We start from the raw sequence: 72,089 nt of genomic DNA, 5'->3' as shown, positions 1-72,089 counted from the left end.
TTAGGAAGCCTACAGATGGGAATACCATTCTGAGGGCAGACAGCTTTCACCCAAAAAGGCTAAAAGAGAATATTCCATATGGCCAATTCCAAAGAGTCCGTAGAATTTGCGATCAGGAAACAGACTAGTGTCAAATCTGCTGAATTGGAGAATCGCTTTTTGGATCGGGGCTACAGCGTTAGGTCCTGAAAGATGCAGGTATAAGGGCTGGATTACTTGACAGAGAGAACTTGTTACGAAGAGGAGTGCCTCGTGATACATCAGAGAGGATGTATTTTGTTACAAAATACAGCACTGAAGCAGAGAACATTAAAAGAATCATTAAAAATAATTGGGGAATCATCCAAAGTGATACACTACTACGCCAAGTCTTTCCTGAACCACCAGTCATAAGCTTTAAGAGATGTCCTACCCTAAATGACAAATTAGTCCACAGTTATCTTCCGGTGACTCTCAAAAAAACTTGGCTTGACCACAAACCCAAGGGCTCTTTTAAATGTTACCAGTGCAACCATTGCAGTAATATTGCACAGGAAAGTATTTTGTTGACAACAGCTTCTAAAATGGAGTATTACCTCAAGCATTTATTAACTGCAAAACCCACTCATGTCATCTAATAGACTGGAATGTCCACAGTGCAAGGTGTTCTACATTGGACGGACAAAGAGACGCCTTCAGATCGCTTGGCGGAACACAAGTACGCCATACGGGTAAGGAATGAAGACTACCCCATGGCAAGGCACTACAAGTCCTTACACCATGGTAACCCTGCTCCCTACAAGCTATGGGTATTGATCATGTTCCGGCCTCTATTAGAAAAGGGGACCGTCTTAAACAGTTAAACCAAGGGAAAGTTTTTGGATTTACAAACTACAGGCCACTAAGTACCCTGGTTAAATGAAGATATGGATTTCTCACCCTTTCCTGTAGGGTCGTGATGGGTCCATTTGCTGTCATTAGTGGACATTTTGCTCAATTGCCCTCTAGCTATGTTTGGACTGTTGTTCATGTTTTGCTGTGGTCTGGAGTACTGTGGAATATATTGCTTTCTTGTTCTGGACACTCTCTCCCAGTCATGGTTAGGGTTGGAACTGCCTCTCTGGGTGTTCTGATGCTTCTAGCTTGGAGTTGTATGCTCATGATACATAGCTACAGTATTTCTACCTTTTCATGTGTATATTATTGCTTACTAGGTGTGTCCAATTTTGGTAACCACTCCCTCTTCTAATTAGGGCTAATTGGAAAGCCTTTCAAAAGAGGACATTGTATTCTCCTTTTCTGTACTCCCTGACGAAGGCCATGGCAGCCGAAACGCGTCGGTTTTTAAACAATTTTGTTTCTATTGAACATGCCATACTAATATAAAGGCATTTTAATTAATTATATGAAGAGTGCCTTGGTCCTCCTTTCTTTAGATTTGATTTATGTATTATATTAAGTTAAAATAACAGTGTTCATTCAGTATTGTTGTAATTGTCATTATTACAAATAACACTGCTCCAAAAAATAAAGGGAACACTAAAATAACACATCCTAGATCTGAATGAATGAAATATTCTTATTAAATACTTTTTTCTTTACATAGTTGAATGTGCTGACAACAAATCACACAAAAATTATCAATGGAAATCAAATTTATCAACCCATGAGGTCTGGATTTGGAGTCACACTCAAAATTAAAGTGGAAAACCACACTACAGGCTGATCCAACTTTGATGTAATGTCCTTAGAACAAGTCAAAAATGAGGTTAAGTAGGTGTGTGTGGCCTCCACGTGCCTGTATGACCTCCCTACAACGCCTGGGCATGCTCCTGATGAGGTGCGATGGTCTCCTGAGGATCTCCTCCCAGACCTGGACTAAAGCATCTGCCAATTCCTGGACAGTCTGTGGTGCAACGTAGCGTTGGTGGATGGAGCGAGACATGATGTCCAGATGTGCTCAATTGGATTTCAGGTCTGGGGAACGGGCGGCGCAGTCCATAGCATCAATGCCTTCCTCTTGCAGGAACTCTGACACACTCCAGCCACATGAGGTCTAGCATTGTTCTTGCATTAGGAGGAACCCAGGGCCAACCGCACCAGCATATGGTCTCACAAGGGGTCTGAGGATCTCATCTCGGTACCTAATGGCAGTCAGGCTACCTCTGGCGAGCACATGGAGGGCTGTGCGGCCCCCAAAGAAATGCCACCCACACCATGACTGACCCACCGCCAAACCGGTCATGCTGGAGGATGTTGCAGGCAGCAGAACGTTCTCCACGGCGTCTCCGAACTCTGTCACGTCTGTCACGTGTGTGTGAACCTGCTTTAATCTGTGAAGAGCACAGGGCGCCAGTGGCGAATTTGCCAATCTTGGTGTTCTCTGGCAAATGCCAAACGTCCTGCACGGTGTTGGGCTGTAACACAACCCCCACCTGTGGACGTCGGGCCCTCATACCACCCTCATGGAGTCTGTTTCTGACCGTTTTGAGCAGACACATGCACATTTGTGGCCTGCTGGAGGTCATTTTGCAGGGCTCTGGCAGTGCTCCTCCTTGCACAAAGGCGGAGGTAGCGGTCCTGCTGCTGGTTGTTGCCCTCCTACGGCCTCTCCAACGTCTCCTGATGTACTGGCCTGTCTCCTGGTAGCGCCTCCATGCTCTGGACACTACGCTGACAGACACAGCAAACCTTCTTGCCACAGCTCGCATTGATGTGCCATCCTGGATGAGCTGCACTACCTGAGCCACTTGTGTGGATTGTAGACTCCGTCTCATGCTACCACTAGAGTGAAAGCACCGCCAGCATTTAAAAGTGACCAAAACATCAGCCAGGAAGCATAGGAACTGAGAATTGGTCTGTGGTCACCACCTGCAGAACCACTCCTTTATTGGGGGTGTCTTGCTAATTGCCTATAATTTCCACCTGTTGTCTATTCCATTTGCACAACAGCATGTGAAATTTATTGTCAATCAGTGTTGCTTCCTAAGTGGACAGTTTGATTTCACAGAAGTGTGATTGACTTGGGAGTTATATTGTGTTGTTTAAGTGTTCCCTTTATTTTTTTGAGCAGTGTATATAAATAGACATTGGCCGATAAATCGGTATCTGCTTTTTTTGGTCGGTATCGGCGTTGAAAAATCATAATCGGTTGACCTCTAATTGGAAGAGATTTCTGAATGTTCTTCGCCCAGCATACACCCCTCCAACCAGACATGCTTCATCTACTCATTTGCTGAATGCAGAGTTCAACAGGGTTCCAGTGAAGGTCAAGCAAATCATAGAGAAAGCAAAATGTATTGCAATCATCTCTGATGGGTGGTCGAATGTTTGTGGGCAAGGAATAATTAACTACATCATCTCCACCCCTCAACCAGTGTTCTACAAGAGCATAGACACAAGGGAGAATAGACACACCGGTCTCTACATAGCAGATGAGCTGAAGCAGTCATCAATGACCTTGGACCACAGAAGGTATTTTCACTGGTGACAGACAATGCTGAGAACATGAAGGCTGCTTGGTCTAAAGTGGAGGAGTCCTATCCTCACATCACACCCATTGGCTGTGCTGCTCATGCATTGAAACCGCTCCTCAAGGACATCATGGCACTGAAAACAATGGATACACTCTACAAGAGAACCAAGGAAATGGTTATAGCAGCAATCTTCCTCACCGAGCAAAGTGAGAAGAATAAGAGCACCACATTGAAGCTGCCCAGCAACACCCGTTGGGGTGGTGTTGTCATCATGTTTGACAGTCTCCTGGAGGGGAAGGAGTCTCTCCAAGAAATCGCCATATCACAGTCTGCCGAAATTGGACAGCCCCATCAAGAGGATCCTCCTGGATGATGTATCTTGGAAGAGTGGTAAGCAGCCTGAAACCTATGGCAGTAGCCATTGCACAGATTGAGGGAGACGATGCCATCCTGTCTGATGTTCAGACTGCTAGCAGACAGACGTAAGAGAAGAAATCCTTACTGCCCTGCCCACTTCACTGTTTTTATTTATCCGTTACTTTACCAGGTAAGTTGACTGAGAACACGTTCTCATTTACAGCAACGACCTGGGGAATAGTTACAGGGGAGAGGAAGGGGATGAATGAGCCAACTGTAAACTGGAGATGATTAGGTGACCATGATGGTATGAGGGACAGCTTGGGAATTTAGCCAGGACACCTGTGTTAACACCTCTACTCTTACGATAAGTGCCATGGGATCTTTAATGACCTCAGAGAGTCAGGACATCCATTTAACATCCCATCCGAAAGACAGCACCCTACACAGGGCAGTGTCCCCAATCACTGCCCTGGGGCATTGGGATATTTTTTAGACCAGAGGAAAGAATTGCCTCCTACTGGCCCTCCAACACCACTTCCAGCAGCACCTGGTCTCCCACCCAGGGACTGACCAGGACCAACCCTGCTTAGCTTCAGAAGCAAGCCAGCCGTGGTATGCAGGGTGGTATGCTGCTGGCTGTTGCTCCAAGCAGAGGAAACTGAAGTTCTGAAATACATCAAAAAGCGTGAAGACTTCTGCCTGAAGCCCATACACGCTGCAGCATACATGTTAGATTCCAAGTATGCTGGCAAGAGCATCCTGTCTGGTGCAGAGATCAACAAGGCCTATGGTGCCATCACTGCCATGTCTCGCCACCTTGGCCTGGACAAGGACAAGGTACTTGGCAGTCTGGCCAAGTACACCTCCAAGCAAGGGCTTTGGGATGGAGATGCAATCTCATCAGCCACCTGGTGGAAGGGACTTTGTGGATCTGAGGCTCTTTCCCCTGTTGCCTCCATCATCCTCCAAATCCCACCAACATCAGCCACCTCAGAGCGCAACTGGTCCTTGTTTGGGAACACACACACCAAAGCACGTAACAGGCTGATCAATACAAGGGTCGAAAAATTGGTGGCCATCCTGGCAAATTTGAGGCTTGTTGAGCCTGACAACAAGCCATCCTCAACAAGGTTGGAAAGTGACAGTGAATATGAGGCCTCAGAGTCTGATGTTCAAGAGGTGGACATTGGAGGAGGCCCAGGGAGAAGACATGGAAGCCTGAGAGGAAGATAACCAAAGCTTTAGTTTCTAGACTATCATTTTACAGATGTATGTTGAAAATGTTTTTGGGAGATGCGATTCAATATTCCCTTTCTTTTGTTGTTCAGTGAAATCATCCCATGTGAAGCGTCAGCTCATTTAATTAAAGTTCAATTCGTAAGTATATTTTTCTATTAGAAGGATTTAATCATTTGCAATTATGTCTACTTATGATAAGGTAAAAGGTTTATGTTTCTGTCTCCATATGATATGGTAAATATTTCCAACACAAAAAACATCTACATTTAAATGGTATTCATATTAATTTGCATATATTTCTATTAATTCCCATATATTCCCACAGAAAGTATCCACCTCTGAATATTCCCCAAAACAAGCAACCCTAGTTGTAGGCCTATTAACCGTGTCATGTGACATTCCAAAAGAATGATAGAATGGTTCGTAAAGTTTAGAAAATCTCCACAATACCTATATTCTCACAAGTCAGTCTAGTGTTTATAAGGCAAGATTCACCCATTTTAAACGTTACTGTTTTTGTGCATCTCTGAGTGAAGTTCTATCGATTCCCTGGGTAATTTAATGTTTTCATGTGTATCTGAGCTATTCGCCGTTCAAGCAGGCAGAAATAAAGCCGGTATGACGAGTTTTGCGTCATAAAATATATTTGACCATTGGCTTTCATACTTTACTAATTCTGCGCGCTGCCCATTCGGATGAACAGAAGTTGCGTATGCGAAGCTGCATTGGTTGGGAATTTTGGAGAGGTGTGCATTCGGAATGGGCATTCCCCGCAGACAGTCTCAGAGGCACGTAGCTATGTCACAATGGGACGCCAGACTATCACGTCTCTGCGTCGGTGGACTCTGAATTACGCTTTACACGTGGTGCCAACAGTCATTCATTAACCTGCACAATCGCAAACCCTTTTCTCAGTGACAGTTCAAAAACTTGACTGGCTTCATTATTAAAGTCCAACTGAAAGCGTTTTAGCAACATAAAATCTTGTTAAAAATCTGCTCATACACCACCAGGAATAATGACACTTTTCTACATTTTCTGACAAGCGAACACTTAGTCATTTTCACGTTTTCATAGAATGTTTGGGAATGACGTATGGGAAAGGCATGATAAATTTCTATAGAAACATAGAGTAGGAATCAAACCAGCAGTGCTTTTGGACAATTAATAAACAATGCAGTAATTAAAACCTAATAAAAAAAGCATACGTCTTGTCCAAGACTGTAGTCTACATAGACCGGTGCACCATAGCCAATCATAGCTACACTAAGCCTATACGCAAACAAGCCATTTGCCACATGGCCCTGCCATCATTCACCTTGAACTAGACTGTTTACAGGCAGTAGCAACAGCGCAACTTTAGATCATTACAAAGCAGTCGCCAAAAGCCACAAAATACACCTGAATGGATTTATGAACATATATAAATACAACGGGAGTCCTCTTACAGTCCTATCGATGAAACAACCATGAAAAGGTCGGCTCGCTCTCCCTCGGTTGCCTATCAACAACAAGAGCAACAACTAATGTTAGCCAGAGAGAGATGAGCTAAAATCTAAAGAGGGAACAGTAGATAAGCCCTCAAACTTTTCAGCTTGTAGTTGGCCGTCAAAATTGCACTGATAAATTATAGTTAATCGTAACCTGCTCGCCCTTCTGCAGCTTGCCCCTGACCTAGCGGTTAAGAAAGATGGGCAAGTAACTTAAAGGTTGCTGGTTCGAATCCCCGAGATGACTAGGTGAATAATCTGTCTATGTGTCTTAATCGCTCCTGTAAATTTCTCAGGATAAGAGCATCATTTAAATTACTTAAGATGTAAATGTCAATGCATGCTTGTTCCAACCAATGATGTATATACACATTCGATGACTAACAGGTGGAACTGTGTTGATGCCACTGTGCCTCCATCTTGGCACTCCCCCATCATTGTAAAAAAATATTTTAGAAGCTACAGAAACGCATTTATAAAATGTCTACATTGACACGTTTATTATATTACAGACACCTTAATGCATATGTTTAAATTATATTATGTGAGCTAAACTTCAAAATAAAAAATGATAATCTCAAAAAAACATTCCTTAAAGTAATTTTTAGAGATGACTAATTCTACTGTCCACATCAAAAACGTTAAATATATGTAATTTTGCCTTTAAAAACATTTAATTTAAATAATGTAGAATTCCATTCATTCCTATGGAGGACTGCGCCTACCGGGGAGTGTCAATGCGCTACCGGGGAGTGTCAATATGGCCGACCGGTGGCGTCAAAGCCTGTCAATGGCCAATACATAGGATCAGCAATCCAGGGTTTATATACATCATTGGTCACACAACCGACGTTTTGACATCTGAATTTTCAAACTCATAGACAGTTTTGTGGATGCAGACTGACCATCGATGAGATCAAAATAATAGTTCCATGTGTTGAGTGTTTAACAATGACACTGTTACAAACAGGAGTAAAAGCTTATACTTGGGGGTAAGACACTTGAACTAAACTCATGAGGCATTTAGGAGTTACATTCTTAAAGAATGAATGGGTATTTAGCCTATCATTAAATTACAAGTCAAAAAATTGATGTAAAAACTAGACCTACCTGTAACAACTACCCGAAAGCCATGTAAATTGTCTTAAATCAAAGCAAAATGCGTCATTAAAACGACAGTACGACAGACGATAATCATTCAAGGCACTTAGACGGCCTGCTGAGCTAGATTTCTTCCCGCACGTAGGCCTACCATGATCCCAAAGTTGAGTCACAGCTTTTGAACATAGTCAAGATCTAATGTTGCAGTAAGCTAACAATAGCAATTGTCCTATGCTATGGCACATTTTAAAAACGGCCTCCTCCAGAAATTGAGATACGTTGTAACTTTGGCTGTTATAATCAGCGAGGACCGACAGACACAAGGTAACATTGTATCTGATTTGTCGGCTACGGTTTCCCATACATAGATAACCGAAAGCATCAGAACACATCCTTAAGGACGCAGTCTTCCACGCAGACATGGCCAAATTCTAGCTACAACTATGAATGTTTACGTGTAGTCTTATAGTCTACAATGGCATGCGTAAAATTTGATCCGACGAACGATTTCAAATGCTATAATGTTTTAAAAAATGACAATGGCAGAGGATGGGTAACGTTAGCTAATATCCCTATTGCCCCAGTGGGCTATGCGGCTAGCCTGCTGACCGATAGGTTACACAGACAAGCCCAATTTCAGCGTTATGATTCACACGTACCACCACACAAACTTAGCCAAAAATAATATCGTACTTAGAAAAATATAAGCCGTAGGGAAGAAGGAACATTGGATACTTACATTCTCTGTATCACGCTCATTCACTGTGGGCAATGGCGTTCTGGTCGACATTTTGTGTGTACAGGCCGCTAAGCACCGAGCTTGGCAGCCGCCGAGAACAGTGCGACGAGTGAAAATATTAAATTGGACTTTTTTTTTACACCACCGGCATTTCCTACCCGACGGTCCAAACAGCAGTATTCCAAACTACAGCATATCTACCTCAAGGCCCGCTCGGAGCCAGCGCAGGTCTATCTATGCTGATAGATGCGCCCCCGGGTACGAGGCAAGCGAGTGTAGCGGGCCGAAAGAACCGATAGGAGTTCGTATGAAGGAAAGAATCCAGCATTGATCCACCCTGATATATAGGCTGACACACTCTAGGAAAACGAACGCGAGATGGGGGAGTAGTAGTAAAAGGAACACCCTACACAGAAGCGACCTTCATTCGGCCCCCCAAAGGCTTGGACGCATGCATGCATGCATGCAGGGTAGCCTACGCGGGTACAACCAGTGTTCATGGAATATCTTTTATAGAACGCATGCAAGCAAAAACATTATATTCCTTCGCAACGCTGTAAGACGAAAGAACGTGACAGTGGCAACGCCAGGTGGCGAGAGAAGGATCGAGCAACCTCGATCAAAGGGAGTTTTTTTTTTTTCAATATGAATTGAAGAAAATGTTAATGAGGACGTATTTGTGGTAGAAGGAGGAGGTTCTTGATTGTTGACATATGCTGCCAAGGATATGCATGCATGCGTGAACTGTTTTGTTTGGAAAGCATCATCATGATCATCATTCTTGGGCGGTAAATCATCTCGAGATTTAAAGGATGACCTTCCTAAACATTCGAAGTACCCTATTTGTAAGCATACCATACTTTCTAAGCAAATTGGTCATTGATTCCTGGTCAAAATGCATCGACTTCGTATACATTCATTAAAAATACAAGGAAATTATCACCTAGTTTAGTAATAGAACTAAAAAGCCATACCTAAGACTTTCGTCTATTATTTGCAATGTCAAAAACTAGTGAAATGTGCCAATGTTGCCATCTAGCGTTTATAATTCGGAATCGCATTATGTTAATTTGCCTTTACGCTGTACCCTAAAACGCCTGAGACTGAATCTATATGCTAGCGTTCAGTTATACAAGTGACTAGGTATCCTATTCCCTTTCCGCCAATGTCATCATCCTATGTTATGCTACATTTCTGGTACCCCGTGTACATAGGCAAGTTATCGTTACTCATTGTTTTTCTATTATTTCATTTTTTCCCCTCTGCATTTTGAAGGGCCTGTAAGTAAGCATTTTACTGTTTGTCTACTTTACATCTAGTTGTTTAGGAAGCATGTGACACGATTTGATTTCAGGTCCTATGTGTAATTTGTAAGGTAATGAAATGCACTTACAGTTGTGCTCAACTAGTGTGGCACCCTTGCACTTTACAGTGGAGCAGAATGTTGTTTTCTCTTTTCAAAACTGGTTGAATGGCAATTGTTTACCCTGTAGGGTACGTTACGCAGGGCTGGGGAGTAACGGATTTCATGGAATACCGTTACATGTAAGGGATTACAAAAACGGTACCTGTAATCCGTTACCAGCAGAAATATTGTAATCAGTTAAAACTTTTGAAAAACAAGATGATTACTTTGAAGATTACTTTTAAATTCAGTAAGGATGTTTGCGAGAAAAAAATATGACACTACTGTTTTCTCAATGACATTCAAATCAGCATTGAAAAGGGCGCAAATGTAAATTTGAACCACCAGAGCGAGTCTGACCAGAAGTCAGAGACCACTATGATGACACACCAAATGTGTTTGATGGATCGCGGGAGAAGAGCACGAATAGGCTTTTGTAGGCTACAGAACAAGTAATGTCTTCCAATGGTGTGACTGCTGTCGGCATCCAAAGATTATCCAACTTTAATAAACGCTTGGAGGTAAAGGATGACAGCAGTGGTGTAGTTTACGGCGATACGGATATCACTTATTATTGATATCGACATAGCGTATTGATGTGAATCACACTGCTGCTCTCTCATTTAGCTATTTGCGCCTTACGGATTGTGGTTGTTGTGGATGGCTATTCCCAAATCTAAGTGTGTATTTGAACCCAATAATGATTGAGTTCAAGGTGCCTATCAATCTTGGTCTTTGAAACCAATGGACAGCCAGTGAAAATTGCGCTCTTGCAACAGCTGCATAGTGCGGATCCCAGCCTATGAGCAATAAAAGCCCCACTTTTATTCCAATTTAATTCATGCTGATAAGAAAATCCATAGGCCTAATGGTTACATGCTCAAACTCACACACTTTTGACTGTCCCTCTAAGTCTATCTGTAGTTGGTACATCCATTTTTGGACTTCTAAATTATATATATTAATGTAAAGATATAATCTAATTTTATTATTGTATGAAGTAGAAAGCGATGGGTTAGAAGAAGCCTACATAACCAACCATAAAGTAACATTTAACATTCATATATGGCCAGATATGTAAACTTTAACATTGATTTATCCTGCAAGAGATATTCAATTGGTAACATACAAAAACTTAAACACCATTTGATTTTTGCCCAAAGTTTAGAAGAAAACTCAAACTAAATATTAAAAATAATACACTGAACAAAAATATAAAAACACAACATGTAAAGTGTTGGTCCCATGTTTCATGAGCTGAAATAAAAGATCCAAGAAATGTTCCATTTGCACAAAAAGCTTATTTCTCTCATTTGGTGCACAAAGTTGGTTTACATCCCTTTTAGTGAACATTTCTCCTTTGCCGAGATAATCCATCCACCTGACAGGTTTGGCATATCAAGAATCTGATTAAAACCTCTACCAGATCGGTGTCCATAAACCGGGACGGTTGTTGCTAATGTGACTAGAATGATCTAAGTAACAGCCAACATTCCAGGACAATAGACGTGTCTTATATGGATAGGAAGCGTAAAATCTTGTTAATCCAACTGCAGTGCCCAATTTACAGTAGCTATCATTGAAAAAATGTGCATGCTATTGTTTGAGTGCACAACAACTAAACACTTTCAGCACGGCAACTAGTTTACCTTCAGAGGTGAATGTATCAACGTGCTTTACGTTCAGTGATCTTGCTCTGATTTGTCAACCTGAGGGTCCCAAGATGTAGGATAGTTTTGTTTGATAAAAATACATTTTTATATTCAAAATGTAGGAACTGGGTTCTACAGTTTGAACCCCTGCTGTCTCCACACCCACCACTCCTGGCAATCTAGATGTGTGAAGGTTAGTGTCTTTTCTGTCGGGAGGCTAATTATCCATCATGTCTGACATTACTGGGAGAGTGTAAACATTTTATTTTATTACCATAGCATTTTTGTATATTCTATAGTTATGTACTTAAATGTATTACTTGACAAATTCGGCACATTTGGGCAAACTCCTGGCAGACTTGATACAAAATATAGTGTAGTAATGCTTCACTGGATCAGTCCGAAACTTTGCACACATTGCTGCCATCTGGTGGCAAATTTATTGTATGGCCTTTCTCTTGCATTTCAAAGATGGATTTTTAAATGTTTTATTATCTTTTACCAGAACTAATGTGTTATTCTCCAAACGGTATCAAGAATATCATATCCTTGCTTCAGGTCCTGAGCTACAGGCAGTTAGATGTGTCATTTTAGCCGGAAATTGAACAAAAAGGGTCCGATCCTTTAAACATAATCATTACACAGGTGTGCCTTTTGCTGGAGACAAAAGGTCACTAAAATGTGCAGTTGTCACACAACACAATGTCACAGGTGTCTCAAGTTTTGAGGGAGCGTGCAATTGGCATGCTGACTGCAGGAATGTCCACCAGAGCTGTTGCCAGAATTGAATGTCGTTCCATGAAATGTTGTTTAATCCATTTAAAAGGTCATTTTTCTGTTTGCTTCAGTAATTGAAGATGGAAGGGAGTTCCATGTGATCATTGCTCTGTGTAATACAGTGCGTTGCCGTGAATTCGTTTTGGACTTGGACTGTGAAGAGACCTCTGGTGGGATGTTTTGTAGGCTATGTATGAGTGTCTGTGCTGAATGTTATTTGATTATGCAGTAATATTTCCCATAACTAGGAGAATCAGTTAATCTGTTGTCAACCCTCAACCAGGAAAGACTGGCATGCATGTTGTTGTTAGTTCTGTATTTGCAGTTAAGGGTAAGGCATGCTACTCACTTTTGAGCCAGCTGCAGCTTTGCTAGTTCTTTCTTTGCTGCACTTGACCATATTACCGGAGAGCAATCAAGATGGGACGAGAAAGACAGTTGATTTGTGTGCCAAAAATGCAGAACATCTTTTTATAACAGACATGCCCTTCACAACAACTTTGTGAATGTGATTTTGACCATGATAATTGACCATCCAGCGTTATACCTAGGAATTTAGCTTTCTGAACGACATGAAATCGCAAAACTTGTCGCCCTCTAGGCCACCATAACTACTCCGTTCTTTAACTGGTCATTCAGTACAGTACCGTTTCCGCTGAATTAAATCTTGAACACCATGCTGTCATACTGAATGCACCCCTGAACAATATGGGTGTGGCCATTCGAAACCTCAATATGCAGTACAGTACCGTTTCCGTAGGTTACTGTTGATATAAAGCCACTTAACAGGCACAAGTTCAATCACATTCAAAGAATAAGAGACAGGAAACTCTTTCCGAGGACAGGCTTGAAGCATATCGGTGCTCTGCTCTACATGTTGCAGATGTCAGAAGAGGTGCTCTGGCCACAGAAGGCTGGTACCAGTCTCCAGGTTCTGCAAGAGAGCAATGCAAGTAAGATTCTTTGTGGTAATTAAATATCAAGTAATGTCTACATGCAAAGGTTGTCGAATACCTCCATCTGAAAAATAATCCAATACTCCCCTCGACTGGTATTTTGTAATCTTTCACAAATTCAAGAAGTACTACACTGAAACGTATTCATACAGTATAATCTATTCATCTTGCTTTAAGTTCTCTCTGCAGACCAGATAGCTGCAGTCTAAGGCAGGGACACTGTTGCTTTGGCTCTGCAGTCAGGCAACTATTACATGAAAGCTGGACTTAATCTACAACATACAGGATTCAGGAGCAACATTTTTTTTTTTTACCTTTTATTTAACTAGGCAAGTCAGTTCAGAACAAATTCTTATTTACAATGACGGCCTAACCCGGACGACGCTGTGCCAATTGTGCTCCGCCCTATGGGACTCCTAATCACAGCCGGTAGTGATACAGCCTGGAATTGAACCAGGGTCTGTAGTGACGCTGTAGTACTGAGATGCAGTGCCCTAGAACGCTGCGCCACTCGGGAGCACTCATCTTTGAAGGACTGATGAGTAAGAACTGCAAGCTGGAGAAAACAGGTTGAGCATTGATCTTTAATATCATAAGGCCTTTACTAATTCAATTGCTGTTAATTAAAATTGTCCAAATTGCATCGTTTCTGCAATTTTTCCAAGGTTGGAAGGGTGTAATCTCACAGAGGGTAGTTGCAAAGATCTAGCTGAAGTCCTACAAATATCCATGCTCCTATCTCAGAGCAACAGCTGACAACAACCTGCAGGACTCAGGGTTGAAGAAGCTCTCTGCTGGACTGGAAAAGCTACATTGTAAATTACAGATACTGGTCAAAACAGTTGACTATTCTCATAGGAATTACATTCTGGACAATGTCTGTCCTATATTGTTTTGTTGCGTCTATGTGTCTTGTCCTTTCACTCCAGGTTAAGAGTGTGCGGTTTCACAGAACTGGCATCGGTGCCGTGTTAGCATGTCTTAGGTCTCTTTATGTAGTGTTGTGATGTGTGTTTTGTCCTATATTTACATGTTTAATCCTAGCCCCCATCCCCGCAGGAGGCCTTTTGGTAGGCCGTCATTGTAAATAAGAATTTGTTCTTAACTGGCTTGCTTCGTTAAATAAAAGGTTAAATAAATAAAAATGACATAGTTCTAAACAAGACCTGGTACACTACACGGGCAAAAGGCCAGTAACCGAAAGGTTGCTGGATCGAATACCCGAGCTGACAAGGTAAAAGTCCGTCGTTCTGCCCCTGAACAAGGCAGTTAAACCCACTGTTCCCCGGGAGGCCGTCACTGTAAATAAGAATTTGTTCTTAACTGACTTGCCTAGTTAAATATATTTTTTAAAGAATGTCAAACATCTCATTCCAAAATCACGGGGATTAATATGGAGTTGGTCCCTCATTTGCTGCTACAACAGCCTCCACTCTTCTGGGAAGGCTTTCCAATAGATGTTGGAACATTGCTGTGGGGACTGACTTCCATTCAGCCACAAGAGCATCATCTAGGTCTGGCATTGATGTTGGGCGATTAGGCCTGGCTCACAGTCGGCGTTCCAATTCATCCCAAAGGTGTTCGATGGGGTTGAGGTCAGGGCTCCCAGACCATTATTCTTCCTCCACCAAACTTCACAGTTGGCTCTATGCATTTGCCCAGGTAGTGTTCTCCTGGCATCCACCAAACCCAGATTCGTCCGTTGGACTGCCAGATAGTGAAGGCGTTATTCATCACTCCAGACAGCGTGTTTCACTGCTCCAATGGCGGCGAGCTTCACACCACTCCAGCCAACGCTTGGCATTGTGATCGTAGGCTTTTGTGCGGCTGCTCGGCCACGGAAACCCATTTCATGAAGCTCCTGGCGAACAGTTCTTGGTGCGGACGTTGCTTCCAGAGGCAGTTTGGAACTCGAGGCGATTTTTGCGCGCTACTTGCTTCAGCACTCGGTGGTCCCGTTCTGTGTGGCCTACCACTTTGCGTCTGAGCCATTGTTGCTCCTAGACGTTTCCACAGCACTTACAGTTGACCAGGGCAGCTCTAGCAGGGCAAAAATGTTCAAACTGACTTGTTTGAAAGGTGGCATCCTATGACTGTGCCACGTTGAAAGTCACTGAGCTCTTCAGTATAAGCCATTGTACTGCCAATGCTCATCTATGGCGATTACATGGCTGATTTTAAACACCTGTCAGCAACGGGTGTGGCTGAAATAGCAGAATCTACTAATTTGAAGGGGTGTCCACATTTTTGGCCATGTAGTGTAATCAAAATGAGCTGAAATGAGCCCCCTAAGATTACCCACATGGCAGCAGCTTGTCATTGTTGCCAGCTATCTGACTGTTCAAAATCGTAAAACAAATCACTTCTTCCTGCCACATTAATGCGCGCGGATCATTTGTGACGTTCTCAACCTATACGATCCTTAAAGAGATTGTCATAATGACCATCCGTCATGCCCACCGGCACAATCAGTTGAAATGGAATTGTATTTAACATCTGGCTTCCCGCAGACTGTTTCTGTGCAAAGTATTCAGACCCCTTGACTTTTTCCATATTGTTACGTTACAGCCTTATTCTAAAATGTATTTAAGGTTTTTCCCCTAAATCAATATATTGACACACACACAATACCCCATAATGACAAAGCAAAAACTGTTTACACATTTATTTAAAAAACGAATCACATTTACATAAGTATTCAGACCCTCAGTACTTTGCTGTAATTGCTGCCTAAGGTGCTTCAGAGTCTTCTTGGGTATGACGCTACAAGTGTGGCACACCTGTATTTGGGGAGTTTCTCCCATTCTTCTCTGCAGATCCTCTCAAGCTCTGTCAGGTTGGATGGGGAGCGTCGCTACATAGCTATTTTGAGGTCTCTCCAGAGATGTTCGATCGGGCTCTGAATGGGCCACTCCAGGACATTCAGAGACTTGTCCCGAAACCACTCCTGCATTATCTTGGCTGTGTGCTTAGGGTCATTGTCCTGTTGGAAGGAGAACCTTCACCCCAGTCTGAGGTCCTGAGCACATTTCACCAAGGATCTCTGTACTTTTCTTTCCCTCGATCCTGACCAGTCTCCCAATCCCTGCCGCTAAAAAACATCCCCACAACAGGATGCTAACACCACCACCATGCATTACCGTAGGGATGGTGCCAGGTTTTATCCAGACATGACGCTTGGCATTCAGGTCAAAGAGTTCAAGCTTGGTTTCATCAGACCAGAGAATTTTGTTTCTCATGGTCTGAGTCTTTAGGTGCCTTTTGGCAAACTCCAAGCGGGGTGTCATGTGCCTTTTTACTGAGGAGTGGCTTCCGTATGGCCACTCTACCATAAAGGCCTGATTGGTGGAGTGCTGCAGAGATGGGAGAACCTTCCAGAAGGAAAACCATCTCCACAGAGGAACTCCCTGACCAAGGCCTTTCTCCCTCGACTGCGCAGTTTGGCCGGGCGGCCAGCTCTAGAAAAGAGTCTTGGTGGTTCCAAACTTCTTCCATTTAAGAATGGAGGCCATTGTGAATGCTGCAGACATTTTTTGGTACCCTTCCCCAGATCTGTGCCTCGACACAATCCTGTCTCGGAGCTCTACGGATAATTCCATGGCTTGGTCTTTGCGCTGACGTGTGTGCCTTTCCAAATCATGTCCAATCAATTTAATTTATCACAGGTGGACCCCAATCAAGTTGTAGATAAATGGAAAAAGAATGCATCTATGGTCAATTGAGTCTCATAGCAAAGGGTCTGAATACTTGTTTTTTTATTTGTAATACTTTTGCAAAAATGTCTAAATCATTGTGTAGATGAGTAATTTATTTGATTTTTATCCATTTTAGAATAAGGCTAACATAACACAATGTGGGAAAAGTGAAGGGGTCTGAAAACTTTCCAAATGCACTGTAAATATACCAGCGTGGCTAAAAGCAGCTAGGACTGCAACTGCTCTCTGCTGTGCTGGACGATCCACACTAGACTGGAGACGCTGAAGTAACTGTGGGCTACAGCAGGGTTGGTCTTAATGCCTCGTCTGTCTTAGTCCTCTAGAACCATTGTGGAGAATTTTGCAACTCAGTAACGGTTAACATTCTTCCAACTTGTGGACCATTTGATGCTGGAACAAACCAGAGCTTATGAAACGTAAGTTCAAAACTTTGTCCTAATATAGCTGGGGGAAATTTATTTCAATGAGCATAACTCTTCAAAATAATGTTATGTATTGTTACAGATCATAGGGACAATCTGTCTTAGGCCTAGTTATGACAAATGATATTAGCAGTCTGATAGAGAAATCTGTCCCTTGGATGCCTATCGGCTGACACTGTAGGACAGAGGAAATCGACATCTCCCGTTGAACCTAACAAACCCAAAGGGATTCGATGTCAAGAGCAGCTATTCGGCCACTGCTACAGACTCAGAAGGAGGAGTAGTGAAGGAGTACATGGGGCAAAATGCAAAGGCTGGGGGATCAAGTTCGATCCTTCCTCTTGACAGCTGGCCCGTGCTCATCAGTCAGTTTGGTGTTTATCTGAACTGGCCCAGAGACGGCCTGTGATTCTACCTAATCGATTCACGTGGGTCAAGTGTTCCTCTGCATGCATTCCACACCACGTTCACAGAGCCACACAATGCTGGGTTTAGGATTCGCAGATCTTCATCCACTCTCTGCAAGCTGGACTGACCCTCAAAGACAAAACAATACAGACTTGCTGAGTTTGATACCGATATTAACTTTGGATAAATATCAGATTTGGACAAAGCTTGAATATCCTTGCAGAGGGTTATTTTTTGTTCAACTGTTGATAAAAAAAGATATCTAAGGTGTACTCTTACTCAAGCCACATGCTACATGTCACCAGTGAGATCTTATATTTGTTAATGCTATATGCACAATATTTCCCAAACGGCATAAACAGAAGATGTACATTTACAACAAATATATTTTATTGGACCAGCGGCATTATGTGTTTGTATAAACATACTTAAAATAGAACCAATATCCAAATTACTACAATTCAGATGATAGATGGATTTTGTACATAAAAACAAAGGGGAAAAACTGCAATGTAGAAAAATGTTCAAGTAAAAAAGTAAATATTAAAACAATATCAAGACTGATGCAAAGTCCTTCATTTGCCAGGCACTTAATTATTATTATTTTTTAATTTCAGGAGAACCTTAATTCCATATGTTTTGGTTCAATAAATGACAAATGAACTATTCCACACAAATCCTAAAATGCCTTGCACATAAAAATAAAATGATATCAAAGAAGCTTAGTACCTTTCTATACAGTGAAAACATACAAAACAGTACCTTGAAAATAAGTTTACAGGTCTCCGAAAACAATCCTTCTAGAATACAAAAATGTATAATTGTGATCAGTGCATGTTTTAAACATGTATACAAAGAAAGCTTTCTCCCACTCGGATTGGAAAAGCTCAGGTCGCGGTCGGATGATTGATGGGCAAACGGAGCAGTAACATTCAGACATATTTGATAGGAGTACAAAACTGTCCATGACAGGATGGCCTATAGCTAGCCTATAATGCTACAGCTCAGATGGCCTGTTACCTTAACTCAAATAGCATGTTGAAGCTAATTCAGGGTCCATACTGTGTCATGACTATACTTTAAATAAACCAAAGATTTACCTTCAAGGCAAGGAAAACGAGCGTTGATTCCATCCACACTCCAGCCAAACTACACACAAGTATAATATTGCCACCGCTGGCCCTTTACCTTGTTCTGATCATATCTAACAGGGTGAGACATTCGATTTTACACCTGAAGAGGTTGTAAACTTAATGTCCCATTTGGCTCTGGGCAGAAGATGTCCCTTTTGTCTTGTCCATTCGCAAACATGAGCAACAGCAAAGATCCAATTGGGGTGAAAACCGTGCCAACATTAACTGTCATTAGTTTCTAGATTAAAATGTTATAGACACCATTTGACCTGCTAAGGCACAATATAAGTCCTCATTGTAAAAAAAAAAAAGGGTCATTTTAATCCATAGAGACGTGAAGGAGAAGCTTGTCCGATGTTGATCTCTTCTCGGCTGGGTCCTCATTTGGGACCAAAGTTCCTTGTTAAGAGACTCTTTCTGCTCTTGCAGACTCTAACTACAGAAGTCAACAAGGCAGAGTAGGATAGTCCTTGAGTGCGAGACACACAAATTCAAAAAGGCCAAAACATGCATGCTCACGCACACACACCAACACCTCTATACGTCCTTCACATACACACTGATCCACCGGTTTGTGTGTGTATGGACTTAAATCACATTTGTACACAACTGCTCTCACACACGCACACACTTGTCACCTCCCCCATTCCTAACACATTCATACCCTTACACAAACACACACAGTGCACCTGGGCCGTGTGTGTGTTACACCTTGCTCTCGGAGGGCAGTTCGCTGAGGGCAGAGACGATGTCGCTAAAGCAGGAGCGGTCCTTGGGGCTGGAGGCCCAACAGCGAGTCATCAGCTTGTACACCCGGGAAGGACAGCCCTGGGGCAGGGGCAGCTTCCCCCGGCCCTCTCTCAGCTCTGGTAGAGGGGAAGACGTGAGAGAAAGACACACACATGGGGTGAGCAAGCGAGATGCAGGGAAAGAAGTGAAAGATGGAGGGATAGAGAAATAAAAAGGACAGAACAGGAGAGAGCAATAAACCTTAAAAGGGGAATTCCACCACTTTTGAACCTTATAATTTCCAGCATTACCACAATGTCAAAATGTGAAAACAGCAGGTATCTATGTTTTGTACAAAAAAATGTATTTTTTTGGATAACATCTTCCAGTGACATTGGTGACGTCATCTGGTGTGCATTGTGTGGTTTTAAACAACTATGAGCTGGCAAAGGTTAGTAAACTAACCATGAGGAAGGTGACAAAATGTATGACCCTGGAATAGTGGACTTCTACCCGCATCTGGGGTGAATTAGCATCCTTCAATAACACTTCCAGGCGCCAGTTCGACTGGCCTCACCTTCGAGGACCTTGTCGTGGTCGAGGGCAGCGTGCGGCAGCTCGCCCAGGCTAAACACCTCCCACATGAGCACGCCGAACGACCACACGTCCGTCTTGGTGGAGTAGTCGTCCTCGAACACGGCCTCGCTTGGCAGCCAACGCAGGGGGATCCACGCCTGCCGGTAGTGATAGTACTCACTGGAGGGGGAGAGAGGACACACAGGTTAGCACCAGGACTAAGGTAACCTCCACTTTGGGTGTTTGGTAGTCTGGCCACTGGGTGTCACCACAATTTAATCTGTCAATTCATCAAATCAATCACATTTTATTGGTCACATTAACATGGTTAGCAAATGTTTATGCGAGTGTAGCGAAATGCTTGTGCTTCTAGTTCTGACCATGCAGTAATATCTAACAAGTAATCAGTAGTAGTCAGTATGTTGGCAGCAGCCACTCAATGTTAGTGATGGCTGTAAACAGTCTGATGGCCTTGAGATAGAAGCATTTTTTCAGTCTCTCGGTCCCAGCTTTGATGCACCTGTACTGACCTCGCCTTCTGGATGATAGCGGGGTGAACAGGCAGTGGCTCGGGTGATTGTTGTCCTTGATGATCTTTTTGGCCTTCTGTGACATCGGGTGGTGTAGGTGTCCAGGGGGGCAGGTAGTTGGCCCCGGTGATGCGTTGTGCAGACCTCACTACCCTCTGGAGAGCCTTGCGGTTGTGGGCGGAGCAGTTGCCGCTCTCGATTGTGCATCTGTAAAAGTTTGAGTGTTTTCGGTGACAAGCCAAATTTCTTCAGCCTCCTGAGGTTGCGCCTTCTTCACCAGCTGTGTGTGTGGGTGGACCATTTCAGTTCGTCCGTGATGTGTACGCCGAGGAACTTTCCACCTTCTCCACTACTGTCCCGTTGATGTGGATAGGGGGGTGCTCCCTCTGCTGTTTCCTGAAGTAAACAATCAACTTTGTTTTGTTTGACGTTGAGTGTGAGGTTATTTTCCTGACACCACACTCCGAGGGCCCTCACCTCCTCCCTGTAGGCAGTCTCGTCGTTTTTGGTAATCAAGCCTACCACTGTAGTGTCATCTGCAAACTTGATGCTTAAGTTGTTGAGGATCAGCGGGGTGGAGATTATTCCTACCCTCACCACCTGGGGGCGGCCCGTCAGGAAGTCCAGGACCCAGTTGGGTGGGGTTAATGACGAGTTTGGAGAGTACTATGGTGTTAAATGTTGAGCTGTAGACGAACAGCATTCTTACATAGGTATTCCTCTTGTCCAGATGGGTTAGGGCAGTGTGCAGTGTGATTGCGTCGTCTGTGGACCTTTTGGGGCGGTAAGCAAATTGGAGTGGGTCTAGGGTGTCAGGTAGGGTGGAGGTGATATGATCCTTGACTAGTCTCTCATAGTCGTTTAGCTCAGTTACCTTCGCTTTCTTGGGAACAGGAACAATGGTGGCCCTCGAAGCATGTGGGAACAGCAGACAGGGATAGGGATTGATTGAATATGTCCATAAACACATCAGCCAGCTGGTCTGCGCATGCTCTGAGGACACGGCTAGGGATGCCGTCTGGGCCGGCAGCCTTGCGAGAGTTAAAATGTTTTACTCACGTTGGCTGCGGTGAAGGAGAGCCTGCAGGTTTTGGTAGCGGGCCATGTCGGTGGCACTGTATTGTCCTCAAAACGAGCAAAGAAATAGTTTAGTCTGTCTGGGAGCAAGACATCGGGGTCCGGGGCTGGTTTTCTTATTTAGTCCGTGACTGACTGTACAGTCGTGGCCAAAAGTTGAGAGAATGACACAAATATAAATTCATAAAGTCTGCTGCCTCAGTTTGTATGATGGCAATTTGCATATACTCCAGAATGTTATGAAGAGTGATCAGATGAATTGCAATTAATTGCAAAGTCCCTCTTTGCAATGCAAATAAACTGAATCACAAAATTACATTTCCACTGCATTTCAGTACTGCCACAAAAGGACCAGCTGACATCATGTCAGTGATTCTCTCGTTAACACAGGTGTTAGGACAAGGCTGGAGATCACTCTGTCATGCTGATTAAGTTTGAATAACAGACTGGAAGCTTCAAAAGGAGGGTGGTGCTTGGAATCATTGTTCTTCCTCTGTCAACCATGGTTACCTGCAAGGAAACACGTGCTGTCATCATTGCTTCACAGGCAAGGATATTCCTGCCAGTAAGATTGCACCTAAATCAACCATTTATCGGATAATGAAGAACTTCAAGGAGAGCGGTTCAATTGTTGTGAAGAAGGCTTCATGGCGTCCAAGAAAGTCCAGCAAGCGCCAGGACCGTCTCCTAAAGTTGATTCAGCTGCGGGATCGGGGCACCACCAGTACAGAGCTTGCTCAGGAATGGCAGCAGGCAGGTGTGAGTGCATCTGCACGCACAGTGAGGCGAAGACTTTTGGAGGATGGCCTGGTGTCAAGAAGGGCAGCAAAGAAGCCACTTCTCTCCAGGAAAAACATCAGGGACAGACTGATATTCTGCAAAAGGTACAGGGGTAAAGTKATTTTCTCTGATGAATCCCCTTTCCGATTGTTTGGGGCATCCGGAAAAAAGCTTGTCCGGAGAAGACAAGGTGAGCATTACCATCAGTCCTGTGTCATGCCAACAGTAAAGCATCCTGAGACCATTCATGTGTGGGGTTGCGTCTCAGCCAAGGGAGTGGGCTCACAATTTTGCATAAGAACACAACCATGAATAAAGAATGGTACCAACACATCCTCCGAGAGCAACTTCTCCCAACCATCCAGGAACAGTTTGGTGATGAACAATGCCTTTCCCAGCATGATGGAGCACCTTACCATAAGGCAAAAGTGATAACTAAGTGGCTCGGGGAACAAAACATCAATATTTTGGGTCCATGGCCAGGAAACTCCCCAGACCTTAATCCCATTGAGAATTTGTGGTCAATCCTCAAGAGGCGGATGGACAAAAAAAAAAACACAAATTCTGACAAACTCAAAGCATTGATTATGCAAGAATGGGCTGCCATCAGTCAGGATGTGGCCCAGAAGTTAATTGACAGCATGCCAGGGCAGATTGCCGAGGTCTTGAAAAAGAAGGGTCAACACTGCAAATATTGACTCTTTGCATCAACTTCATGTAATTGTCAATAAAAGCCATTGACACTTATGAAATGCTTGTAATTATAGTTCAGTAATCCATAGTAACATCTGACAAAAGTATCTAAAGACACTGAAGCAGCAAACTGTGAAAATTAATATTTGTGTCATTCTCAAAACTTTTGGCCACGACTGTAGACCCTGCCACATACCTCTCGTGTCTGAGCCGTTGAATTGCGACTACTTTGTCTCTATCCTGACGCTTAGCTTATTTGATTGCTTTGCGGAGGGAATAGCTACACTTTGTATTCGGTCATGTTTCCGGACGCCTTGTCCTGATTAAAAGCAGTGGTTCGCGCTTTCAGTTTTGGGCGAATGCTGCCATCAATCCACGGTTTCTGGTTGGGGAAGGTTTTAATAATCACTGATGCACTTGCTAATAAACTCGCTCACTGAATCAGCGTATACGTCAATGTTGTTGTTCGACGCTATCCGGAACATATTCCAGTCCACGTGATCGAAGCAATCTTGAAGCGTGGAATCAGATTGGTCGGACCAGCGTTGAACAGACCTGAGCACTTTTAGTTTCTGTCTATAGGCTGGGAGCAACAAAATGGAGTCATGGTCAGAGTTGCCGAAAGGAGGGCGAGGGAGGGCTTTGTATGCGTAGCCAGAAGTTAGAGTAACAATGCTCAAGAGTTGCCGGCCCGGGTCGCGCATTCGATATGCTGATAAAATTTAGGGAGCCTTGTTTTCAGATTAGTCTTGTTAAAATCCCCAGCTACAATAAATGCAGCCTTAGGATATCTGGTTTCCAGTTTACATAGAGTCCAATGAAGTTCTTTCAGGGCCGTCGAGGTGTCTGCTTGGGGMGGGGGGGGGGGGGTATACACGACTGATTATAATCAAAGAGAATTCTCTTGGTAGATAATGCAGTCGGCATTTGATTGTAAGGAATTCTACGGCAGGTGAACAAAAGGACTTGAGTTCCTGTATGTTGTTATGATCACACCACGACTCGTTAATCATAAGGCATACACCCCCGCCCTTCTTCTTACCAGAGAGATGTTTGTTTCTGTCGGCGCGATGCGGGAAGAAACCAGGTGGCTGTACCGACTCTGATAACGTATCCCGAGTGAGCCATGTTTCCGTGAAACAGAGAATGTTACAATATCTGATGTCTCTCTGGAAGGCAACCCATGCTCGGATTTCTTCTACCTTGTTGTCAAGAGACTGGACATTGGCTAGTAGTATACTCGGGAGCGGTGGGCGATGTGCCCGTCTACGGAGCCTGACCAGAAGACCACTCCGTCTGCCCTCTGCGGTACCGTTGTTTTGGGTCGCCTGCTGGGATCCGATCCATTGTCCTGGGTGGTGGACCAAACAGAGAATCCGCTTCGGGAAAGTCTTATTCATGGTCGTAATGTTGGTAAGTTGACATTGCTCTTATATCCAATAGTTCCTCCCGGCTGTATGTAATAAGACTTAAGCTTTCCTGCTAGCTACTGCCCTCATTCAATGCCATTTTGACTATGCTAGTACTTCCTGGTTTGAGGGCTTATCTAAACTTATGAAGGGGAAGCTCCAGATAGCCCAGAATTAGCTGATCAGGGTAGTATTGAAGGTGAGTCCACGTACTCACATAAGCAGGAGCTGCTTTCAGGAACTAAACGGGCTGCCTGTTGAGGCTAGGGTGTCCCAGATTAGACTAGGTTTGGTTTACAGGAGTATTTATGGTCCTGCTCCCAGATATCTAAGTGATTACTTTCCTCGTGTTAGGGATGCACACAATCACAGCACCAGATCAGGTGTTGCTGATGTGTGCTTATACAGGTTCAGGAGTAATGCTGGGAAAGGTACTTTCTTGTATACTGGAGCCTCAGAATGGAATGAGTTGCCTCTGCCTATAAAAACAACGTCGTCTCTGGACAGCTTTAAAAATAAAGTAAAAATATGTTTGATGTCCTCTGTGCCCATATGAATAACCCCTATGATGTAACTGGAATGATGAGATAGATGTTCTTCTATATTTTTTGTTTGATTATTTCACTGCCATACTGTGTTGATCTTGTCTAGCCATCTTGTCTCAAGAGGACCACAATGGAAATAATTCCCAGACTTTGTGTTTTATCCTCGATTTTATTCATGTGTATGTATGGCTTTTTCAAAGTTTTATGTGTGCTTTAAAAAAAAGAAATTGGTTGAATTAATAAACTCAACAGTGTAAGAAATAATAGATCCCCCAAAAAAATACTACATAGTTTCCTAAGAGCGCGAAGCGAAGTGGCCATCTCTGTCGGTGCCTTTTTCACTATACATAATCACAGGTCTCTTTAAATGGAGACTTTGGGAAATCTAAATTATCGATACAATTATGCTGTGACTGGATTCATTGAAATTAATAAAAACCTTAAATGTGTTTTTCAACCGCAAGGGATCAATCAAGATGAAATCAAATGTAATCTTACTCGTTGTAGACATCTTTGCTGAGCCCCAGTGCAGACACCTTGACCTGTCTCTTGGCGCTGATCAGACAGTTGCGGGTGGCTAGGTCCTTGTGGACGAAGCGCTGATTGGATAGATGCTCCATCCCCCGGGCAACCTGCAGACACACCCCCACCTGAGGGAGAGAGAGAGTGGAACATACGGAGCATTAAATCACTGTGTGTTTTCAAGCATATGTGTGCCTTCAAGTGAGTGAGTTAGTGCGTGTGTTTAAGCATTTGAATGGCTTTTTTTTTTTAATTACATCTTCTGGTTAATCTGTTTCTCCTTCTGAGTGGTCCAACAGACAGTGAAAGCCAGTGGCATGATGCAACAGGAGAGACTTACTGTAAGCACCAGCTACCAAATCATGGCCTACTGCACCGAAGCCAAGACCTGATTAAGATGCTAATTTATGCCTTCTTGTGTGTGTGTGTGTGTGTGTAAACTGACCTTCTGCTTGGTGCTGAGGTGATGGGACTTGGGTTTCTCCTCGTTCTTGGACATCTTGAGGTATTGCTTCAGGTCCCCCTAGGAACATATACACAGGCCTGGGGTCGATGCTAAATCATGGACGATTTTTTTTTTTTAAGTACACCCGCACACGTTTTTCAATGCACTGGGGTCAGTGTGTGCGTACGTAGCTCATATTTTGAACTGTCTTTATTGTATCAAGGCATTTGCCCTTAATACCCATGTATTTCAATTGACTGCCATGTAGGATACATAAATAAAGTGTGTGTGTGTAGGATGAAGTTAAGTTGCCCGAAGACACTGATCTTGGGTCAGTTTAGCATTTCCCCCACTAATGGTTAAGGTTTGGCGGAGGGGAAGCTGATCCTAGATCTGTACCTAGGGGAAACTTCACCCCAGAGCGTAAGCAGGTAGCTCCCTCCTTACCAATTCAGCGTACTCCAGTATGAGGTAGTGAGGCTCGGCTTCTCTACACATGCCCAGTAGGCACACCAGGTTGGGGTGGCCCAGCTTGCCGAACATCTCAACCTCGCGACGGAACTCCAGGTGCAGGGTCTCGTCCCGCGTCTGCAGACTCTTCACCAGCACCACTGTCTCCTCCTCATCCTCACTGCCTCTTGCTCCTGCCGACATGATGCCCTTGGCTTTGGCCAGGAACACCTCGCCAAACTCACCTTTCCCTGTGTAGGAGAGGGGAATCAGTAGAATTTTTTTATATGGCCTTTATTTATACAGGTAAGTCAACGAAGAACAAATTGTTATTTACAATGACGACGTGTGTGTGCGTGTACATGCATGCGTTGCTCTATACCCAGTGTGGTGATGGTGGTCAGGTTGGCGCGGGGGTAGTGCCCTTTGTCGTGGCTGCTGTTGCGCTTGTTGTTGGCGCTGCTGGCCGTGGTGCCCATGTTGGTCAGTGCCACCTCCTCCTGGATCTCAGCGGTGGCCTGTCCGTTGGTCTGCACCGTGCCCCCTGTAGTGCCAGGACAAAATGGCATCCTTCAATACCGGTAACTAAACATGACTGCTTGTACATACTCTATAGTCCTCTTCTTATTTCGAGGTACAGAAATGTTAAAGAAATAGAGCCATGGAAATGAAATGAATCACTCGAAACAGTTCCGTTTTAGAGCCTAACTCAAGAGGATGTTTTTTTATATTTTAGTTATTTATTGATATCGTTTTTTTTTTTTAAATGCTGACACCAATATTGACTTCATATATCGGTGCCTGTCACTAGTAATACATGTAAACGTATAGTTGTTGTACTGCATACTTGTAATGTTTTCAATACATTTCACACTACCAGCAAAACCAGACACTATTGAATTCAACTGAATGGACTGCGAACGCTGACCGTTGAGGTGCTCCGTCTCGGCCTCCTCTCCCTCGGGGCCCTTTAGTCTCTTGGCGTTGCGTCTCTTCTTGCAGTAGAACATCAGGCCCAGGACGATGATGATGTAGGCCACGGCGGCGCCCACCGATAGGCCGATTGTCTGGATCATCTTGTATGGCGCCTTTTCGTCGTCCTCCAACGAGTGGTGCACAGGCTTCTCTGTTGACACACACGTAAGCATACGCACCACACACACACGAAAGAGTCAGGTGATGTGCTTCTCTATTGAATTTAAAGTCTTCTGTTGGAGTCTCCACTGAATCACCATCTCAACCTCAGATGCCAAGTGGACAGCTCAAAATGGCACCTCTCAATTACATTCTTTCAAAATGAGACGTCGCAGTGCTGAACTGTGATTCATTTGTCTTGACCCCGCTACTATCATTACCAATTCAAGCGCCTAAAGAGGTATTTACAGTTTGGTGCGCTGCTTTATTTCCTCCACCTACCACAACCATTAAAATACACACAAAGTCGACCGACCCCCCCCCCGGTGTCTTACCTACGACATAGAGCTCTGCCGACGTGTGGCCGATATTGCAGCTGTTGCCAGCGATGCACGTGTAGCTTCCCGTGTCCTCCACACTCACGTCGTGGACGACCAGAGAACCGTTGGGCATCTTCTGAAACCTGGAGAGCAAACGGCACAGGAGACAGGGGTGAGGCCGCGGCTGCATTCAATTCTTTTCCCCTCGTTTACGCCCATTCACAGTTGATCCGGTTCTAATTTCACTTCCTACCCCTTCCCCCTGGCCTTAACCCTTTAATATCAGAGGGGTCTCGAGGTATCAGCAGTGTGGTAAAAGCCCTTCCACCATATTGCATTTGCCTTATTGTATTTACCAAACAATGAAGGGTTAGGCCTAAGGGAAGGGAATTGGAACTGATGGCTGATAGCAATATGGCAAAGGCTAGATCGTTTTTTTATCATGGTAGGGAAGATGTCACTATCAAAACACACTATCCAAACATGCTGTTTAGCACAGTGTTCAGAACGAAAAATACACAAATGAGAAACCAAAATACTACAAAATGACTTTGGGCCTTAACAAAACAGACAGTTGTGGTTCTCCACCTGCTCTTGCGAGGCTCCAGGAACTTGTCTTTCTTTTTCCACTGGATAAAGGGCTGGGGGTCGCCGGTGGCCTGGCAGTGCAGAATGGCTGTGTGGCCCTGGTAAACAGTGGTGTGCTCCGGCTCCATATTAAACGTTATATACACTGGGAGAGAGAGAGAGAAGGAAATAAAGAAATAGTGGAAGTGTTGGTTAAGATGGATTTAGTTGTGTTGGGAGTCTAGAGATGGTGGCATTAGCACTGTTGAAATCAGATAACGTAGTTCTGCCGTTTTTGTTTCTAAACCTAACCCTGGAACTTAATCAATTACTGTCACAGGTTGGCTGGAGCACACACACACATTTTTCACAGGTAGAAATCAATCTCTGGTTAAAAGTAGAGGGCGACAACCGGAGGATGGTTGTATAGGTGGCAGCTTTGTGGTGCGTCTGTGACCTGCATTGGTGTGGTTGGCATTAGTTCCACTGGTGTTAGTGAAGGGATACCTGCTACGGTGAGCTGCACAGCGGCTGTGATCTGGCCCTGCAGGCTGTTGGAAGCCAGGCAGGTGTAGTTGCCCGCATCGTCCCTCGTCACCTTTGCGAAGTGGAGCACGCCGCCGGTCTGTACTACATGCTCTGGCATCTCACTGCCATCTGCAAGGGGGGGGGAATATTAGAGATTCAGATTCACATTTATTGTCCTACAAGTGGAGCACAGCTCACACATTAGATAGACAAAACTATTTAGAAAACACAGCAGGAAGCAAACAATGTAACAGTTGAGAGAGCAGTCCAATATCAACCCCCTAGCCCAGGCTTATTCAATTCCATTCCTGGAGGGTCGAATACTCTTCTGGATTTTATTCTAACCTTCATGTGTCGGAGACTGACTTATACATGGGATATCAGGTACGTGCAACTTCCATGGAGAAGTGGAAGCCCTCTAGCGCCTCGATTGAATAGCCCCTCGACCCTACCCCTAAAACACATCTACAATTAAACAATGGGTGTACAAAATGCCAGAAAATCTGACTATGCCAATAAGCTAGGAAGTTATTACCATATTGCTTACACCCATGTTATCCTTTGAGATCAACTAGAAGCGTCTAGGTACAAGGGGTAGGGGCTAAGAGTAGATTTTGGATTGGCTTGAGCAACATAGGACTCTGACACACACGTACAAAGGCAGGCAAGGAGGTCCGAACACCCACCTGCTTTGGTCCACTGGATGGTGGGGATCTCGCGGCCCTTGGCGGAGCACTGCACAGTGCCCTCCTTGTCCAACTCCAGACACTGGGAGGGCTGGGGGGTGGGGGTGAACTTCAGCTTCTCTGGAGGAAGGAGACAACCGTGTTGGTGACAGAACGTGGAGTAGAGTAGAGAGACACAAGCATACACACACACCAGGGCTTCCGTTAGGAAAATTTGGCGCTGGCCAAATGACCTGGAAGAACACATTTATCGAACATTTGATACATTTACCGATCATCCATATGGGTTACGCGTCCAATGCATTAGGTCTTCCAGCCAGCGCCGCCAAAAGAAACACTTCGATGTCCTTAAACAGCCTATAACTAATTACAATATATGATTTATTCCTTGTGTTTCGATGTGTAGTATATGCAAAACGGAATTTCTTTATACTTGTCAGAAAGGAGACTGACTGCTGTACAGATATAGCCGTTCAGAAGGGGGCTAATTCGTTAATTTTCTAACAGATAAGCGTTTATTGTAGTTGTCTGGTAGGCCTAAAACATTCTTCCTCACCTCATATGTCGAAGTCAGTTGGAGCGCCGGTGCACACTACCTTCATATTATAGGCCTGCAGTATAATAGGCTACACAACACCAAACCTTTACAAAAACTTCTAAACTTTGTTAGGGTAATATCAAAAGTAAAAGAAAATGGCTCAACAGAATGAAACAAAACACTTGTCCAGAAAGTTTTGAACAGGCTATATTGCAGCAATTACCAAGGCAGGCTAATGCCTACCGTACCCAACAAACGCAAGCAATAGGCTAATGATATTTATATTTATTTTACAACAGGCCTACTTAAAACTAAATACAGAGCACACCATTAAAAAAAGACAGATCAAAATTTAATTTAGCCAACAAAAATGTCTCAACAGAATGAAACAAAACACATTTTGCATATTTAAAGAACTGGTTTAGATTAATAAATAAGCCTACAATAAATACATATTTCAAAATTGCATCCTACCTGGATATCAAGTTGCAGCCTGCATTTGGCCATGCCAACATTAATCTCATCTTTGTCCACTACAATATTAGAAGGGATCCAGACTAACATTTTCCCCTGGTGGCACTTGTGCCAATAAGTTTTTTCAGTTGGTGGGACCAACCCATGATTTGGTCACACCAAAAATGTTCACAGCATCATGCAATATAAAAATAATTGTAGGCCTATCATCTTATAAAGTAATTCAGTGCTTTATTAAAACGTGTATTAGACTACTGAGATGGTATTGAAGTAATAATTTGTTTAATCTTTTCATGTGATTCAAAATATTTATGTCCAACCATACTCCAGTGATTGTCATGCATTTTGGGTAGAAAAATTATACTATTATATTTTACTGTTAATATTTTATAATTTTTTGGGGGTTCAAAAGAGATGACTTTGCCTGCATCTTTATGTAATCTAATATCAGACTAATTTATTTTGGGACAATTCACCACCTGAGTAAGTGGAAACTGAAAACACATGCTAGTAGCCATGTATCAAATCCAACAGTACATTTAATGTCCCCAAAAAACGTTGCAGTTGTAGCCTACTGCCCAATGAGGCATATGCACTCACAATGGCCAATGCGCAGCTCGTGCGCTCCGTATCACACAGCCATATCAAATATCTTATTTGTAAAATAGTTGCTATTGAACTCAAAATTGAAAGTGGAGAAATAAAAAGTATATCTACAGAAAGCTGAGAACATCCCCTCTCCACCTGTGACAACAGGATAGCTGTGTTTTTAAAATGTTATACAATCAGAACACTTCATTCTCCTGGAGCATATTTTCCCCCCGGGAATGGAAAGAGTGGCCCGCTCGACACAGCAGCAGGCTCCAGCGAAACCAGTACAGGGGCAGGAAAGCAGACACTTTCATTACAGGAATCATGAGGATAATGCACTTTACTGTTTGGAGTGAGGTAAATGAATGTGACCAATGCGACCAATAGATGTTTTAAACTCGTACAGCCAAGTCAAAGGTCCGCAATATGCGACTAAATGGTTGCAGTCTGGAGCCATGCCTTCTAACTTTCGTTTTACTTCAATGAAAAAGGCCCAAATCTTGGTAATCAACAGTAGCCTAAGCCAAGGCTCCTCTCTCAGCGGGGCAGCCCCAGGCACTTTGGCCGACTCCAATTTTATTTACCGGCATTTCATTTATTTGAAAATAGGCCAAAAGCCGGCAATTACCAGCCAACGGAAACCCTGATACACACATATATAAAACATGGCACTCCCACACACAAAGTTCTTTCTCTCGCTCACATGCATACACTCTCACACATACACACATTACGGCACTAACCACACACTTGCATGCTGTCTCTCTTCTCTTACAAAGTCACACCTACGCATGTGCGCGCACACACACACTCACCAAGAACGAAGACCCTGGCCCGGCCCTCCACCCTCCCGGCCTCCGTCTGGCTCCGACACATGTACAAGTGGTTATCATACACCTCCACGCTGTTGATCCTCAGGGTCCCGTTGGGGTACAGCTTAAAGCGAATGTCCTACAGTCAAAAGACAACAATGGGTTAACAATAGGTTTCATAGAAATGAAAGTTACAGATTGCACCTTTATGCATATTTATAGTTCTGGGCATTATAAAGTTAATCTGTATTGCAGCACAGTAAAAAGTGAATGTAAATGCACCGGCAGGGGAATATTTGAGAAATGCATTTCATTACATGGATTATCGTTGATGATTCTTAAATGAACTTGACACCGCAAGAGAATATCACATTAGCAATATCCAGAACCGTATGTAAATATAAGGATATACACGCAGTGCACAAAACATAACATATTGAGCTGCACCTCCGTTTCCCTCAGAACAGCCTCAATTCATCGGGGCGTTGACTACAAGGTGTCGGAAGCGTTCCACGGGGGCGCTGGCCCATGTCGACTCCTGTGATTCCCCACAGTTGTGTCAAGTTGGCTGCATGTCCTTTTAAATATTTTGCCTTACCCATTTACCCTCTGAATGGAACGCACACACAATCTACGTCTCGAGGCTTGAAAGTACTTATTTAACCCGTCTCTTCCCCTTCATCTACACCGACTTAAGTCAATTTAACAAGCGACATCAATACAGGATCATAGCTTTCACCTGGATTTAACTGTGTCATGGAAAGAGCAGGTGGTCCGAATGTTTTGTACACTCGGTGTGTAGTAGTTCTTAGTGTATATTCCCACTTCTTTTCAGAATGATCAGGACACACAGTTCGGACCACAGGACTGACCTCGGCGGTGAGGGGGATGAAGTTGCGGTACCAGGTAACCTCGGGCTGGGGCGTGGCGCGGGTGTGGCAATGCAGGTACCCAGGGAGGCCCTCCTCCAGTTGGCTGTCCTCTGGCTTCGTCACCCATTCCGGAGGGGCTAGGGGATACACACATTTAGCATCTCTTAAAAGTAGTGTCTACACCCAATACATTTCAGCAGGTGCAGGTCACAACGAATGACACAATCCTTCAGAGTTTTGTCCAACTTCCGCCTCAGCAGTGAAACACCTGAGTCGTGTTCATTAGGGCACACTGTAGTAAAATGTTACACAATGGAACTTAGTTTTTTTATTATTATTTATATATATTTTTTTTTATCGGACAAGTTTACATACTACTTCCTTCGATTTTAGACCATTTTCATCCATTTTGACCACAAATACCCTTTTCACACCACCTTGCTGACCTGGTCCAAACTGTGCTCGCTCCGATATTTTCATTTCACATTGTGCTTTTCATCAAAGTTCCAGAGATAATTGTGGATGTGTAACCAGACCAGCTTGGCTGGGCTCAGTAGTATGAAAAGCCTTTAGGGTCTTGAGGTCTATACTCACTGGCCACGGTGACGGTCAGCTCCTGTCTCCTGGTACCGGCCTTGTTCTGGCCCACGCAGGTATACAGTCCAGAGTCTTCCCCCTGGGTGGGGCTGAAGACCAGCTCCAGTCCGTCCTGGTATACCCTGCCCTCTGAGGGGACGCGTTCCCCGCCCCGCTCCCACCACACATCGGGCTCCGGGTGGCCGCGAGGGGGGCGGCAGGACATCCTCTCCAGGGAGTTGGCCGAGAAGACCCGGGTCTGGCTGGGGCCCATCTCCTCGATCTCTGTAAGGGGTGGGAGGAAGTATTTGAAGTGATAGTCCATCATGACATCAGTAACAGAAAACAAAAACCATGAATTTAGACTGCAAAACGAATATCTTGTGTTCTATTCATGAAGGCAATGCAGTATACCACTCAACTGCAGAGTGGAACAGTTGACCATGCCGTGCAAATCCAGTTAAAAATAGTGCAGATTAGCGAGGGAAAAAATGAATAAATGGCATTATACTCTGACAGGGTTAAGTGAGTTAGACACAAAGTGAAGGATTCAAACATCTGTCTTGAGACAGTGTGTCAAAACGGTGCATGTCTGTGTGCGCACTCCCTTACCTGCTAGGTTCACGGTGGCCTCCAGAGTGACAGGGAGTCCGCGGGACCATTTGGCTACACATTTGTAGAGCCCAGTGTTTCTGGGCTTCACCTGGGTTATGAGTAGGGAGCCATTGTTCAACATCACCAACCTAGGGAGGAAGAGAAAGAAGCGTCAAAACAAAAAAACAATGAATATTTTCTGGAAAGTTGGCCAACTCAGGAAAGAGGACTTGTTTGTTTGACATTTTCTGTGTATTTTTACATTAAAAAAAAAAAAGGACTCTTGGAAGAGATACTAATAAACAATAAAAATTTAGCGGACTGCAGAATTAACCTGAATGTCGACATGCTTCCAAAACATTCATAAACAACATGCACACATCTGTATGCGCACACACAGCCGTAGAGTGGATGTATATAGCGGAAACCGTACTTCACATCTAGTAGACGGTACTTAGTCTTCACGCATCTGGTGTGTGTAATTATATACACGTCTAACTCACTGAACCATGTCACAGTATAATGCCATTTATACATTTTTATCTCTCGCTAATCTGCATCTTTAGCTGGATTTGCACAGCAGGGTCAATTTATATTTATATAATATATATATAAAAAACTCTAATCTAGCGCACCTGATTCTAATAATTAGCTGGTTGATAAACTGAGTCAGGTTAGTTACTACTGGGGTTGGAGCGAAAACTTTCAGGAGGGTAGCTCTCCAGGAACAGGGTGTGAGAGTGTGAGAGCGATTACATACACCTTAGCCAAGTACATTTCCACTCAGTTTCACAATTCCTGACATTTAATCCTAGTAAACATTCCCCGTCTTAGGTCAGTTAGGATCACCACTTTATTTTAATAATGCGAAATGTCAGAATAATAGAGAGAATTATTTATTTCAGCTTTCACATTCCCAGTGGGTCAGAAGTTTACATACACTCAATTAGTATTTGGTAGCATTGCCTTTAAATTGTTTAACTTGGGTCAAACGTTTTGGGTAGCCTTCCACAAGCTTCCCACAATAAGTTGAGAGCTGGTGTAACTGACTCAGGTTTGTAGGCCTCCTTGCTCGCACATGCTTTTTCAGTTCTGCCCACACATTTTCTATAGGATTGAGGTCAGGGCTTTGTGATGGCCACTCCACTACCTTGACTTTGTTGTCCTTAAGCCATTTTGCCGCAACTTTGGAAGTATGCTTGAGGTCATTGTCCATTTGGAAGACCCATTTGCGACCAAGCTTTAACTTCCTGACTGATGTCTTGAGACACGTGGTCCCGTGTGGCTCAGTTGGTAGAGCATGGCGCTTGCAACGCCAGGGTTGTGGGTTCATTCCCCACGGGGGGACCAGGATGAATATGTATGAACTTTCCAATTTGTAAGTCGCTCTGGATAAGAGCGTCAGCTAAATGACTTAAATGTAAATGTAATGTTGCTTCAATATATCCACATAATTTTCCTACCTCATGATGCCATCTATTTTGTGAAGTGTACCAGTCCCTCCTGCAGCAAAGCATCCCCACAACCGTGCTTCACGGTTGGGATGGTGTTCTTCGGCTTGCAAGCCTCCCCCTTTTTCCTCCAAACATAACGATGGTCATTATGGCCAAACAGTTCTATTTTTGTTTCATCAGACCGGAGGACATTTCTCCAAAAAGTACCATCTTTGTCTCTATGTGCAGTTGCAAACCGTAGTCTGGCTTTTATGGTGGTTTTGGAGCAGTGGCTTCTTCCTTGCTGAGCGGCCTTTCAGGTTATGTCGATATAGGACTCGTTTTACTGTGGATATAGATACTTTTGTACCCGTTTCCTCCAGCATCTTCACAATGTCCTTTGCTGTTGTTCTGGGATTGAGTTACACTTTTCGCACATTCATCTCTAGGAGACAGAACGCGTCTCCTTCCTGAGCGGTATGACGGCTGCGTGGTCTCATGGTGTTTATACTTGCATACTACTGTTTGTATAGATGAACGTTGTACCTTCAGGCGTTTGGAAATTGCTCCCAAGGATGAACCAGACTTGTGGAGGTCTACAATTATTTTTCTGAGGTCTTGGCTGATTTCTTTAGATTTTCCCATGATGTCAAGCAACGAGGCACTGAGTTTGAAGGTAGGCCTTGGAATACATCCACAGGTACACCTCCAATTGACTCAAATTATGTCAATTAGCCTATCAGAAGCTTCTAAAGCCATGAAATCATTTTCTGGAGTTTCCCAAGCTGTTTAAAGGCACAGTCAACTTAGTGTATGTAAACTTCTGACCCACTGGAATTGTGATAAGGTGAATTATAAGTTAAATAATCTGTCTGTAAACAATTGTTGAAAAATTTACTTGTCATGCACAAAGTAGATGTCCTAACCGACTTGCCAAAACTATAGTTTGTTAACAAGAAATGTGTGGACTGGTTGAAAAACGAGTTAATGACTCCAAGGTATGCGGTCAGCTGTAGGGCTGGCTCAGGGAAGAGGACGCCACTGCCTTGCATAGTCCCGTGGGAAATCTTAATTGGGCATGGGACACAAGCTAAGGCTTGATCACCCTTTAGCTGGCCACCTTTGATGAGGGTGTTTAGTGATTAAAGGCCGAAACACCCACTGATTCGAAGGCACACTACTGAGGATGTGTCCCAAAATTGACATCTTAACCCAGTCTAAGAAATAAACCTCCCATGCCACTCTGTCAACATCACGGCAAATCTCATGTGAGTGCATACCATCTATTGGCACAATGGACAGTTTTAACATCTCGTCCCGTGTTTTATGATTCTAAGTGTACGTAAACTTCCGACTTCAACTATATGTATGTAGTGCCAGTCAAAAGTTTGGACACACCTACTAATTCAAGGGTTTTCCTTTATTTTTACTATTTTCTACATTGTAAATTAATAGTGAAGACATCAAAACTTTGAAATAAAACATATGGAATCATGTAGTAACCAGAAAACAAATGTTAAATGTTAAAATATATTTTATATTTGAGATTCTTCAAAGCACTTGTTGTCTGCTTTTCCCCTCACTCTGCGGTCCAACTCATCCCAAACCATCCCAATTGGGTTGAGGTCGGGTGATTGTGGAGGCCAGGTCATCTGATGCAGCACTCATCACTGTCATTGGTCAAATAACCCTTACACAGCCTGGAGGTGTGTTGGGTCATTGTCCTGTTGAAAAACACATGATAGTCCCACTGAGCCCAAACCAGATGGGATGGCGTATCGCTGCAGAATGCTGTGGTAGCAATGCTTGTTAAGTGTGCCTTGAATTCTTAATAAATCACTGACAGTATTCCCCCAGCAAAGCACACCACCTCCTCCTCCATGCTTCACGGTGGGAATCCACACATGCGGAAATCATCCGCTCACCTACTCTGCGTCTCACAAAGACACGGCGGTTGAAACCAAAAATCTCAAATTTGGACTCAGACCAAAGGTCAGATTTCCTCCAGTCTAATGTCCATTGCTCGTGTTTTGGTAATTCGACGCAGAGGGCAAATCACTTCTTATTGGTGTCCTTTAGTCGTGGTTTCCTCGCAGCAATTCGACCATGAAGTCCTGATTGACGAAGTCTCTTCTGAACAGTTGATGTTGAGATGTGTCCTTTACTTGAACTCTGAAGCATTAATTTGGGCTGCAATTTCTGAGGCTGGTAACTAATGAACTGCAGCAGAGGTAACTGAGTCTTCCTTTCCTGTGCGGGTCCTCATGAGAGCCAGCTTCATCATAGCGCTTGATGGTTTTTGCGACTGCACTTGAAGAAACTTTCAAGGTTCTTAAATGTTCTGGATTGACTGACCTTCATGTCTTAAAGTAATGATGGACTGTTGTTTCTCTTTGCTTATTTGAGCTGTTCTTGCCATAATATGGACTTGGATCTTTTCCCAAATAGAGCTATCTTCTGTATACACCCCTACCTTCTCACAACACCACTGATTGGCTCAAACGCATTAAGGAAAGAAATCCCACAAATTAACAAGGCACACCTTTTAATTGAAATTATTCCAGGTGATAACCTCATGAAGCCGGTTGAGAGAACGCCAAGAGTGTGCAAAGCTGTCATCAAGGCAATGGGTGGCTACTTTGAAGATACTAAAAATCTAATTTGTTTAACACTTTTTTGGTTACTACATGATTCCATGTGTGTATTTCATAGTTTGATGTCTTCACTGTTATTCTACAAAGTAGAAAATAGTAAATATAAAGAAAAACCTTGGAATGTTGTCTTAGGTCTTTATGTAGTGTTGTCTCTTGTGATGTTTTTGTGTGTGATTTCTTGTGTGTTTTGTCTTAGATTATTATTAATCCCAGCCTCCGTCCCACAGGAGGCCTTTTGGTAGGCTGTCATTGTAAATAAGAATTTCCTGGTTAAATAAAATGAGTAGGTGTGTCCAATTGACTGGTACATAATATATATATATAATAGTATATATATATATATTACTATATAGCAAGTAGGCAGAGTTGCAAAGAAAAAGCCATATCTCAGACTGTCCAATAAAAGGAAAAGATGAAGATGGGCAAAAGAACACAGACACTGGACAGAGAAACTCTGACTAGAAGGCCAGCATCCCGGAGTCGCCTCTTCACTGTTGACGTTGAGACTGGTGTTTTGCGGGTACTATTTAATGAAGCTGCCAGTTGAAGACTTATGGGGGCGTCTGTTTCTCTACCTAGACACTAATGTACTTGTCCTCTTCCTCGGTTGTGACCCGAGGCCTCCCACTCCTCTTTCTATTCTGGTTAGAGTCAGTTTGCGCTGTTCTGTGAAGGGAGTAGTACACAGCGTTGTACGAGATCTTCAGTTTCTTGGCCATTTCTCACATGGAATAGCCTTGATTTCTCAGAACAAGAATAGACTGATGAGATTCAGATGAAAGTTCTTTGTTTCTGGCCATTTTGAGCCTGTAATCGAACCCACAAATGCTGATGCTCCAGATACTCAACTAGTCTAAAGAAGGCCAGTTTTATTGCTTCTTTAAAATCAGAACAACAGTTTCCAGCTGTGCTAACAATTGCAAAAGGGCTTTCTAATGATGAATTAGCCTTTTAAAATGATAAACTTGGATTAGCTAACACAACGTGCCATTGGAACACAGGAGTGATGGTTGCTGATAATGGGCCTCTGTACGCCTATGTAGATATTCCATTAAAAAATTAAATAAAAAATAAGCGGTTTCCAGCTACAACGTTAACAATGTCTACACTGTATTTCTGATCAATTTGATGTTATTTTAATGGACAATTGTTTTTTTTGCTTTTCTTTCAAAAACAAGGACATTTCTATGTGACCCCAAACTTTTGAACAGTAGTGTATGTAGATAGATATACACACACACACACACACACACAAAATCCAGTCTTACCGGGACTTGTTGGTGATGAGCTCGTCCTGATGGTACCACTCTTGGGTGGGAGGGGGCTCGGCAGTGAACAGGCAGTTAAGGAGGGCCTCCTCGTTCCTCATCACCACCAGGTCCTCAGGAACCACCACGGGACGAGGGAAACTTTTATCTATACAGAGGGTAAGGGTGTGAGTGTGTGGTATGAAGAAACTGAGAAAGAGTACATAGGAAAGGAAAGAGACAGGTCAAAGGGCTCTCTTCAGCTCTGGCTTCTAGTCACAATGTTGATGCCGGTGGGGCTGGGTGTTCAAATTTATTTATAAAGCCCTTCTTACATCAGCTGATATCTCAAAGTGCTGTACAGAAACCCAGCCTAAAACCCCAAACAGCAAGCAATGCAGGTGTAGAAGCACGGTGGCTAGGAAAAACTCCCTAGAAAGGCCAAAACCTAGGAAGAAACCTAGAGAGGAACCAGGCTATGAGGGGTAGCCAGTCCTCTTCTGGCTGTGCCAGGTGGAGATTATAACAGAACATGGCCAAGATGTTCAAATGTTCATAAAATGACCAGCATGGTCAAATAATAATAATCACAGTAGTTGTCGAGGGTGCAACAAGTCAGAACCTCAGGAGTAAATGTCAGTTGGCTTTTCATAGCCGATCATTGAGAGTATATCTCTACCGCTCCTGCTGTCTCTAGAGAATTGAAAACAGCAGGTCTGGGACAGGTAGCACGTCCGGTGAACAGGTCAGGGTTCCATAGCCGCAGGCAGAAAGGTGTTGCTTTGCAATTAAACTATGGGGGAAAACTGCCATCCCTCTTCACCTCTTATTTATTGAATCTTTGTCCATATACACACCTATGATATTGAGGGTGAAGTTGACATTGCTGCACACGTGCCCAGCTGGATTTTTGGCACAGCAATAGTAGAGGCCATTGTTGTCTGGGCTGGCACTGGGCAGGGTCAGAGTTCGCTCCTTGTTGTTGATCTGATGGCTCTTCTCCGGCAGGCGCACGCCGTCTCTGTACCAGTGGCATGTTGGTCTGGGGGAGGAAGACATGACAACTTAATATGCATGAGTGAGTTGGCACATAAGAATAAGTGGAGAGACTGTTGAACGCTTTGAGGCCCCAAGGCGTCAGAATGCTTCAGTTCGGCTAGCTGAACGAGTAAGCTCGCATACTCTCTTAAAAGATGTTCGCTTGAAGACATTTGAAAGCGACAAGTACTCTATTTTAATATGCATGAACTCTTCCAAACAGTTTCGTCAGGGGAGCATGCGGACACCTTAAGGCCGTGGTTGTGTTTCTCACCGTGGGTGTCCATCGATGTTGCACCTGAACGTCACAGGCGCAGAGCTCTCGATGTCCTGCTCTGATGCAGGATCCTTCAGGGTCACCCCACCACTCTCTAGCCCTGTGTGACAGATGGGGGGGAAGAGAAAAAAGAAATAGTTAGGGCAGAAAGGAGTAGAGAGTAGTAAGAGCAATGGAAGGTATATAGACAGAGGTAGGTAGGTTGAGTGAGTGTTAAAAAAAAAGACAGAAGGTAGAGAGCGAACACACGAGGGTTAATAAAAAGGCGTGTTTTTTTTTTTTTAAAGGTGTCAAACCTCCTCTTGCTGTCCATTTACGCAAACAAACCAGCCATTCACACCCGGCCGGCTAACTTAATGCCCAGCTACCAAAACGTCCCCTTTCCTTTCAGCTGACCTTCCTTGTTTTGTGACACAGCCAGCCAGACCAGCCGGACGCTGCAACTTCACAAGCGGTCCATCTTGGTAGAGGACATAAATGACCGCTTTGTCCGCCCCACACTCAAAATAACCTCCAGACGCCGGCGTGATTTTGTTTTTTGGTCCGGCGGAAATAAGAGTTAGAAAAGGAAAGCACTGGCTGGCTCTCGTAAGAGTCTTTATAAGTATGAGGCGGTGTTTTCTTGGCGCTTCAAGAGATGCGTTTGATGGTTGTAGAGACACACATGGGAGGACATACATATTGAGTTTGCATATGGAAGAATAAAACTCAATACGTTTGAATCTATGGCTGCAAAGGCAACTGTCAATATTCAAAACAGGTAGGTCCTCATAGGGTCTAATATGGTGTTAATTGCTGTGCAGCCAATTCAATGCATTTGGCAAAATTATTGCAGTAAAATAATTATGGCCTATCATTTGCTATTACACTGCCACCTCATGCTTAGTTTGAGTGCTAGTTTGAGTCATATCAATATATATTAGAGGTCGACCGATTATGATTTTAACGCCGATACCGATTATTGGAGGACCAAAAAAAGCCGATACCGATTAAAATCAGACAATTTTTTAAAATGTATTTGTAATAATGACAATTACAACAATACTGAATGAACACTTATTTTAACTTAATACATCAATAAAATCAATTTAGCCGCAAATAAATAATGAAACATGTTCAATTTGGTTTAAATAATGCAAAAACTAAGTGTTGGAGAAGAAAGTAAAAGTGCAATATGTGCCATGTAAGAAAGCTAACGTTTAAGTTCCTTGCTCAGAACATGAGAACATATGAAAGCTGGTGGTTCCTTTTAACATGAGTCTTCAATATTCCCAGGTAAGACATTGTAGTTGTTATTATAGGAATTATTGGACTATTTCTCTCTATACGATTCGTATTTCATATACCTTTGACTATTGGATGTTCTTATAGGCACTTTAGTATTGCCAGTGTAATAGTATAGCTTCCATCCCTCTCCTCGCCGCTACCTGGGCTCGAACCAGGAACACATCGACAACAGCCACCCTCGAAGCAGCGTTACCCATGCAGAGCAAGGGGAACAACTACTCCAAGTCTCAGAGAGAGTGACGTTTGAAACGCTATTAGCGCGCACCCCGCTAACTAACTAGCCATTTCACATCGGTTACACCAGCCTAATCTCGGGAGTTGATAGGCTTGAAGTCATAAACAGCAGAGCTGCTGGCAAAACGCACGAAAGTGCTGTTTGAATGAATGCTTACGAGCCTGCTGGTGCCTACCATCGCTCAGTCAGACTGCTCTATCAAATCATAGACTTAATTATAACATAATAACACACAGAAATACAAGCCTTAGGTCATTTTAACTGACTTGCCTAGTTAAATAAAGGTGTAATTATTATTATTTATATCGGCAAAATTGGCGTCCAAAAATACCGATTTCCGATTGTTATGAAAACTTGAAATCGGCCCTAATTAAATCGGCCATTCCGATTAATCGGTCGACCTATAATATATATGTGTATGAATTTAACAACTGCACCTCTTCTTACAGTATTTTGGTTATGAGATCTCAAAACACTGATTTAAGGGAAGGGCTTACATTGATGAGAAATAATGAAGTAAAATGAAGTAGTATTTAAGTAAACTCACATTTGATGTTGAAGGACGCCTCCATGGAGCGCTCTTCTCCTCCCGTGGCATTGTTGCTGGCCAGGCACAGGAAGGTCCCGGCATCCTGCACCCGGTCCACATAGGTGAACTTGAGGTTGCCGCCCTCCCGAAAGCGGCGCTCCGTGTCATTCACCGCGTCGCCGTTTTGCAGCCAGCTGTAACTCACGCCCTCCGTGTCGCTGACCTCGCAGCGTAACATGGCGCTCCGGCCGTGCAAGGCATCCTGGGACTTGGGCTCCTTGGTGAAGTGGAAGGAGGCGGCGTGAAGGGTGAGAACTGGAAGATGAAAAGAGAAAGAGAGAGGAATTAGTTGTTATGCTCTTACGTGTTACGCTAAACCAAAAATTATTCTGTTCACAAACCCTGCATTTGATGCACATACAAATTCATCTTATTTTTCTTCCTTGAAAAGATCAAGTCAAAGACTACTTTCAGCCATCCGCACATCAACTCAGAGATCATAAAAAAAGGAAAGAGGACAATGCTTTTTCCCCTTCCACCTTCTCCCCTCTATGCCCTTGGCTCTTTTGTCCACTGGCAGCTGGGAGTAGAGAGACAGACACCCAAGTGTGCTGCAGACAGACAGACAGAGAAACAGACACCCAGGTGTGCTGCAGACAGAAAGACAGACACCCAGGTGTGCTGCAGACAAACAGACAGACCATGGGCCCCAGCTTCTCTGGACATGGTTCCTAACTCCTTGGCCTCCCTCCCCTTGCTGAGTGACATGCCAGGTATGTACTCTCATCCCAAATAATAACCACGTCTCCTGCAAGACCATCCGTTTCCACTAGCATTGCTAAATGCACAAAAAAATACTGGCCAGGAGATTTGGGATGTTGCTAAACACCCGGCCAATGAACTTCAAAGTGGTTTGGATGATACAACAACACCCTAGGTGAGCTGTAAATAAGCAAAACCTTCACAAAAGTGAACTATCCCTTTAAGGGTGCAGTATAAGCCATTAGAACACCCTACAGGACACAGCCATTCATTCCATTAAAACAATACTAGGTTGTCCTTTCGGCTTGTTGAAGAGACATTCAAATGTCTAGATCCCAAATTGAGCGCATTGCAAATCAGACTTTCGCGCAACTCATTAATTGATGTCAATGGGAGATGTGACCTGAAAATTCTAGTTACACAAGCAGCTCAAGCCAAATTACTAGAATAATAAGTGTGCACCTTCAAATGAACAAATGCTAGTAATACTAAGTATGAATTTTAATGACGGATGCGTTTCTCTCTCTCTGTCCCAGACGTTGAATAGAGTGCCACTGATCCTCGGTGATTGGCAGGGCCTGTCTGGAACTCAGAGCCGCCCATTCATCCAGACAGACGACTGCCTGAGACCGAGACAGACTGCCGTCTCGCTCCAGTGACTGGTTACTGGGGCCCAGGCCGAGCGAAGGCCCACGCTGGGAGCGGACCGGTCTGCACTGGGAGTGGGAAATAAAGCCTCGGCTTTCCCGMGGYGAGGYYGGGGGGGGGGGGGGMGAAATGGCACAAGTAGGCTACACTTATAATGAGAAAAGGGGATGAATGACTGGCACTCATCAACTGAGCTGATATCAGTGTTTTCCCTCATATTGTCGCAGGTAGGCGGGCACTGTGCCATCACTCAGTTGACCCCCCCCACTCCACCATGGAATGCATACCACCTTACTTTGGAATTTGGCCTCTGTTGGTGTACAGGTTGCTGTGTTTTACAAAGGGGTGGGGGGGGGGGGGTCAATAACTGGCTATGACTGATACTATATCTGTGTTTGAGTACTGAATTCATCATAGTTATATTCATATTATGTTCCCGTTTCATAAGTCTATCGACAATAAAATGTGGTGCGATGGTGACATACGTGTGTGGAATCAAGAGACTGGTTGAAAGAACAACAACTAAACAAGAATGTATCCTGGACAGTTGGAACCTAAACAGTTCAACTGCGCCCAACGCGGCCGCACCTGGTTCGGTCTCGTTCTAATACACACGGGACACAATGTCAACACGCCGCAGGTCGAGAGTGCATACCGGCGAAGGGGATGGAATGCGGAGTGGCATCTGCCCGGCTTCAAGAGGATGAGGTATTCATTCATACTCCTCCTCAGCCTTGGACGGATGGGACTCCTGGGTTACCCAGCAAATGTGCGACCGAGTAAAAGTGTCTGAACATCCATGCATTTTAGTTACCTGTATTCATTAAAAAAAAAAAATAGGTTAAGTCAATTAAGAGAAAATGTTTATTTACAATGATGACCTGTCCAATGACCTCTTTGTTCTGGTGGGCTATCACGCTCCCCCCTCTTTCCATCCAAAATTAAAAGCTCAAAGCCTCGCTAGCTACACAACTCCAGTCAAATTACACACTGCTGTTCTCACTGTTTCCGAGAGTGGTTCTATCATTAGAAGTACCTAGTGAGAGTCTAATTGAGAATACAGGAAGGAGAGTAGCCCTTGGTGCCCAATAACAATGCCCCCAGGACTCGTCTCTTTGGCTCTGTACTAGCTAGTACACGTCCTGTGGTCCACTAATAAATAAAATATATACACACACACACACACACACACACAGAGACTAGCTCTCTCCTCTACAGGGAAGGACACATTCCAAACTTAGCGCAGCCAGAGGGACAGGACAAGCCATTATCTGTGCCTGTTGCTGCTATGGAGACAGGATCCTCTCAGAGAATACTCTTGATTAAGAGGGTACCAAGACCTAGAAGAACTGAACGGACAAGAGAATAGGGAGTCATTTCTGCAATGTAGGCTATAGCTATTCTGTCTACTCACACCGCCATTATTCAAAACTACAAGTCACAACAAGTATAAAAACAGAGCCTATTGGTGTCAGTCAAGAACCATTGCAATTGATAAACAAACCTAAATCTAGGCTATTCAATAAATGACCTCTTCTATTTAAAGATTGAACTCTATGTGCTCCCTGTCCCAGACCTGCTGTTTTCAACTCTCTAGAGACAGCAGGAGCGGTAGAGATACTCTGAATGATCGGCTATGAAAAGCCAACTGACATTTACTCCTGAGGTGCTGACCTGTTGCACCCTCGACAACCACTGTGATTATTATTATTTGACCCTGCTGGTCATCTATGAACATCTTGGCCATGTTCTGTTATAATCTCCAGAAGAGGACTGGCCACCCCTCATAGCTTGAGTATTTCCTAGCCACCGTGCTCCTACATCTGCATTGCTTGCCGTTTGGGGTTTTAGGCTGGGTTTCTGTACAGCACTGTGACATCAGCTGATGTATTTATGAAGCCCTTCTTACATTTGCTTGATTGATTCAATCAGACGTTCCTCTCAGAAAACAAAAGAATGGTGACGCCTACTTTTATCATAAGCAGTGGTGAACTAGCAGCCACAGAGAACCCTAACATTTCCTGCAAGCCCCCCCCACAGTTGGGTGTTGGCCTAAATCTGGAAAATGTGTTTTCTTTCCTCGCATGAATATGCAGTGGACAGTTCAGGGGTTGTATGTGTACATCTTTCCTGCACTTTTCCCACAGGAAAATAAACAGGGTGAATGTTCGTGTGGCCTCCAGCGAGCGTCAGTCTGTTTGTCGCCTCTACTGGGTGGACTCTGGGGAAATTTACTCGCCAAAGACATTAAATCAACAGACATGTAGCGACTCGCCATGTTGCATGGCATCAATTGTGCAGAGTGTAGCTAAACTAGGTCGTGAGGATGATGCCTTGAACACTTGTTTCATGTAAAGAATTGTTTGACCAGAGATGGTACATTTACCAGAGCATCATGATGGGCCATTGGAGTCCAGTAGGCTTTATTTTATATTGAATTTCAAAATCATGAGATTCTCTGAGATATCAGGAATGACAAGGGTCTTGCACATTTAAAAGCGTCTACAAAATCAGTGTCTAGGTGAGGACCCTAGCCTCTGCAGAAATGCCTGGCACTGGTACATTCCCAAACGTCTTCCTTGAGTCCAGGGCAGGAATTTAAAGTGACAAAGGTGGCATTCATGGTTGCTGGAGCAGTGGAACTACACTAACCGAGTGTAAGCAAACCTGATTGGCTGAAACATGAACCACAAATGGAACCTGTTGCTGCATAAAAACGCTGTACATTACATCACAACTGGAATCTGCTCGACAAACATAACCTACCTCCCAAGACGGAGCTAAAATCAATATTCATGTGAACCTAAAGAAGCAAATCGTGCACCAAACCAGGAAGCAAATAAGTTGAGGCATCAATTGTTATGATGTTACATGCGTTGGATCGGTCGAGTTGTAAACTCTTTCATTCGGTATAGGTCATGCACCCGGAGCTTTAGGGCACTGGTCTTTCTCTTCCAGCTCGTATAGTGGTACTCTACTTGGCTCTGTTAGTGCCAAAAAAAACTCCTGTGGTTTCTCCCTCGCTCTCACAAAGGAGGGCTTTGATGCACAGCGGTCAATGACCCTTTGGTGTAAAGATACTGGGTCTGTGACTGGTTCCATTTGAAGATGCCTACAAGGCTTCGTTGCAGATGCAGGGACCTCCCACCAAGCGCTACTGACTGTAGGCAGGAAAGATGGGCACGGAAATATTTTCGGGTTTAATTCCAAAAGATACAGAACGCTGTGGAATGTGAAGAAGACTGGGAGAGACCACAACGGCAAACTGTAGAATAAAAATGAGAATGTCACCATATATTGTGGGCTTCCTCCGTTGTAACTTCAGACGGACCTATTTTGGTGCTATATATCAGGCGTTAGGATGACTCCATGGATGCGAGCAGACTCATATTTAACAATTGTGTCGAGTTGATTTGGACCACCTGTCCACTAAAAGGAGCCAAGCATTAAATTGAGCCATAAAACAAAACCGCCCTGTGAAATATGACCTACCATAAGGGGTGTCCATAAATGACAACAGCATTGTACGTACGCTTGCCATAACTTTTACTGAGGTATGTTTCACCACACCCGCGGTCCACAAGGCTGAGGAGCATCGTTATGCAAATACACAAGTGGAAACTGAATCTCCCGGTGTCCTCATCTCATCCACTTGAGACAAACGCCACGGGAGCATGCGAAAAGCCATTTAAGACATCAAGCTCCGTGGCTGGCAAGAAGGCAACATATTAAAGCACATCACATTCAGCTGCTGATTTCCCCGGGGTAACTTAATAGTCCGGAACGGCCTAATAGTCGGGCAAGGCAGTTGGGCCTGCGGTATCACTGGGCCTGGACCCCTCAGACAAACAGCCATTTAAGGGGCGTTGCAGTCGAAGGGAGTAGGTAGGCGTTCACGAGGCCAATCAGAGGGTCCGGGACAGCAGGAAGTTGGATGTTTGTGCAGCTGCTCCCACGTTGAGGGACAGCGTCAAGCTGGACATGGATAAACAGGTGCCCGCTCTGAAAATGCCCGCAGATACTGAGATGAACCAGTTGGGGACTGCAGTCCATTGGGACGGTGCAGTAGGAGCAAGTCACCCTCCATTTAATAACACAGTCCAGATTGAGACAACAGGCAAAAGGGGAGATGGTAAATCCACTCTCATAAGGGCCACGATGCAGAGGTGCAGGGTACCAGTGATTTGGTTTCTGGGAGACTCCTCCACGACTCACGTTCCTCAACCAGTCTGTCATGTAGGACGTGGAACTCATTTTAAAATATGAATATTTGCTTTATCTTGGCCAGGTCGCAATTGTAAATGAGAACGTGTTCTCAATTTGCCTACCTGGTTAAATAAAGGTTAAATAAAAAAATTACAAAAATATTGAGCATCCGCCAATAAAATTTTGATGCAGAAATTGAGTTCCGCAGACGATGTCACGTAGGGAATATTTTCAACGTTATGGCAGCACTTGGAGCCGAGCTAATTTTGATCTATCCCATTACCATTTACGAAGATACGAGACATCCCGATTTTTACGACATCCCGATTTTTTTCAAAATCATGGGCAATTCACAAGATATTTTGTCTATGTTCTCTAAATAAGCATTGTTGTACAATTAAAAGGTCAAATACATCGCATTTCAAACAGTCAGCAATAATCTAATGAATTCACAGCGTGTGAAATTAGGCTAAATAATAATATAATTTCTCTAACTAGTTTCACCTGCTTTTTTTTTGCAATAATAGCTGATCTGACTTAAGTCTATGAAAATGCCCTTTTTGTTCAAACATTTTACCAGAACAATGCATAATGTACATTCACCAATAATGACTAACTTCCTGTAGCAGGTATTAACATACAGAAAATTAACACAGGTCTCAATCTCTCATGCAAAAGAACATGCTAGTGAGTAGCCAGTTAATGTTAAGAATACAAGTTTAGCTAACTTAAATCTATTTGTTCGCTAACAAGGCAGAACAGTTGAATTGTTGTGAACAGACCCTTCTGTCTGTCTCCCAACTGTTTGAACAGCATGTTAGCCTGTCCACTTTGTTCAGATGTTAAAGATGTTAAAAATCAAGTGGCCTACCTTATTTCTGAATGAAAACGAGTTGCCAATTATGTCTGAATGCTTATGGCACATTTATTAAAATGAAAAAAGACCACACAGCTAGCATAACAGTCTATAGCTAAAATGCTGATAGAGGTACATGGTACCGCAATGCTGTGCGACAAACTGAGCATTCGTTTTCCAGAATCAATGTTCACTGATACTCCTGTTTTAGTAGCGTCTGCTCTGCGCGCAATTTGAGGAGTTGAGACATACAAAAAGGTATCGTTAGAAAGGTTAACTTCATGTATTACAGTAAAATGTGTTTCAGTCTCCATTTGACGGATTCCGTTGGACCGAACCTCAAATGCAAATTGCGAGTTGAAACTGCTTGTCAGAGGAAGAAGTGTTCTCTCAACTTTGTTGGTGTGGCGGGGGGAGGGGCTCGGTGTGTGTGTAAACAGAGAGGAAAAGGCGAAGAGAGGTTTCATTCTTGCCCAAATCCTGTCCAAAATAAGCTTGTCGCCTGCCTTGCGGCGAAGGAGACCAAAAAGACAACATGAGAACAAGCAGACAAACGCTCATAAAAAAAAAGGTCATACAAAATAACTTCATGCGATACAAACATTTGGAATATCGCAGAAAAACATTCATTGGAATTGATTCGATAGAAGAGACCAGACCTAGGACAGGTTTGCATTGCAGCTGTTCTCTTCTGTCCTGTCATCACAGAGAGCACGGCATGAGATTGTATCGGAGGACGATGAGACTTTAAAATCCTTGGTGAACCGTTCCCTTCATTTAACGCAGGGGCCCAGCTGTGAGATGGATACCCATCTGTGGCCAAAACATTTATATGAGAATCCCCTGCCCCGTCACTGCACATACAAGGGACAAAACAGCTGGAGGGGGGGTGGGCGCAGAGATGAGTGGGAGCTTACTATGGCCATACATGGTCATTTTCTTGGTGGAGATTATGAATGTAAAAAAAATATTTAATTACATGACTAAGACAAATACTACAGAAAAGACTAATGGATTAACCCACCTATATACAGTATTATAATACATTTTTCTGTACAGTGCTACATTGTGCCGTACTCTATTTAGCCGACTAAACTCAACGATTTACGATGGAGTTGAACGGCGACTAGTGTGTGGGCAAACTGCAACAGTATCACATGAATTGTCCTGTGTAAAAGCGGCATATTCTTTGGGTACTGAAATGTGTAGTTATACTCCACTGTGCTGTGCTATCCAAACTTGTGAAATATAGGTTCAGATTTGGTCCAGTCCGTCTGCGGACGTTAAACATCAAGGCCAGGGTCGACTGACCAAATGTAAACTACTTTTCAACATCCATGGACGTCCGATGTCGGTCAGTGCGTTAGGATGCTTGTTATAGTAAAATCCCTGCAGAGTTTGTTTTATTATAAGTAGGATATTGTAGATGTGGGTAGACGTCAGTGTGTGTGTGTGTGTGTGTGTGTGTGTGTGTGTGTGTGTGTGTGTGTGTGTGTGTGTGTGTGAGAGAGTGAGTGTGAGAGTCCAGACTCAGCCTGTTTTAACACTCTTGGTTTGACCATGAGACAGACAAAGCTGTTCTGAGCTGAACATGACAGTGGAAGGGAGGACAGTAGCAGGTGAACCCAACTGTGATTTGTGACTATTATGATTTTCCATTGTAACCAATTCAGTTGCAGTAATTCCATTAGTGTTTTATTTGGTAATTTAGTTACCAATTTGGTAACGGAATTACGAGTTATATTCACTTAATAATTCAAATAAAATTGATATCAGTAAAATCACTAACTAAAAAAATAGGTACGTTTACCATTACCTATTACTTTGTGAAGTTTCATTATCCTCCCTCATGAGGGAGAGACATTTTAAAATATCTTAAAAGATATGTCGGTTTTGGTTACGGAATTAAGAGGCCCAAGGCAATATTTTTTTTTTTTAACTCAGAACGTAAACAATTCCTCCAAAACCAAATATAAAGTGTTGAAATTAGTTGGCAGGGGTTTTGATGCATTTCTGATAAGACCTTTTCCTTGTAGATTCTAACATTTTCTATCTGATCCAGAAATCAAAGCCTTTACTTATGCCTAATTTGACATGCTCCTGGAGAAGAAAATAAAAGCTTTGTGTACCTCCATCGTTAGAGTCCAGAGCCAAGTTTACGGCCCTGGAAGAGTCAGGGGTTCAGCAACTTTTCTCATGTGAGCCTTGGGGCTTTAATTTTACTGTTGGCTAACTGGCTTGAAGGTGATAAAGAAGCCTACTCTCTGTTTTCGTGGGGAAATAACAATTGATGCACCAAAGCCAGGTTACAACCCATGACATCTCAACTATGCCCCCTCATCCTCCGTGGTATGGCATCTGCCGCAGGCAGCTCAGACTTGGAAGTGTATCCAGAGTATGTGTTTTCGATGTGAGATTTAGAATGCGATGCAATTAGCTGTCCCCTGTGGGGGGGGGGGTTCATCCTCTCCACCCCCTGCTTCACCCCCTCCACGCCTGCCAGTTGGCAGTGTTGACCTCATGCTGCGAGAAGTGCAAGCGACTGATGCGTACCGCAGAAAGAGTGGGGCCCCTGACAAACAAACAATACCCCTACAGCACACAAGGAAGGACGAAATACAATAAACATTAAGGGAGGCCAACAGCAGAGGATGTTGAAAGTCAGAAAAATGTTTAGGAGACGAGGCTTGGGACTTTCACAGTTGCGCAACCCAGCAGTTTTTTAGACCTCATATGTTGATAGTTAACCAAGTAATTATTTCTTCTCACAAACTAAATTGGCGGGAAGGGGTAATGTGTGTAGTACTGAAGGTTAGTCTTTCCTCCACAGTAAATTCCACACGCTTCTCTTTATAGTACATAAAATCTAAAAAGCCTTTGGTGCTCTGGGAATGTTGTGGTACTTCTAAATCCGGTTCTGGAAATAGATGGAGCTTAATGAAAAGCATATGGACTTCAATTTAATTACACAAATTCTGAACTCATAACAAGAACCACTTGTTCTCTCTGCAGAGCACTCAGGAGTTTCACCAGGCAACTTCACATTGGTTCCAGGCAGGTCAACAGACTAAAATTGTCCCTAAAACAAATCCCTCCAGACAGCCCTTGAGAGGACCGGGAAAGGGTTAATACGCAACAGAGGGCAAAAATCTGGCAAAACATCTAGCAATAAATATTGTTTTACCACAGAGGGACTCAAAAGGTACCAGCGCTCATGTCCCTAGTTCTTCAAACGGTTCAGACTGAGCTTGTTCTTGGGTGGCGAAGTGTAAAAACATCTCTTCTCCCCTGCTCGTGACCTCTCTGCCCTGGATTCAGTCTGTGTGGGTTTCCCTTGATGATTGGAGCCTGTGGCTTTTGAGCAGCCTTTGGTTTACCTCATGTTCAACGAGAGCCATGCATAGCTGTGATTGGCTCTGTCAGACAGGGTTCTTTTCATCTCGAAGTTTTGCTGTCCATTTCACATGCCATCGTCATTTTAGAGGAGCATGAAGGGATGGCACGGACATAAACAGTTGGACCACTACTTTGTATAAACTTTATACACTGTGTCAGTGATTACTCTTATTTCATTACTTATCATTCGCACAAAACCCAAGCAGTTCTGGGCGTGTGTTATTCAGGGTTTACACGCAAGTATTTTGATGGCATGCTATTTTCCACTCTATTTTATCTGCAAATAATCTTATCAAAAAGCCATAATCAGTCTTCAATAAATTAAATACGTGTCACATGCGTCATAAACGACAGGTGTAGACTAACAGTGAAATCCCGCTCTAAAAAATGGGAAAGAAATGCAGAAACACTCTTCTTCCCAGTCAGCAGCACTGAGGTTTGCCAGGGTTATAAGGCTATGCACCTTGACGATGGTGCCAATGGCTCATATGTGGCTGAAAGACAAGCCTAGGTCCTAGCTTCGGCAGAAAGGCATGTCTAAAAAAAGGGTGACATTTTGATTAATCTATAAAGTGGCAATGAAGTGTGTGCAACGGCAAAAAAAAAATTGACCTCATGCCCAACAGACTACTTAATTTCATCCTTCTCCGTTAACGTAAAGAAAATGGAATCATAAAACAAAATTGGGTCATCAAAGGTATTCTGCAACTGATGACTCACACTGTCTTTGGGATTTATCTTCCACACAGTTTTTAATCCTTGTTGCAACCAGTGAAAGCTGTTGATTTCAACCCAACGTTTCCTGGCCACACAAAGGAAATTGGAGCCGTTTTCAGGAACAGATCCTCCTGAAATAGCCAAAGGAGCCTACTTCAAGTTCAAAGCTAAATATAGCTCTTTTTTTTTTAACCAACAAAGCCGTTTCCATCAAGGAGTGAAAAAAGGGATTATTATTTATTTTATTTTTTTTATTATTTTTTTTATAAGCACCTAAGTACGCCAGAGTAACAGATCCACACACAAATGTCGTTTCCTAAATTGGTTCTAAAGAATGTCCAATTTATCAAGAATAACTATAGTTAAACCAAATGCTTTGAAATGTTTAAAAAACACACTACCTACCATGAGTCTGGAGACCAAATAGTTCTGAGCTTTTTGTTGTTGAACAGTTCCTCAATAGACACTTCAAAACAGACCCGTTCTCCCACCATTTTGTTCAGGCCATTCCTGGCAGACACTCCATATCAGACAACTTGACATCTTATGAGCAGAATATCTTCCTCCTTGCCAAGGCCCTGCTACTTCTCTGCCGGCGAGCGATCTCACGACGGGTGGCATGGTTTTACACGGGCATTCGTTTCAAACATCCGCCAGGCTGTCATTTCAGGAGCTCATTAAGCGCCATCAGATCAAAACATCAGTTATGTCAGCCGCTGGCATCGTCTTTATGCACAGGGTCGGGCGCCAAATACGGAGGGCATTGTGGAAACTAATTACAAGCGCCTCGGTTAAAACATGCTTTGGCACGACCCGGCTGGGTTGACCCAGGGTAGATTTACTCAACAAGCAAATAAAGTGGCGTCAATCATCCTATGAGTTGGGCATAGAGGAGCATCTACCATATCAGAGGACTCAATTATAAAATGTTACCTTTACCCCCCCCCCCCCCCGTCATTTTGAAACCTTTGACAGTGTAAATAGTGTCACTGCTGTTTTGCTTTAAATACTGTGCAGCAGTTAACAGCTACTCCTCTAAATACTGAACGTCCACCGTTACATTTAAAATTGTGCATATTTCATTTGTGTGTGTGACGCTGCAGAGGTCGAGGTCTTATTTTTACACTTCTAATAATAGTACGACAAATCTTTATACATCAACCCCCCTCTCAAATAAATGCCCTATATCAGGGCTGCCCACTGACTGCTAACACCATTTGCTTTGGCTGACTAAAGGGCAATAGTGTTGAGATTGATTATCCCCCCCCCAAAAAAACTCCCTCAAAACATATTTTCCAGATCTTAAAGTTCGGCTGTAATAAACACTCGTGTGTCTGATCAAACCGCAGCTGCCAGAGGTGTGCCAAAAGAGAATAGTGATGGTTACCCCTGACATTTAGCGGCACAGTCCCAAAGACCCATGAGACCTCAGAGGAGTTAGACAAGAGGGAAGAACATGCCATCACGCCTAATCCAGAATGTGTTTCAAGAAAACAGTCAGCTGCTTATCCTCCATCCTCACATTTGTCATAGACCAGAGTGGCCCTCTCTTTCATGCGAGTAGTTGCCATTGCTTTAACAAGACACACACAGTAGGAACAGATGGCAGTACCGGAAATAAGGACTGGGTTTTGATCGAAACAGGAAATGTGTACAAGCTCTGAAAGGACTACACAAATTGGATGAATGTTGGAAATTAAATTAGAATACTATCGGCATAATTCAATGTTTCAGAAAATAATCCAGTTCCATTGCTGCAAATGGTGATGATTGATCTTATTGTAAACCGAGGAAGCTCAATTATCATTATTTCAGTATGCGTTTGGTTATCCTCGCTTCTCTGTGATATAGCCGGCTGTAGCATCCCCTATGCCCTGTGTGATATAGCCTTCTGTAGCGTTGCCTATGTCCTTGTGTGGGTGCTGTTGGTTTAAGAGAGTTCACTCAACTTACAAATGTACCTCATGTGAAAGGTAATATTACCAAGAAAATAACCTATACTAGCGTCAGCAGCCCAGACACTGGCAATACAGCAAAGTAAACAAACCCAAATATTAGATCGCCGGCTCTCCGGGTACATAGACCACTCTCCAAATAACTATAAAACAAGTTACATGTGCAATCAAACTGAAACCTCCTTAGACTCAGGCCATATTCCAGTACTTCAAGGCGAAGGATGTTTCACATTATACACTGTAGATCTTAATCACGACACAGGACCATCTTGTCAGGGGAAAAGGGCTCACAATATGGTTTTGATGTAGAAGTATCTGAAGACATTTTTATCTCCCTCTCTGAAGCCCCAGAAATCAAAACGTTGGTATTTCAAACAATACACGGTGCATTGCATCATTTAAAAACAGTCCAATAAGACCGAGGGCTCTTTTCCACTTAATTATAGTGTCAAAACCATACTACAGCATAGCATGCTTCTCAGTCCTCTTAGTTTACAATAAACAAAAAAATGTGAGTCCAATTCAGAGCAAAGGGACTCGTCAAGTGAAATGATACTACCTCTGTCTTTGCAACTACAGTGAGTGCTTCTAAAAGTATTTTTCCCCAGACCAATCCTGATTTCCATAACAATGGAAGGAGATGGTCCCCCTCGCGTTCTAAAGATCAAGCAGGCCTCTCAACTACCTGTGAAGTCCCTTCAGGCTGCTTTTATCTCTTGGCTTTCCATGCAAATGTCGTCCCATTTCCTCCAGAGACCCTGAGGCCAACGACAACACCCCAACACACATTTTCTCCACGTCTCCAAAAAGATACAAATCCATTCCCTGACTGTTTCTCGACACTTCCACTTACCTACATGAGAAAAAATATATACTGTAGTCATAGATTGGGGGCATTGCGGAAGAACTAAAGCAAAAGCATTGAGCTTGAGCCATACCACTTCTTTGCACAAGCGTACCTTAAACTTTTACAGGCGGCTTTAGCCTGCAGCATATGTAAATTACCCTTCTACACGCTGTACTACAGTATGTGCCTTACCAGCATATCCATAGGATCCTATAATTCAGTTACAGGATCTCTATGAACATATCATTCCTGACAAGCTATAACAATCAGCCTGTGCTGCCCAATTAGAATTGGAGCTCTTGAGATGACTGGAAAACGTTTGAGCAGTAAGAACGCCTGCTCTCCATGACAGAGTGACCAGGTGAATCCGGGTGAAAGCTATCGATTCCTTATTGATGTCACTTGTAAAAATCCACGTCAAATCAGTGTAGATGAAGGGAAGGAGACAAGTTAAATAAGGATTTTTAAGCATGGAGACAATTGAGACATGGATTGTGTATATGTGCCGTTCAGAGGGTGAAAGGGCAAGACAAAAGTGCCTTTGAACGGGGTATGGTGGTAGGTGCCAGGCGCACCGGTTTGTCTCAAGAACTGCAATGCTGCTGGGTTTTTCATGCTCAACATTTTCCTGTGAGTATCAAAAATGCTCCACCACCCAAAGGACATCCAGCCAACTTGACACAACGGTAGGAAGCATTGGAGTCAACATGGGCCAGCATCCCTATGAAAAGCTTGACACCTTGTAGAGTCCACGCCCCCAACAAATTGAGGCTGTTCTGAGGGAAAGAGTGGTGCAACTCATTAAGATGTTCTTAATGGTTTGCACACTCAGTGTAGGCCAGTCACTTCCCCCACTCTCTTCAGCCCAGGTCTGGCCATATTCTATGAAAGAGCCTGTTGAATCAAGCTGAGCAGTAGGGAACCTTCTGAAGTCAGGCCATGCCAACATGAATTTTGCAGACAACCAATATTGATAATTATTCTGCCTTCTGCCCAAAAACAGTTGTTAGTCATGGTCCTGTTATGAGCTCTACTAAGCTCAAATCACATACTGTAAAATGCATATTGTTATGGAAATATTATGGAAATTGCAGCATTACCATGTGTGGCATTGGAAGACAGTTCTTTGTGTGCCCTGCAATGCTGTCAAGTCAAAGACCAATGCTCAAGGGGATAGAATATGTGGTCATGACATTATCCAAACTAACCAACTGGACAACAAAAAATACATAATGGATAACACGATTTTCACTGATTATGTTTTTGGAATATGGAGTTTTTTGGGGAGTGGGTGACAACGAGCTTCCTGCCGTTAAATATTACACTAGCCTTTTGTAGAATAAAGGTTTACAATTATTTTTTTTAAACAAGACAACGTTGTTTCAACTTTGTTTGTGGGCGCTTACAACTTGGGCTATTGGATAACGTCCTATACTCTAGTCACCAACATTTTTCTGAAAGAAAGCTTGTTTGTTACATTGAAGTAGTAGTCTATAGTATAGTATAGAGTATTGTACCGAGTGGTAAACACACTTTCAGATAACTTAACATGTATAACACCCGGCGGGCTTGTGGCCACTTGGTGTCTTCTTACCTTTGGTGAAAATAAGAAAGAGAATCGTGGTGTGTATGGTCGGCATGACTCCTTGTCTACGCCTATTCGCCGAGTTCAGGTTACTCTCTTTGAAACCATTATTTTCTGTGGACGGCAACTCCATAATAGAACTCCAGAAAAGTAAGCCACGACTAAGTTAAAACATTCGCACAAGAAAACGAGACCCAAAAGCAAGGGAAGTCAGCGCGAAAACCTGAACTATCAGCGTTTCACAAGACCTAAAAGGTACTCCAACGAGGAACGACTGCTTTGTCTAGTGGTCGTCCGATGATACGACTGTTGCACGATCAATTCGTAAATGTGAAGACGTGGGCCCTATTCCATTATTTCAAATAATGGCAACAAAAAAAAAAGGTACCTACATGCCATTACTTCGACACTACTGAATGAAAGTAGGCTTTTTATTTTTCTCTCTCTCTCCTTAGCTCCCACTTTGTATGAGAGGCTTCCGGTGTTTGGAGAAGAGAGGGAGGGGTGAGGGGATGGTGGGCACTAAATTATAAAAGAAATTAAAGGTAGCGTTAGTAGGTCAAACGTGTTTGCACTTTTCTATGCAAACATTTTATTATTATTTTTTATTTTACCAGGTAAATTGAAAGAGAACACATTCTCATTTACAGCAACAACCTGGGGAATAGTTACAGAGGAGAGGAGGGGGGATTTTATTTTATTTGGATCCCTTTTAGTCCTCATTTGGACAAATCTTCCAAGAGTCCTTAAACATTAAAAAACTATTTGTAATACGATCACATTTTCACATATAACACACTGTTACAAACAGACATAATACACTTACATATTGACTCGATAAATACTCTAACAGTCTAAAAAGATAGATTGATTCTTCATCTAGTCAAGCACAACTTTCCTATGTATTATATTTAAATTGTTTTAAAGCATTGTTTAAATTTGTTTAAATTGGCAGTCCAGGGGGTTTGATCAAGACGTTTACACAGATCAGACACGGACAGAGTATGATTAGCTCGATTTCAAGGGTGTTTATTAAATAATAAATCAAAAGAAAAGGATCGGTCTCCCCCATGAGACCATCTCTGAGATACCGTCTTCTGGGCTCCGTCTTGCTGTATCCTGTCGGGCACACAAACTCAACTCCCTCGTCTTAGCTCGGGCACCGTCTCCAACTACACGAAAGTCACCTTACTTCCCCCAGTCCTCTCCTGTGTGCTGCCCTTCTGGCAGCTTTATGGGGCTTCACCAACTCCCCAATCAGCCCCAATTAGTCCTGGGCGGAGAGCCCGTCGAGACCTGGCACGTCCAGCAGATGGAGCCATCGCCTTGTGATGTATACTCCGTCTGTCACTAGGCCTCGACGAGTCTCCCGCCGGTGGCTGACCTGCTGTACGCCACACTCTACATCGAAATGTTCTTTTGCCTATTTCTCTTTTCTGTCTGGATAACACATAGATGGTGGACAATCTATTCCTGGTATTTACTGAATGTCTGTCTCTTACCAACTGAATACCTTTTGTGAATAGAGTTTGGCTGTTTTAAATGTTGTATAGTGTGATGAAACAGGCAGGGAGCAGGTCTCGAACCCTCAACCTTCTAGTCCGAAGTCCAGCGCGCTATCGACTGTGCCCCAAAAGCATGCTCGAGCGGCAGAGTCAATATCCCCGCTTATAAACCCAGGGTCGTTACACTACTCCCTGATATTTTCCAAATCTACTTGTAGAGCTTGCTGTACATGTTGAACCGATTGTCTTGCTGTATAAATTGTAGTATTATCTGCAAATATAGTAGCTTGAGTTTCAGATAAGGCATAAGGAAGGTCGTTGGTATATATTAAGTAAAGAAGTGGCCCAAGGCAGCTGCCCTGCGGTATTCCACAGTTTAAAGCATGAGGGGAAGAAAATGAACCATTGACATAGGTGGACTGTTTCCTGTCAGTTATATATGACCATAGGCGGAAATCCCAGGGGGGACGGGGGGGACACGACCCCCCCATCTTGGGAAAAATATGATTTGTCCCCCCCAATATATCACTGTAAACATAACTATGTAATTTCAATAATATTAATAATACGCAATGAAAGCACTTGTGCTGATTATAGACACTTAATAGCGCGTTTAAGTTTCAAAAGATTGCGACCCCCCCCGCCCTTTGCCTCACAATGGTTTGATCCACTGCCAGTTCTTTAGCTGGCAAGGTAATAGAGGGTTCGTAACTACTGTCCGAAAGGGACATGTACGTAACTGACGTGAGGTTAATCCAGTCAATCCATAGCAGGTCCATAGCAATGTTATTTATTTATTTTTATGTTGGCAGGGTTCACACACTAGCTGAATTTGCAGAGCTAGCGCGCAAACTAAAGCAAACATTAACTATCAAGCTAGCTAGTACCTATTCCATTTATGTGGCGTCGTCAAAGATGGAATKTTTGCTATCYTCAGTTTAWTCCAAGAMCAGCATGCAGCTGTGGTGCTTCGACGTCCCTGTGATAAGGTTAGCGATAAACTGAAGTCCAAACTGAACAGAACAGAACTACACTCTCTTCTACCATTGTCTTAAATATATATAATGGTCTCGTTGCAAAAGATAAATTGTCGCTAGTGAACTTATTTTATTTTATTTAACCTTTATTTAACCAGGTAGCGAAGATTATAGCAAACACACAGAAACGGAATTGGTGCTCGCTAGCTTTACAAATTCAGCTATTGTTGGAAGCCAGCCAATATGAAACAAACTATTTAAATTACAAAAGGTTGCAGCATGTGTTGTGTAAATGTGTGTGTGTGCAGCTAGGCCAGCCAGCCAGCCAGGTAGAAAAATGGCGAACATTTAGAAGAAGACGGACATCAAGAGTATTTGTCAGTACACCAAAACGCATAGTAAGAACTCTAGTATCCTAATATCTCAAAGACTAGTTGATAAAATGTTCATAAGAAAGAAGTGAAATGCTAATGGAAATGTTTCACAATGATGTCATTAGGCAGAGCAGGCAACAGATGGCACACAGACAGCAGAGCTGGGGACAGATATGGCAGGGCAGACTGGCAGACAGGGAGTCTCAGGTAAGTTTGTTGAGTTTTGTTTGGCAACATTATGAAAGGTTCTCAATTTTTTTGACTTGTAAAATAGGGACATAATTGGAAAATGCCATGGATACCCCCACTCTCTAACTTAAACTGGTGACTAAACTAAGATTTGTTTACGGCAATGGTATTGCTGTTGTGATTAATTGTGTAGTTTTGGGTACCGGTAGTTAGGAGTACGGCAAACACCTTATTTATTTTCTAGGAGACAGACTGAGTCAGTTAGGGTAGTGAAAGGGAAGAGCAGGAGAGAGACTTCAGAGGACGTGTCACAGCCACGCAGGACCAAGTGTCACCTTGTTGCAGCAGCACCAGTATAGGGGACAGTGACAAGCATTGTCCAGTTACACACATGTGACAAACATATCAGCCACACCACAATTTATAGAACCGCAAACTCTTGCAACAGAGTGTTGACGTTTCAGAGAGAGATGGTTTCGCGATTTCCCCTGGCTACATTATAATCCATCAATAAAAGGAGTGTTGTGTTTTCACTGTAGCCAAGGTTTTCAAGCCAGCATCTTTTGGCCAAAGAGCTGATCCTGCTTCATTAGTGCAGGATTTAGGAACTGGAGAAAAGCCATTGAAAAATTCACAGCACATCAAAATTGCAAACCCACGCCACTTTGTAATTGTAACAGCAACACAGCTAAATCCAATCAGTGTCCAGTTATGTCAGCGCGTGGGTAAACAGCAGGATGACGCAAGGCATTGCTTGATGAAATTGTTAGTTCGGTGCGGCATGTAGTAAGACAGGGACAAGCCTTTAGAGGCCACCCGGATGACAGTGGGAATTTATACCAGATTTTGAAACTTAGGCAGAAGAGGATGATCCCATTTTACTGAAGTGGTTAACAGAGCGTACCACAATGTACACAGGCCCAAAGCACAGAATGAAATTCTGAACATATGGCCAATAGTCATTCGAGGCATTGCAGCTGAGATTAGGTTCTTCCGATGTACAATTTTCATTAATTGTTGATGGTACTCAAGATGTCTCTGGTGCTGAACAGGAGAATGTCTGTCTGCGTTATGTTGACCATAACATGTCCCTCACAAGGAGTTTATTGGGCTATACAGGGTGTCGGAGACAAAGGCGAGGGCATTGCGAAAGTGCACTGATGTGTTGTTGAGGAAACCGCAAACATATGCTCGGTTCTTTTGTTCAGTAGTGTGTAGAGCAGTGGTTCAACCTTTTTGGGGTATGGAACCCTGCATATTTTGAGGCAAGGCAGGCAAGGTTTTGAGCGGTCCTCAGGGACCTCCACCCCTCTATATTATATGTAAACTTACTGGAAACCTTGTGGTACTGACTACATTCATTACACTTTTTTATTTCACGGCCCTTGCAATTAGTCATGGACCCTGTTTGAGAACCCATGTGTAATTGATAGTTGTTTTTTTGTTTGTAGTTTTCAGTAACTTACATAATTTATTTCATGTTTTTTTATTAAAATTGCATACTTTGTGCGACATACTTGTCATAGCTGCTGTTTGAAGAGTTGAGACACTGACTGAAGGATATTTTTGTTGATTTATTTGGGTTTTTCATTGAAGTAGTTATTTTGCTTTTAGAACTGTACTTATTTTAAGCTTTTTGTTCTTGCAAAAGATATTGTAAACTCAGGCCAGGTGCATATTTATTACTATATAAATGTATCAGAAAAGGTCAATTAAAAGGTAATTCAATACGGAGACCAACTTTGTGATGGTTCTCAATGGAGATTCTTTTAGATGTGATCACACCATGTTCATTGTATTTATGAAAACTACACCCATACAGTGTACAGTACCATTGTCACCTACTGACCTTTCTTGATATTGCTGGTTGTAAGTACGAATACCTGCATACATACTGGACTGGTAAGGAGCACTGCTATAACTATTATTAGTAGTAGAATTATAATGATTTAAACATTTGAACAAGTTGGGAAAACCCTTCAGTTAACTACTGTACCTATCAATTATCCAGTTGTAGGAATTATGGTTCCTCAATATACATTTAACAACGTARGCTATGTGTTACAGCACTACTTTTGGTGTCCCCCTCAGGAATTGCTCTTGAGAAAATTTAATGTAATTGTCCCCTCCAAGGTTGATCTCAGATTTTCGCCCCTGTATATGACTGACCCAATTCAGTGCTACCTCCTTAAAACCATAATGCATTAATTTTGTCAAAATTATTTCATGATCCACTAAATCAAATGCTGCACTAAAATCTAAAAATTGAACACCCACAAACCTGCCATTATCCATAGCATTGAGCCACTGGTCAGTCATGTCAACCAATGCAGTTGTAGTTGAATGTTTTTTGCGATCAGCATGCCGATTGGCTGTAATAAGATCATTCTTTTCCATGTTCTCCCATATTTGTCTACTCACAATTACCCTCCAATATCTTACTGAGTGAAGGGAGTAGACTAATTGTGTCACGGTCGTCGTCAGGGTGGAAATGACCGGACCAAGGTGCAGCGTGGTAAGTGTACATTTTCCTTTCTTTTTTGAATGTCGCCAACAAAAACAACAAAAAACGAACGTGAAGCTGACTAGGGCCATACAGGCCACTAACACAGACAACTACCCACAACTAAGGTGGAAAAACAGGCTGCCTAAGTATGATTCCCAATCAGAGACAACGATAGACAGCTGTCCCTGATTGAGAACCATACCCAGCCAAAACATAGAAACAGAAAACATTAGAAATAAAGAAACTAGAATGCCCACCCTAGTCACACCCTGGCCTAACCAAAATAGAGAATAAAAGCCTCTCTATGGCCAGGGCGTGACAAATTGGTCGACTATTGGCAGGAGTAATGGGTTCTTTGCTGTCTTTCGGAATAGAACACAGTTTAGCATGCTTCCATACATTTGCAAAAATCCCCTTTTCCACTGACCAATTAAATATGTATTTCAGTGGAGCTGCAATCTATGGAGCAGCATAGCGAAGTAACAAATTGTCCATAAGATGATAACCTGTAGATTTCAATAGGTTTAACACCTCCTCTACTGACACCATTTGTAGACTAAAAGAGCAGGTTTTGTTACTCATAATATGATCATCAATCCATTGGACAATAGCTTGTTTGGAAGAATGTGTCTTTACATTATCACTCAGTAAATACATTTTCTTTGTAAAAAAATTGTCAATATCAGCTGGTTTTGTTATTGTTCTCCCGCCAACCTCCACACTAGATGGGCATGATGAGATAGATGTACAAGTAAGCCCTTAACTGTATTCCACACCTTTTAAGAATAATTTTTACAATCAATAAAAGCATTTTTGTAAAATAAAATAAAAGATTCTTAAAAGATTCAATTTATCTGCATAATTACGCAATGTTCTATAATTCTGTTCATCAGTTTCTAGTTTAGATTTGGCTGCTAAGACTTTTGCCATATTTCTTTGAGAAAAAGCCTCACCCAGTTCATCATCACTCCATGGAGATGCACGAGCCCCAACTGTCCACTTTCTTACTGGGGCATGATGGTCTATTACCTCAGTGAGTAAATCAATAAAACATTATGTACTGTGATTTAAATCATCCTCTTGATAAATCAGCTCCCAGGGTACAGCAGCCAAATCATTTAGAAATAACTCATGATTTAATGTTTTACAATTTCTCTTGACCACAATCCTTGGGGGTTTCTTTGGAACCTTGGTGTTCATGGTTATGGTTACAATAGTATGGCATTGATCTGGCTTTTAAGCATTGCAGTGGTATATTACAGAAGCTCAGATCAATGCATGTGTCTGAACGGTGATCCAACTTAGTTGAAGATCTAGTAGTATCATTAACCATTTGTTTCAAACCACAGTTCTCGGCATATCTCATCAATTTAGTTATATTTGAATTATTATGATCCTTCCAATTTATATTAAAATCACTCAAGATAAACACATCTCTGTTACTATCTGTGGCATGGTCAAACCCAGTACATAAGTCATCCAGATAGGACACCTTAGAGCTAGGAGGTCTATACACACATCCTACCAATAGGGGTGCCTGGTGAGGCAGATGTACTTGAGCCCATAGTGCCTCTATTTGACATAAATTAAGGTCATCCCTCCTCTTAAAATGTATATGATTTTGAATGTYCAGTGCTACACCCCAACCATTCCTAGACTATATCTATGATTCCTGTCTCTTCTCAGTAGACTATATCATTGAATGTTTATTTGCCCATCATTTACAGATGCATCTAAATGTGTTTCGGTCAAGCCAAAATATGAATATTATTTATGTTGACCAAGTTAAAAACCTAATGTATTTTGTTAGGAAGGCTACATACATTAACCTGAGCTATATGCAGCCCTTTCCTTATCAAGTGGAGATCAATAGAGCATGTATTCATTATAGTGGAGATCAATAGAGCATGTATTCATTATAGTGGAGATCAATAGCAAGCATGTATTCATTATAGTGAGAGTCAATAAGAGCATGTATTCATTATAGTGGAATCAAAGACATGTATTCTTAAGTGTAGGATCAATAGAGCATGTATTCATTATAGTGGAGATCAATAGAGCATGTATTCATTATAAGGGAGATCAATAGAGCATGTATTCATTAAGTGAGAAATCAATAGAGCATGTATTCATTATAGTGGAGATCAATAGAGCATGTATTCATTATATAGAGGAGATCAATAGAGCATGTATTCATTATGTGGAGATCAATAGAGCATGTATTCATTATAGTGGAGATCAATAGAGCATGTATTCATTATAGTGGAGAATCAATAGAGCATGTATTCATTATAGGAGATCAATAGAGCATTATTCATTATAGTGGAGATCAATAGAGCATGTATTCATATTAGTGGAGATCAATAGAGCATGTATACATTATAGAGGAGATCAATAGACATGTATTCATTATAGTGGAGATCAATAGAGCATGTATCATTATAGTGGAGATCAATAGGCATGTATTTCATTATAGTGGAGATCAATAAGAGCATGTATTCATTATAGTGGAGAATCAATAGAGCATTGTATTCATTATAGTGGAGATCAAATAGACATGTATTCATAAGTGGAGATCATAGAGCATGTATTCCGTATATAGTGGAGATCAATAGAGCATGTATTCATTATAGTGGAGATCAATAGAACATGTATTCATTATAGTGGAGATCAATAGAGCATGCATTCATTATAGNGGAGATCAATAGAGCATGTATTCATTAGTGGAGATCAATAGAGCATGTATTCATTATAGAGGAGATATATATTATATATATTTTATTTTCATTTTACATAAAAATACAAATCGTACAGTGCAAAGATTATGAAATCTGTATACAGTGTCTTCAGTATGTATTCACACCCCTTTACTTTCCCCACATTTTGCTGTGTTACAAAGTGGGATTCAAATGGTTTTAATTGTAATTTTTTGTAATTGATCTACACAAAATACTTAGAATCACCTTCGGCAGCAAATACAGCTGTGAGTCTTTTGGGGTAAGTCTCAGAGCTTTGCACACCTGCATTGTACAATATTTGCCCATTATTCTTTTAAAAATTCTTCAAGCTCTGTCTAAGTCGTTGCTGATCATTCCTAGTCAGCCATTTTCAAGTCTTAACATAGACTTTTAAGCAGATTTAAGTCAAAACTGTAACTAGGCCACTCAAACATTCTATGTCGTCTTGGTTAGCAACTCCAGAGTATATTTGGCATTGTGTTTTAGGRTATTATCCTGCTGAAAGGAGAATTTGTCTCCCAGTGTCTGTTGGAAAGCAGACTGAACCAGGTATCCTATAGGATTTTGCCTGTGCTTAGCTTTATTTCATTTATTTTTATCCCAAAAAACTCCCTAGTCCTTGCCGATGACAAGTATACCCATAACATTATCAATGTTATTATCAATGTTATTATCAAATCAAATTGTATTTGTCACATGCGCCGAATACAACAGGTGTAGATGACAACAAGGTGACCTTACAGTGAAATGCACACTTACAAGCCCTTAACCAACACTGCAGTTAAGAAAAATAAGTGTTAAGTAAAAAATAGATTATATATATTTTTAAAGTAACAATTAAAGAGCAGCAGTAAAATAACAGTAGTGAGGCTATATACAGGTGGTACCAGTACAGAGTCAATGTGCGGCGGCACCGGTTAGTTGTGGTAATGGAGGTAATATGTACATGTAGGTAGATGCAGACAACACCATGCTTGAAAATATGACGAGTGGAACTCAGTGATGTGTTGTTGCTCCAAACATAATGCTTTGTATTCAGGCCAAAAAGMACATTTCTTTGCCACATTTTTTTGCAGTATTACTTAAGTGCCTTGTTGCAAACAGGATGCATGTTTTGGAATATTTTTTAATTCTGTACAGGCATCCTTCTTTTCACTCTGTAATTTAGGTTAGTATTGTGGAGTAACTACAATGTTGTCGATCCATCCTCAGTTCTCACATCACAACCATTAAACTCTGTAACTGTTTTAAATCCCTGAGCAGTTTCCTTCCTCTCCTCTCAAGTTAGGAAGGATGCCTGTATCTTTGTATTGACTATAGATACACCATCTAAAGCTTAATGAATAACGACACCATGCTCAAATAGGTCATTTGTCTTTTTCTTTCCCATGTACCAATCGGTGCCCTTCTTTGCAAGGCATTGGAAAACCTCCCTGGTCTTTGTGGTTGCATATGTAGTTGAAATTCATTACTCGATTGAGGGACCATACAGATAATTGTATGTGTGGGGTACAGAAACTGCGTAATCATTAAAAATGAATGTTAACCACTATTATTGAACACAGAATGAGTCCATGGAATTTATGTGATTTGTTAAGCAGATTTTTACTCCTGAATGTATTTAGGCTTGCCATAACAAAGGGGTTGAATACTTATTGACGCAAGGCATTTCAGCTTTTCATTTTTAATTAATTTGTCAAATCAGTGKCAAAATCTAAATTTAACACAACAAAATGTGGAGAAAGTAAATGGGGTGTGAATACTTTCTGAAGGCACGGTACGTTTTTAAGTGTAAATGTATATCAAATCTCCATTAACTTACACTGGCAATCTTTTAAGTAGTTTAAAGATGCACTATACAGAAATCTCTCTGTTTGCTAAAATTTCTAATTTTGGTATGTGACAAAACAAGCAAAAATAGTGTAGAGGGATCATTGTACCATCTAAACTGCAGTGAAATATATTTTCCATAAACAAAAATATAGTATTTTCATCTGTTTGAAGTTATTGTACAAAACAGAAAGTAAAAGAGGTCAAAACTAAACTTAAGAACAGAAAGCATAGAAATAACACACATAGAACAGATCTACTACATTTTAGACTTGCTTTCAATGAGAATGAATYATCTATAACTCCTCACAATTCTACTTGAATTTGGTCAGGTTGCCCAAAAAAGTTATATATTGCAGCTTCAAATTGAAGCAACCCACTACAATTCACACTACAATTCTGAAATGTATGCTTTGAAAACAGTTGAAAACAGCATAGAAATACAAGGTCACAAAAGAGAGGCCCGGGTGCAATTTTAACATATCAAAAGTATACCGTACTAATTATTGGAGAATACAAASAAATACACACTTACTCTGAGAAATATATATAAAAAAAATAGGCAAGCACAGTAAGAGCACATAATTTGGCCGTGCTGAACAGACAGGTTCATAAGTCACTTAAATTAAACTTCCATTCCCCAACCATCATTAACTATAGCTATGAATCTTCAAAAAGCTTGAACCTTCCTCAAAATCTAAAGAACCTGGTRCCAGTCTCAGCTCCATTTACAACTAACCTCACCAAAACCAATCTATTCATTTGTGAGATATTCACCAATAAGCAAATAAATAGACAAAAAAACATKATTCAAACGTTATTGTTTGGTTGACACCTAGTGGCAACTGAAGGTAACGAATGACCAATCTGTCTATCATTTTGTGGCTGGGGGAAGTCATTTACTTATTCGGACACCTATACRCAAAATCCCTACACCAMCCTCAAAATGTAGGTAAAGTAGCAGAGTGTGGGCAAAATTCACTAGCAGGATCAAATTCAATGGCAGTTAAGAGTAAGAGAACACCCACATATCATAGCAAGTAACTTTGAATGATAAAGTTGTGTCAGAATTACCTACGTATATGGATAATAATAGGTGAAACCTGGATGCCTACTCTAGTCAACTGCAAATACAACATTTTTGTAGTAAGTTACAGACCAAAAAGACYTAATCATTATAGTTTAGAAAAAACATTATGGTATCAACATCATAAGAAAAAAAGTATTCAAATGTATGCACTCACTGCTGTAAGTCGCTCTGGATAAGAGCGTCTGCTAAATGACTCAAATGTAAAACGGACTTTGACACTGTGACACCAGTTTGCAATGATTAGATGATATTCCCCCCCCAAAAATTACATAAAAAACAAGAAAAATAAAATAAAGATAAAACGTGATGGAAATATAAGACTAATGTAATGCCCAGACAGTTTTTCACAGAGATACAATATACTTGTATTTTAAACACCATATTTGGTTGTGTACATGGTATAAATGCCACTGAAGTTAGTATTTTCTTGTGCTCCCCTAGAGCATAAAAAAACATACAATCTCAGTGAATGTTAAATWAGTATTTTCCTGCCATACTGTATACCTAATACCATCTTTAAAGTAATCTTGTCATCTGTACCYCTAAAACCAACCCAAGAGCCATTCCTCCCATTTTAATCCATACTCCATCCCCATTACAGGAATCATCTGGGTTGTGTTCATTAGGGCACGCAAAAAACAAACATTTTTTAAAAACATTTTGCACTGGAAACTGAAAATGAGTGTTGCTTATTGGACCAAGTCCAGGTAGTCCCTCCCCGTTTGTCCCTTTTATTCCATTTAACGGCCAATGAACGCGACCCTAGAGGCACAGAGGGGTGGTGGGATAGGGGGGTGTCGGGATGATACAGGAGGGGACAGGTGGATGTTATAAGAGATTTAGGGGTCTCGTCGAATTAACCAGATCTCGTTCCTGCGACAGGACACCCCAGGGTTGTCATAGACAGCCACCATGTAGGAGTTGCGATGCATCTCCTCGCTGGGGCCCAGCATCTGCCACAACAGGTTAATCTGAGGCATGATTGTCTCCTCCGTGGTGGTGCCGAAGAACGTCCTACAGAAGACCGCATTTGTTATTCTTGTTTAAATAAATACTATCATTACTGCTATTATCTGATTATTTTTTACCTATAGTATTTTAGCCAGATATCTTACCAATGCAAAGTAGTGTGTGAGTCTAGCTAGTACGTATCCATTATCTATAGAAGTTAGCACTATTGTTTGGGTTGATTCCCCACACACAGATTATCGTATCGAAGTCAGCCAGAGGTCGGAGTGTCCTTACCGGGTGATGACTCGTAAATCCTCCCTTTGGAGTATGGTGATTTCTAGGTCAGTTGGCTGGGGCGGGTTCGCCTGGAACTCAGCAGGCAGGTAGTATGCGGTCAAGATGTCCTTCTGAAAGCCATTGCCGTCCTCCAGCATTTGGATACTGTTCACAATGGGTACAGTCATTCCCAAATAGCGTCCTGTCGATACAAGAGTGTGCTATTATAATGACTCACTGTTACCCTGTCTTACTATACACTATATTTAGGTCTATGGTAAGGATTAGGATTACTGATGTAAGTACAGTAAGAATGACTAATTAATATACAATAGAGTCTAGGCCCCAAATCAATAAATTGTAGATACACTGTACTTAAGGTTATGGTTAGGGTTACTGCTGTACGTACAGTGGAACAACGAGTGATTACAATATAGTTGTAACAATGAGTGATTACAATAGATTTTGCACTATACTTACATCAATAATTACACAGTAACATGAACACTAAGCCCTTACCGACAGAGTTCTCCTTGCAGATGAATTTCATGAGTTTCATGAAGCCCAAGGAGATGCTCTGCTCGTACAGCTTCTCCCCTTTAGTGATGCACGCCCACTTCCCTGCAGGGTACACCCTCTCCTCAAACAGCACCTCGCCCAGCTGCAGAAATAGACAAACACACACTTCGTTATCCAGGGAATATAAGAGATCTTTCACTTCACTCTGCACTCGAGCAATGGCATGGATGCTCAAGCTGAAACACACACGCGAGCACACACACACACACACACACACAACATACATTGCACTCAAGCAAATACATGGACGGTCATACGGCAACACGCACACAGATTTTACACACCACATTGCACTCAGGCATTTACACAAATCCGTTTGAACATACACACAGCTTTCATTATTTATTTACTTATTTATCATTCAAACACTCAAAAGTACATATTTTACTACAGACTTTCCTTCACTTCCTGCCATTACATGATGGATAGACGACCCAGAAAATGGAACAGCCAACATATCTGCCATTGTCATCCTGACCTAAGATTGGTAATAAGTGGAAGGGACACATACTGTACCTTTTCATGCTGAGAGATGGAGGCAAAGGGGACCTGCTCTCTTTCTTGGGTTTGGTTCCGTCGCGTCATCTCTTGAATTGGTCCTGTCATTTCTATCAAAACAACACAGAGGTCCTCTTCATTTATTTTAAAGTTTACAGAGAGCAGCCTGAACGCAAACCTCACTGGTAAAAACCTCACCGGAACCAAGTGAAGTGGGGGGATATTCGTCATTGGCTTATGCTTTATAAACGGTACCCAGGGCTAATGTCAAGTATTCAAGTCTCTAGGAAAATGGGCCTGCTCTAATATCTACAAGCTTCTTACTAGACCTCAAACTGATACCCATTTTGAGTACGCCATGATAGAGACTTCAGTACACACACTATAGCAATCAAGTGATACTGCTGTATTGCAGACGGTTTGGAATGTGGAAGATAAAACAATGTGCCGTAAAACAATGCACCGATATTGTTGAAATGTCATCATCATTATCTGGGACTTGGTTTCGCCGTCTTTGCTTATGGACAGGATGTAGCAACTAGAATCTGAGATTTTTAAATTTCAACTGTTGGAAGAAACCATGTCCTGTTGCAACGAGTTTGA

At 42.5% G+C, this 72,089-nt stretch overlaps 3 protein-coding genes and 1 long non-coding RNA gene across 4 annotated transcripts in view; 1 reads left to right on the top strand and 3 right to left on the bottom strand.

The window, feature by feature from the left end:
• Nucleotides 1-8,935, bottom strand: part of LOC111960652 (MAP/microtubule affinity-regulating kinase 1) — a 98,479-nt gene extending 89,544 nt beyond the window's left edge. The window contains exon 1 of the mRNA XM_023982764.2: nt 8,385-8,935. Within this exon, the coding sequence (XP_023838532.1) occupies nt 8,385-8,435 (51 nt within the window). The 5' untranslated portion in view covers nt 8,436-8,935. The remainder of the gene's footprint in view (nt 1-8,384) is intronic.
• Nucleotides 8,936-18,088: 9,153 nt separating this feature from the next.
• Nucleotides 18,089-58,458, bottom strand: LOC111960643 (inactive tyrosine-protein kinase 7-like). Its single transcript, XM_023982751.3, has 20 exons — nt 57,983-58,458; nt 43,020-43,316; nt 40,948-41,050; nt 40,493-40,677; nt 39,657-39,804; nt 34,320-34,450; nt 33,726-33,992; nt 33,132-33,268; nt 32,263-32,398; nt 29,845-29,964; nt 29,138-29,287; nt 28,652-28,796; nt 28,079-28,206; nt 27,538-27,735; nt 26,992-27,153; nt 26,607-26,860; nt 26,160-26,237; nt 25,691-25,842; nt 20,160-20,338; nt 18,089-19,719 (listed from the first exon to the last, which is right to left on the bottom strand). Exons 1-20 carry the CDS (start codon nt 58,104-58,106, stop codon nt 19,559-19,561), a joined length of 3,255 nt encoding a protein of 1,084 aa, XP_023838519.1. The 5' UTR covers nt 58,107-58,458; the 3' UTR covers nt 18,089-19,558.
• A 1,474-nt stretch (nt 58,459-59,932) lies between these two features.
• LOC111965573 (uncharacterized) lies at nt 59,933-61,003 on the top strand. The gene is made up of 3 exons (XR_002877541.2): nt 59,933-60,251; nt 60,764-60,853; nt 60,955-61,003. It is a non-coding gene; the product is annotated as an uncharacterized lncRNA (long non-coding RNA).
• Nucleotides 61,004-69,933: 8,930 nt separating this feature from the next.
• Nucleotides 69,934-72,089, bottom strand: part of LOC111960638 (heme-binding protein 1) — a 2,451-nt gene continuing 295 nt past the window's right edge. The window contains exons 2-5 of the mRNA XM_023982740.3: nt 71,505-71,596; nt 70,929-71,070; nt 70,428-70,611; nt 69,934-70,196 (exon numbers count right to left, since the gene is read on the bottom strand). Of these exons, the coding sequence (XP_023838508.1) occupies nt 70,022-70,196; nt 70,428-70,611; nt 70,929-71,070; nt 71,505-71,596 (593 nt within the window). The 3' untranslated portion in view covers nt 69,934-70,021. The remainder of the gene's footprint in view (nt 70,197-70,427; nt 70,612-70,928; nt 71,071-71,504; nt 71,597-72,089) is intronic.

This window comes from Salvelinus sp. IW2-2015, linkage group LG1, assembly GCF_002910315.2.
Source record: "Salvelinus sp. IW2-2015 linkage group LG1, ASM291031v2, whole genome shotgun sequence".
Taxonomy (NCBI): domain Eukaryota; kingdom Metazoa; phylum Chordata; class Actinopteri; order Salmoniformes; family Salmonidae; genus Salvelinus; species Salvelinus sp. IW2-2015.
This window is presented reverse-complemented; position numbering and strand designations above follow the sequence as displayed.

Excerpts from the sequence above, each read along its gene's own strand:
- LOC111960643 (XM_023982751.3), bottom strand. The coding sequence starts at position 58,106 with ATGGAGTTGCCGTCCACAGAAAATAATGGTTTCAAAGAGAGTAACCTG. Across the intron at positions 41,051-43,019 it reads GGCGTCCTTCAACATCAAAT|GGCTAGAGAGTGGTGGGGTG; the intron begins GTGAGTTTACTT and ends TCTGTCACACAG. Across the intron at positions 28,207-28,651 it reads CTGGAGCCTCGCAAGAGCAG|GTTTCAGAAGATGCCCAACG; the intron begins GTGGAGAACCAC and ends TTTGCTCTCCAG.